At 49.7% G+C, this 50,909-nt stretch overlaps 2 protein-coding genes across 2 annotated transcripts; one reads left to right on the forward strand and one right to left on the reverse strand.

Annotated features, from left to right (window-relative positions):
- Nucleotides 1-431: 431 nt before the first annotated feature.
- On the forward strand, nt 432-6,904 carry PDRG1 (p53 and DNA damage regulated 1). The gene is made up of 5 exons (XM_043602620.1): nt 432-621; nt 2,241-2,316; nt 3,335-3,409; nt 5,304-5,384; nt 5,983-6,904. The coding sequence occupies exons 1-5, from the start codon at nt 535-537 to the stop codon at nt 6,063-6,065; spliced, it is 402 nt and encodes a 133-aa protein (XP_043458555.1). The 5' UTR covers nt 432-534; the 3' UTR covers nt 6,066-6,904.
- Nucleotides 6,905-8,632: 1,728 nt separating this feature from the next.
- Nucleotides 8,633-50,243, reverse strand: TTLL9 (tubulin tyrosine ligase like 9). Its single transcript, XM_043602619.1, is given in 17 exon segments — nt 8,633-9,005; nt 9,007-9,023; nt 13,131-13,255; nt 14,941-15,054; nt 16,764-16,960; nt 17,970-18,028; nt 23,619-23,706; nt 24,603-24,643; nt 25,565-25,655; nt 26,823-26,897; nt 27,495-27,563; nt 36,733-36,764; nt 36,767-36,917; nt 37,684-37,795; nt 39,888-39,980; nt 46,990-47,033; nt 50,162-50,243. Coding segments are annotated over 17 exon segments (1,383 nt in total). The 5' UTR covers nt 50,177-50,243; the 3' UTR covers nt 8,633-8,945.
- Nucleotides 50,244-50,909: the final 666 nt, after the last annotated feature.

Raw genomic sequence — 50,909 nt, forward strand, 5'->3', positions numbered from 1 at the left:
TTATAAATTGGAAACTGAAGGTGTCAGAGATTAAATATAAGCCACTCTGACACATGGAAATTCTTCCTTCTTAGTGTTCCTGAAACAGGGGAAGAATGATTTTATTACTCCCAAACACCATAGTATGTAATTATATGTTTTGTCATGAATTGTCGGTGTTTCCCACTAGGATGACGTTGCATGAGGACAGAGACTGTGTTTTGTTCACTGCTGCGCCCTCAGCACCTAAAACTGCCTGGCGCCTAGTAGGTGCTCAACAAATAGAGAAAGACAGGCAGGTGGGTTCAAAGGCAGCGCTGCCCGCTAGGCGCTCTGGGCCTGCAGGGGGCGTTCCAGTCCCGCCCCCAAAGCTAGGCCCGCCTCTCTCTCGAGTGTCCGAGCCTGCGCGACACAGTTCTTTTAATTGCGCATGCCCGCCGGAAGGCCTGCCCGGGCTGCGCTTGCGCGTGCGCATGCGCAGCCGAAGCGGAGCCCGAACGGAATTTGAGTTGTGTCTCAGCCGAGCCGAGTGGAGTGGAGTCGGAGGTGGTGGGCATGCTGTCACCCGAGGCGGAACGGGTGCTTCGGTACCTGGTGGAGGTGGAAGAGCTCGCGGAGGAGGTGCTGGCGGACAAGCGACAGGTAGGAGGCCGGTCCGAGGCGCTGGGGCTGGGGTTCGGCGTTTGGGGCCTGGCGGCGAGCGCCGTAAGGCCGCGCGCTGGGCGCGGAATCCGGCTCCAGCGGGGGCTTGCAGTGGGCTGACCTGGGCTGGTGGGCTCACGGCTGTGACTACAGACGTGGGGCGGCGGTAAGGTAAGGTGGACCAGACGCCTGTGACGGCGCCTCGCTTCACGCATTTATTAGCACGTGTTAACTGGGCGCCTGCTCTGTGCCAGAGATTCCCTGTGCCCATCCTTTCTCCGTCCCTCGCCGTGCCCTCGGGATCCCGAGCCGTTACCTCTTTCGTAGGTTTACCTGAACATCTTTTTCAAAGGGCAGTTCCTGCTGCCTCGCCCCACTGACTGTGGGTGCTCTGCCTTGGCCAAGGCTCTCAGGGGACAAGAGAAAGAGAAAAGAGTGGTCTTGTGATTGGGCAGGTGGGGACGCTGGAGAAGTGGGGCCTTGGTCGTGGAGGGCCTTGTAGACCTGACCTGGAAGTCTGGGTCTTGGGTCTTGTGCTAATTTAAGCGTTGAGGGTTTGAAGGGAGTTGATGGGGGGAGGGAGGATGATGTAATTGGATTTAGGCTTTAAAAGAGTTCCTCTGGCTGGTGTGTGGAGCACAAAATATAGGGGGGCATGGGGGTGGTCTGTGAGGAGCCACTGCCAAGGTTCAGGCAAGAGATGGGTTTGGCTCTAGCTGGTGGTGATGGAGACAAGCGAATGGGTCAGAGGTATATTTTGGGGCTTTAGTAGGCCTTGATGTGGTTACATATGGGGGTGAGGGAGTGGGAGGAGTGAAGAGTGATTCATGACTCGTCTCCAGTTAGAATAATTGGATGACTGGTCGGGTGTTTACTGAGAAGGGGAAGACTTGGATGAATAAGTGCCCATTAAATGAAACACTGCATCAGGGTGTGCTGGATGATAATAATAAAGAAGCGATTAAAATTTGCCGAGTACTTACTGTGTGTCAAGGACTATGCGAACTCATTTAGTTCCTGGCTCAATAACCTGTGAGCTAAGTGCTGCTCATATCTCCATTTCTCCGAAGGTGAAATTACACAGCTCGTGACGGGCAACAGGATTCAGACCTGGGTATCGTGGCTCCACAGCCAGCGCTCTCCAGAAGGATACCGTAGTGTCTCCTCACTTCCTTAGTAGCTTTTGTGTTGTTAGCACTGTTTCAGTGCCCCCACCCCTGCTATTGCAGTCCAGGATTGTTGGCTTTCTCCTGATACTAGGTCAGCATCAGCTGAAGGGACTTGTCCAGGGAGCGGTTTCTACTGCCATGGTGATTCTGAAATACTCTGCAGCTGGAGAACTAGCACTCCAGTGAATAATAAGTTATCCATTTAGTCAGCGAACTTTTCCCCAGCACCTTCTCTGTGGGGACAGCACCTGCACGGAGTATTGTCTTTAAGGACCTGGAAACTGAATAGGAGAAGTACATTTGCACATCAGTGTGTTTTGGGCATGACATTGGAAGAAACCCAGGGATAATGCCTTGTGTCTGTTGAGTTTTAAAAGCCTCTGGTCTGTTGGAAGGTAATGGTTTGGGGCAAGAGGGAGCTGAGTTCCCTCCTACCCCTGTGCTTTGCAGATTGTGGATCTGGACACCAAAAGGAATCAGAACCGGGAGGGCCTGCGGGCTCTGCAGAAGGATCTCAGCCTCTCCGGTAAGTCAGGGTTTCATCACTGTGGCTCTGGAGGCCTGTTCTATCTTCCTTCTAAGGCTTTCAACTTATCTGTAACAAAGACAAGTCAGGAAGCCCCACGTGTGTGACACAGCCTGTGGAGATGAGGGAGAAAGTGTTGCAGGTCTGACACGGACTGTGGCTCAGGGTTTCAGCGGCTCATCTCCACGATGGGGGTTAGTTGCTGGCTCACTGATGGCACTAGGAAGGTGCTGGGTGGGGGTTATGGACACAGTGCAGTTCCTGCCCTTGTGCTCTTACAGATAAAACAGCATAAATACATAATTGGAAGTTGTGAGAAAGCTGAGGAAGGAATTGGACATGAGGTGGGTGTTGGAGGAGGGGTTGAGGGCTTTTCAGATGAGGACAGGTGGGTAAGACAAAGTAAGCGGGAGTGGGGGGGGGGGTGGAGGGGGGCGGGGGGGCGTGTGATGTGGCTGGAAAGATGGGCAGAGGCCAGGCCCAGGGTTTAAAGTGCACCAGAAAGCCTAAAACCTGCTCATTGCTTCTCATCTCACCAGAGTAAAAGGCGGAGTCCTGTAAGACCGCCTGGAACTCTCCAACATCCTCTCCTCTCCTGTTCCCCCTCGCTCATCGACTCCATTCACCCTGGTCTTGCTGTTCCTGTTTCCTCTGCCTTGCTCACTCTTTCCCCAGATGTCTGCAGGGCTCACACCCACTTTCTTCAAGTCTCTGCCCAGATGTCACATGATCATTGAGGTCTTCTCGGACCACCTAATACCAATGACAAGTTCGTCCCCTACTCTGACATTCCCCATCGTCTTACCCTGCTTTATTTTTCTGTGGAGTACTTAGACTTATCAGGGTCTGACAGGTCCTATCTTTGCTGATTTGTTCTTTCTCCTCCACCGTAACATAAGCTCTGTGAGGGCAGAAACTTTGTCTCGTTCTACTGTGGTGTCAGCCTCTCAGACAATGCCTGTCAAGAGTGTAGGTGCTCCAAAATATTTGTTGAAAGAGTGACCATTTGCCCTTTCAGAAGATGTGATGGTTTGCTTCGGGAACATGTTCATCAGGATGCCTCACCCTCAGACGAAGGAGATGATTGAGAAAGGTAAGGCCTTCTGGGGATGAGTCAGGGACACATCTCCCCCACCAGCCCCAATCGTAACCCAGAACTGAGTGAGAGTCAGGCTTTGGGCCATTTGAGGAGAGGCAGCTGTGTTACAGGGTTCAGGTAGGTGTGGGTTTGAGTCCCTGCTCTGCCACTCTGAGCTACTTCTCATCTCTAAAGGGGAGGGACGCATCTCCGTAGCACACTTGTGAAGTTGGGATAAAACAGTATATGTACTTAGCCTAGTGCTTGTTTACCAGTGAGAAACAGTTTGTGCCACAAATACAGAAGACCCAACAAACCGAGGCTTCAGGAGACCTGGTTGTTTTTCTCCTCAGTAGTTGTCCAGAGGCAGGCAGTCCAGGACTGGCACCGCTGCTCACAGCAAGGTCACCCTCACGTGTTCTCGTGGTGGCGGTGTGGTCATTGCAGGCCTCGTGTCCTCATGCCAGGCTGTAGGAAAGGCAGAGGGCCTGCTCCGTGTATGGCCTTGCTTTCTGTTTCCTTAGAGACTTCGGACATCTCGTTGGCCAGAACTAAGTCATGTGGCCACCCGTAGCTTCAAGGGAGCCTGGCAGAGTGAGCTCTTTATTTTTCAGGTCCCCTGTAGTAGAGACTGCATTGAAAATGGAGGTTTGGGGAGAGTGAGCCTCCGGGCTCTGCTGCAGCCTGGGCACTCAGCATGTACTCAGATCTTCATAGCCACGACCCTCGAGGCTCTTTGTAGGAGCATAACGGCAAAAAGTCAAGCTGCAAATGGGTCCTTGCTTGGGAAAAGGAAAGGTTATGCGTAGTTTTTTCTCTCCCGACCCTTGGAAAATGTATAGACCAAGAGGACCGGCAAGGTCGCCCGTCCCTGAAGGCAGAGTCTCCCTGGCGCTGTTGAAATAAAATTTTAGCAAAGGAGACTAGAACAGCTTAAAGAAGTTTCTGACTGCGCTTTTGAAAAATGTACACTAATACTATGGTTATAAAATTAAGAGTCGTCATTGCACTTGGGTGGTGGCCACAGTTCACTCAGGCTAAGCTTTCAGAGGGGGTTGCTTGCCTGGGTTCAGGATCTGGTCCTCAGCTGTCTTGGTCCACAGATATGGTCTTGTCACCATACCTCGAGGGGTTCTGGGACATGATTGTCGCTGGTTGTCCGGGTCCTCCCAAGCCAACCAAGCCCCTGAGGGCCTAGCGTTGCTCGTTTACCAGGAGCACTAGAACCGCTGCCCAGGCCTTCTCCCCACTGGAAAGAATGAAAATCTGTGGGGAAGACAAACCAGCAGGTGGTCGTTTGGGTGACATTAGGCAGTGGTGTCACCAAACATTGTGGCGTCTACTTCTCATAATGCAGTGTGCCCTAAGGTATGAACAGTCTTGGCAAGATAACCTTTTCTGTTCACCAGGGTTAATTAGGTTAAGCCCGAGCATCGGGCTTGTCCATTGATCGTTTAGGTCACATGTTACCACAGTCCTGTTACCTAAAAACCCCTCGTATTGATGGAGTTAGGCTTGTAAAACTCCTTAGCCATGCTTTTCCTAACCATCTTCTTCACTCTGGTTTGATGTTTGAATTTTCTGTGATTTCATTGTGGGAGGGTGACCTAAAGTCCCATATTGCCTTCCCCACCCACTGAGCAGCCGAAGGTACTTTGCATATGAAAATAGGTCAGTGAACGGAGAGGCGAGTGCTCAGTCCTTTCCTGGGCTTACTCGACCATCTTGGGCAGATCGCATCCCTTCTCTAGGCTTCACTTCCTTCCTCAGTTGGTCTCTCAAGTCCCCTTCTTCCCAAATGCCAGGAGCCCTTGATCTCAAGGAGTGGGGGGAGAAGTGGATGGCTTCTCCCTTTGGGTGGGTCTGTCTGTGGTGTAACCTCATCCTCTGCCCACCTCGTTTTTTTCAGATCAGGACCATCTGGATAAAGAAATAGAGAAACTCCGCAAACAACTTAAAGTGAAGGTCAACCGCCTCTTTGAGGCCCAAGGTATTGGCCTGGCGGGAAATGGAAACTAGGAAGAGAGAGGACTGTCAGCATGGACTTTGCAGAGCAGGGTGGAAGCCTCTCCCAGGCGGGCAAAGGCCTGGGCAGCAAGCGAGCGGTGCTGAAGCTGTGGGCAGGGACAGTGGTTGTAGCTGCCCAGAGATGGAATGAACAAGGAAGGTCGTGGGGTCTTATTCCTGTCATGAGTCCTTTTCCAGGCACAAGGAACAGCCTGGGCTATCTCACAGGAAATCCTAGGCATGGTATAAGAAGCAGGATAGCTCTGACTCAGGGCACTCAGAGGGCCTCAGTCAGGTGGTTAAGGCCAGAGCTAAATGTCTGGGTAAACCTAACCCCTCCAGATTGGTCACGGGTCTAGCAGAAATCTGGAGGTTTCTGGGCAGCAGAGTCAGGTTCTTGGTGACTCCTGTGCCTTATCCAATGCATTGCAGAATTTTAGGCCCTTCCCTGTCAGACCTCAAGGCCAAGTGTTTGGCAACATGAATGCAGCATAAGCCCCTTTCCTGGGCCTGACTCCAGGGCCAGCAGGAGTTGGACAACAGGAGGCCCAACTAGCTGATGGATTGTTTTCTCCCTTTAGGCAAACCAGAGCTGAAGGGTTTTAACCTGAATCCCCTCAACCAGGATGAGCTTAAAGCTCTCAAGATCATTTTAAAAGGATGAAATTCAAGAATGAGATGGGGGACCTAGGACAGCATCCCCCCTGAGGTCATGGAGGACCCAGGACTCCAGCTTTGAAACCTGCAAGGACACGATCCACCCTGCTAGAAGATGGGCGTCTTTACACTTTAAGATGTAAAGAAGATCTGCCCCATGAAAAGCCTTTGTCTGGGGGGATTGGCTCTCCGTGATGGCAGGAGGGAGCCCTCAGCCTGCCAGTGTCTGCTGGGGCTGACTGCTGGGGCTGGATGGACACAAGGCCCATTGATAGGCCCTGGCAGCCACCAGTGCTGAGTGGGGGCAGCGCCTGTGGGGGTGTGAGAATGACCACAACAGGCACTTTTAACAAGGGCCCCTGTTCAGATGGGCCCCGGATGTCGGGGAGCATCATTCCTGCATTCCTCTCCAGAAGAGAGGCATTCTCAAGCAGCATGTAGTGGAATTGGAATAAAGCAGGAGGCTCACAGGTGGTTTCTGAATGAAAGGCCGAATCAGTGTTTCGTAGTTCACCACAGCCATCTGTGGGCCAGACGCACCACTCCCCCAGCACCGCCTCCACTTTGACCTTTTTTTCCTGCTTGCCCCCAGAATGGAGCCCAGAGTGGGTGCTGCTTATCAAACTCTTGCACCTGTCTTTTAGGAAGGCCTTGCAGAGTCCCACACCAGGGACGGGTGGGGGGGCTGCCTCTTCACGAGGCCCTCTGCCACCTCTGAAGGGGGGGCCTGGGTCAGCGCCACTCAGGGTTCCGGCCTGCCTTCGCTGGTCTCAGATCCTAATGTGCTGTGAGGCAGCACGCTGTCTTTCATGTCACTGAGAGCTTAATAAATGTTTCCTAAACGAATGAATAGTAGCTTCTGTTCTTTACCTCATTTGGTCCTTAATCGAGGCCACGCTGCCTTTAGGACGCCACCAGCCTTGAAATGCTAGCAGGACTAGACCGCCAGTACCAACACTGGTAACACGGAGCGGGCACGCCTCACCCGGTCCCCTCACTGCACTTGGCTCCAGCCGATGATCACGTGGGAACACAGGCTGGTATGTCCAGATGTTACTTTTTTTTCAAGAGGAGCTAGAAATCTGGATTTTTAAATTGAATCTCCTGCCTTTTAAACATCACTGATACAGAAGAGTTTTAAAGACTTAGGTTTTGGCCAACAAAATACCCTACATAAGCCAAATTTGGCCCCATACCTACAATTTTGCATCTTCCTGAGTTTTAAAAGTAGAATTACATTGTTTTCCCCATCATGGTCCTAAAGTGGGGAGGTAGAATTGGAAGCTAGACGTCCATCCATAGTAGACTAGTTAAAGGAGTCAACAGCTCCAGACGGGAATACTCTGCACCTACAGTCAGGGATAAGGAAGCTTGCTGTGCACTGATGGGGAGCCAGTTCCAGGGTAGAGTAAGTGAGAAGAGCAAGACGACAGAGCAGGGTCTCATAAGCCGATAATTTGTGTGCAAACACTGTATGGTTCCCTCCCCAAGACAGAAACTGCAGGGCTGGAGCACAAGGGTGAAAGAGAAGGACACCTCACCTTTGTAGTACATACTACACAAAAACATAAAAAAGGGACCGGAGCATTCGCCCCGGTAGCTGCCGTCTGATATGTGTGCCTGGTTGCGTGACTTCTGTCTGAACGTTGTCCCTGCCTGTGTGGCAGGGTGGATGCTTGGCCAAAGGAGCCGGTCAGGTTGGCTGTCCTGGAAATGAGGAACCTGTGTCCGGGGCTGTCTGGCCTTGCCTCAGTCACGTGGGTGGAGGGAGGTTCCCACGCTCTGAGGCAGGAGGCCCAGAGTGGCCTAGCTTCTGGCCTTCCCAAGGCCGGCTGGTTCACTTCTTGGGTCTGCCGGTATTTTTCCTTCCAAAAATCCCTTCCCCTTCCCCTTCTGCTATTTGCAGCCAAAAGAACTGTCCTGCAGTGGGGAGAGTTGCAGCGGGAGCTGCCTGGGCTCTCCTAGGCGGTCCCCCATGGAGCAATTTGCCCACAGCCCACTCTGCTGCAGTCTCTCTTAAAGCAACAGGAGGCTTAGGAATGGTGGAATGTGTAGAGAATGCAGAACTTTTATTTGCGCCCAACTCCCCAAGCCGTATCCCGTTGCTGGCCAGGCCAAGGCCTTCTGGCTTAAAAAGCTCAGCTCCCAACCTCGGGAAGGTGCGTAGAAGCCCCACATCACCTAGCTGCCTCCTAAGTGCACCTTTGCAGAGACCCTCGCTAAGCAGCTTGGCCTTCCCGATCCTTACCTTGTCCGCTTGAAAAACAAGGATGCTCTGGACTGTTGATGTTAAGATGGTCAGGGGAGCTCCATGAATTCCTGACACGCCAAGTCAGGGTGTTGCATGGAGGGAAAGGGGTATTTAGGGCTCAGCCTTTCCCCAGAGCCCCAGTAATCCAGTAAGTGCTTGCTTTGCAAGCACACCTTAAGACCAGTTCCCTAGCCCCTGACCCCTTGCTCCTGAAGGCTCGTTTTAAGCACTGACCTTCAAGACGTCAAAGGCTCAAAGCCAGGAGGGCCTGGCTCCGGTCAGCATCATGCCCTGAGCCAGGCCCAGTGCCCAGTGACTCCGAGTGAGGTCTGTTCTCATTTATTAGACAGGATCTCTCTGGGGTAGCAGAACTTGCTGCGGTTGTCCTCGTGAGGCCCGATGGCCAGGCCAATCCCTCAAGGTTAATACGCATCCAGTCCCAGGGATTGGCCGTCTCCTGGTGCAGAGGTGCCCAGGTGGGGGCATCCAGGGGACCTGGAACAAGCAGTGAGCAGCAACGCTGCTGCCAGGCCAGAGGGAGGGAGGTGAGTGCTTGGAGGCACCGCTGTGCTGGCAAGAGGGGGGAGAGGACTGTGCTGGCACCTCCCAGGGTCGCTTTCCTCCCCACCGCGGGGACTAACTGGAGGCTTTCTTCTGGCTTTGAAGGGAGCGGAACAGTTGCCTCAGCTGTTTTTTTCCGATCGTTGACACAGCCTGGAAGGGAGAGGGAGTGTTAGCTGGGATGGCCTGTCCTTGGTAGAGGAGACATGGGGGGCGTGGCGGGGCCTGTGCTCCCACTTCCTGGAAGAGGGAGGGCCCGCAGGAGCCGTGCAACCCCGGATGGCCTGTGTTTTTCCCTGTGTTTTTCGTCCCGACTCCACTCCTGAACTGCACACCCTCAAGCAGATCATTCTCCCCTGTTGAACATAGTTTTCTCATCGATCAACCAGGATACCTGCTTTGTGGACTGAATGTAAGGATCACCAGAAAAAGGTAACATTCAACCCCGGTGCTGAATGCGGATGAACTTGCTGAGCCTTCACAGGAATGACGTGTAGAAGAAAACTGAGTTTCAGACAGGGTAAGAAATTTGCTTCGAATCATACTGCAAGTAGCGGAACTGAGACCTGAACCCAGATCTAGCTCCAGAGGCCAAGCTCTTTTTTTTTTTTTTTTAATTTTGAGAGAGAGTGTGAGCAGGGGAGGGGCAGAGAGAGAGAGAGGCGGGGGGAGAGAGAGAGAGAGAGAGAGAGAGAGAGAGAGAGAGAGAGAATCCCAAGCAGGCCCTGCACTGTCAGCACAGACAGGCCACGCTCTTAACCACTACCCCACACTATCTTTCCTCTTGGCTTCGCTTGGTGAAAACATTGCAAGCTAGCATAGTGCCTGGTACCTAACAGGTTAAACGTTAGCTTCCTTCCCTTCCTTACCCAACCCCATATGGCAGGCCCAAGTGGTTAAGAGAGGAATTTTCCCCGCAAGTGGCCCCTACTCCTGGAAGGGTGTCCCAGGCAATCCATGCTGAGAGGCCGACAGGAGCTTCTGAGACACCTCCTCTCAGCACCTTCACGCCGTTACCCGCTTCTCGTTTGTTCTCACGGCTGGTCTGTGAGGCAGCACCATGGTCCTTTAGCTGTGCCAGGCACACTGATGGCACTCACAGATGCTGGCTGAATGACTGCATCGCTGTGGCCACGGGCCATCCACTGACCTGGAGGCATCTGCCCTCTCAGCACCCTAGAGCCTTCTGGGTACTCAACTTATCATCAAGGCTTCACTGAGCTGAGGCCCACTATGTGCGCCCCCTGGGTTTTCCAAAGTGAGTTCCATGGAACCACCTGGTTCCTTCATAACTCCCAAATCTTTGTGTCCAATGCAAGCCTCTTGTTGGAGTTCTAGACTCATCTCTGAGTTACCTGCTGATCTTTTCACCCGGAGACCCTTCAACCCTTCATTTCATCCAGGCTCTTCCCAACTCCACCAGCTTCTCTTGTGCTCGCACCCAGACGCTCGACTGGAGACTTGGGGATTATTCTAGAGACTTCTAAAGCAGGGGCTCTCAACTAGGCTGTGCTTTAGTCAGCTGGGACCTTTTAAAACTCCTAAGGGCCAGATCAACTGTATCTTTACCTTCAGCAGACATTAGTACTTTTGAAAGCTCCAGCATAATTCCTATAGCGGCCAAGATGGAGAGCCACTGTTCTGCATCTTTGCGACTCAGACAGGGTCCAGGGATAAGCAGCATTAATATCTGAGGCAGATGGTTGCCAAAGATGGCTGCAACAACTCCTTCCATTCCTATATGCACGCCTTCCTGCAAGGTGACTGCTGCTCCTTGACCCAGTGGAGGGCTCCATTTCCTTGCCCTGTGAATCTGGGCTACAGCAGCTTTGACTAATGGATTGTGATGGAATGACACTACACCGTGGGACTTCTGAGCCTAGGCCTCAGGGGGCTTTGCTAGGTCTCCCACCTTCTTGGAACGTGAGACTACCATGGGAAGAAGCCAGGGCTTGGCTGCTGGAGGATGAGTGGCCACCTGGAAAGAGAGGCCCCGCTGACAGCATCACAACCACCACCCGTGTGAATGAGGCTATTCTAGGCCTTGTGTCTCGGTGAATTGGCCAGGTGCCTGCAGCCTTATGAATGACCCCAGGCGAGACCTGAAGAATCAGCAAATGGGACAGAAGTTGTTTTAAGCCTCTAGGTTTGGGGAGAGTTTGTTTGTTACATAGCAACAGTCAACTAGGAGAGCATCACCTGGGAGCTTGTTAGAAAGGCAGAATGTTAGGCCTGTATCCCAGACCTACTGAATCGTAATCTGCATTTTAACAAGATTTCCAGATGATTATATATATACACATCAAAGCTTGAAAGCTCTGTAGAGTCATCTTGCAACAACACAAGGTGGCACTGCTGTAGAAAAGCCTTTCATAAATCCCCTCTCCTCTCCTTTCTCAAGCAAATTTATCGACACTCCAGGCTTCCTTGCAGCTGGGGTGGCCATGTGACCCAGTTCTTGCCAGTAAGATGTCAGCCCTGGGAGGGTTTCCCTTTTGGAATAAAGAGTCAAATCTTGAAGGAAAAGCCTTGGCCCTTGGGCCTTCCTGCTTCTTCCTGCCTGGGACAAGGACACAGTGTCTGGAGTAGGAGCAGCCATATTGCAACCATGAGGCAACAAGCATGAGCACCAAGGCAACCCACTAAGTGTAGCCAAATGGAAAGAAGAAAGCGCTGGGTCTCTTGGGGCATTTTGCATCCATTGTGTCAGCCCTGTCACCTACCCCAAGACATCCTGTGGCTCAAAACAGATCATTCCCTTTCTGTGTAACTATTATTTGGCTTTTCAGTTGCTTGCAGCCAAACTCAATCCTAAATCCTATCAAACCCTAAAAAAAGATTTAAAACTTCTTTTCATCAAAAAAAAAAAAAAAAAAAGAAAGCCACTTAAATGAAATTTAAAAAGCAAATAGCAAATTCAGGAAAATATTTATAAATACATTTGACAGAGGGGTAATGTCATCAATGTATTGATATCCAAGGCCTTTATAAATTTAGAGAACAAGCCACTGAAAACTGCATAAAGACTATGGACAGCTTAAAAAAGAAGAAATACGAATTGAAAAACTCTGCAACATAACCAGTAATCAACAGAATGCACATAAAAACAAATCTACTTTTTTACCTATCTAGTTGACAAAGGTTTTCTGTGGTGTTGTGTGTGTGTGTGCGTGTGTGTGTGCGTGTGCGTGTGTTTTATTCAGAGCAGGCAAATCTGTGTACTCTTTCTAAAAAGCAATTTGGCTGTAATAAGTCCATCCCTTTGACCCAGTACTTCTACTTCTAGGAATCTGTCCTAAAGAAATAGCCAGAATTTCAGCTGAGCTTGATGTGAGAAGATGTTCATCACAGCATGGCATTACTTATAAAAGAAAAAAATTGGAATCATACCAAATGTTCAATTATGAGAAATTGATTTAGTAAGGTTGACCTATATACAAGCTGGAATATTTTACAGCTGTAGAGTAATTTTGTTTTTAATTGTGCTAAGGGATAGAATTTTCTAGCACCCAAGCATTCAGGTTTTAGAGTAAGAGGGATTGGAGTTCAACTCCTCATCACTTATAACTGGGACCTTCAGCAAGTTGTGTAACACCTGGAGACCATTTCTCCATCTATAAAATGATACAAGCTTGGACCTGGCCAAAAAGTGTTTCCAAAAGAGAGACTCTTATTAGTATTGTTGAATGACATGGAATATACTATGTGGAAAAGTGGGACTCAAAACTCCAGCCCAATGCCAATGTTGTAAAGAAAAAAGTATAAATATAGGCATTTTTGAAAAACTGGAAGGAAATACAACAGATTGTTGAAGCTGGTTATGTCTGGATGGTTTTTTATTCCCTTGTAGTTTTCAAATACTCTACAATGAGTGAATAATTTTTATAATCAAGAAAATTTTTCACTTTTTAAAAACCAAGTTTAAGGTCAAGCCCTGAAGTCCTTAATTTCTTTTACCACATTGTACATTTTTGGAGTTCTTTTCCACCTAAGCCTTTTGCAATCCACCTCCTCATAGATGAATAATATCTCTTGCCATGTGCCAGGTGGCGTTCTAGGCATATGTTGAGATAAAAACTCCTTTGTCTCCATTTTACAGATGAGGAACAGAGAGGTTAAGTCCCTTGCCCAAGGTCACACAGCTGGTAAATTGTAGATCAAATTAAAACGGTCTAACCGCTATGCCAAGCTGCCTCCTAGACTACCTGGCTCCTCTCATGACACATCCCCCATGCCCACTCCCCACCTGGCCCCACTTACCAAGGTGTGTGTTGGTCACAAAATTCCCCATCCCTGACAGGTCAGGAGCCCCCTCTTCTCGGCTGACAGGGCCATCATTCCACATGAGGTCAAAGCCTCCCACTCGCTTCTCCCTTCCTGTGAGCCTAGACGGGCAGGAGATACAAGGGGCTAATGAAGGTGCACCTGATGAAGCCCTAAGACCCAGGCCAGGCTCCTGATCCCTCCCGGCACCCTGCACGTGCCCACGCTGTCAGCATTTCTTCTTTTGTTCACCCATTTCCCAGGTTTCAGAGGGGTCGTCTCCCATACTGTCCCCAGGCTCGCACCCTTGCCCTCGGTAACATGAACCTACTTATACTTAAAGTCTGCTGTCCCTCCCAGACTATAAACTCCAGGAAGGCAGGGACTAGGTCTGTTGTGTCCTTTACTGTGTCCCCGGTGTGGGGCACAGGTCTTGGCACATAGTAGGAGCTCAAATGTTTGTTGAATGAGTGAATGATGGTAGATACAGAGGACACTTGAGGTTCTACCTGCTCAGCACCCATTTCAGCTTCTTTCAGCCTCAGGGTACCTTGGGTTTTTTTGAGAACCACTCCTCCCTCTTTCACTCACATGGCTCAGCTCAGGGCTGATCCTCCTCCCCTGGGAGATGGGCACAACAGGTAGGCCCAGGCAATCAGAGTCACAATGATTGGTTCAGAGATAGGCATTGACATAATCCCCACGAATAAGAATGAGAGTTAGCCCTCAAACTTTTGCTGGAATAATTGGGAAAAAGCTAATACACAGGAAAGAGGTGGGTCACGGAGAAGGAGAAAGGGAAAGAAAGGGAATCAACCAATACTGACTGAGCATCTGGATTCAGCCATTCCTGAAGTCAGACCCTGGGTTTTCCCATCATATGCGCATCGTTATAACAGTAGATAGTCTCAGGGCGCCTGAGTGGCTCAGTCGGTTAAGCTTCTGACTTTGGCACAAGTCATGATCTCATGGTTTGTGGGTTCAAGCCCCGTGTCAGGCTCTGTGCTGACAGCTCAGAGCCTGGAGCCTGCTTTGGATTCTGTGTTACCCTCTCTCTCTGCCCCTCCCCCTGCTCATGCTCTGTCTCTCTCTGTCTCAAAAATAAATAAAAACATTAAAAAAAATAACAGTAGATAGTCTCTTATTGAGCACTTATTATGAGCAAGGCACTTTATAATAAATTATCTTAGGGGCGCCTGGGTGGCGCAGTCGGTTAAGTGTCCGACTTCAGCCAGGTCACGATCTCGCGGTCCGTGAGTTCGAGCCCCGCGTCGGGCTCTGGGCTGATGGCTCAGAGCCTGGAGCCTGCTTCCGATTCTGTGTCTCCCTCTCTCTCTCTGCCCCTCCCCCGTTCATGCTCTGTCTCTCTCTGTCCCAAAAAGAAATAAACGTTGAAAAAAAAAAAACTGAAAAATGAGTTTAAAAAAAAAATAATAATAAATAAATAAATAAATAAATTATCTTAGTAGATTAATTCAACAATCCTGGGGGTTAACATGAGGTTTCCCATTTTACAGACCAGAAAACAGGCTTAGACAGGTGAAGTCCAGGGTCTCATGGAAATCCTGCTGGACTGAATCTCAGAAGGCTATATAGTTGGCCCTGCTGTGCCTCAAAAGGGCTGAGTCCTTGGACCAGGATCCAACCCTGTGTGGACATCTCAGTTTGTCCATCTGTAAAATGGTGAGCAGGCCCGAACCATCTCTAAGGGCCACTCAAGTCCCAGGGTTCTGAGTTCTCTGTCTTCCTTGATGGGAGCCCCAACTGTCACATACAGGGGTGCCTGAGCGAGGCTGCCTTCCCTCACCTGGCCTCCATGTCCACGACATGCAGGGTATCTTCCAGAAGGCAGGTCTTGAGCTCATAGTCCTCCTGGCTGCTGGCTGTCAGCGATGGGGATGCGTTGACCTCCAGGAGCCACCTGGGGAAGGAGGGGAATGGAGAGCCTTAGGGTTGCCTGGTCCCTGGGGACCCTGGAATTTCATGGAGAGGCTAGATGGGGTGCCTGGGCCCAACCCTCAATTCAACCAAGGTTGCTGTCTCCATTTTTCCACTAGAAGAAAGGTTGCAGTGGCTAAAACTTTTTGAAAACAATTGTCACAAACTTGAAATCCCCACTGGGGCCAGGTGGTACCCAAACGAGGCAAGCTGGAGGGAGTGGAATGATCTTGGTGCCCTCGTATTGCTCTTCCTTCTCCCACTAGAGCTGTGAATACAAGACAAAGTCCCGTTTCCTAGTGAACTTTTGCATGTGTGGGCAATGGCCGCTGAGGGCGGCAGGAGCTGGGAGGGGTGGAGAGCGGTGAACCGGGAAGAACATTCCACTCTAAAGCGGTGGCCCCTCCAGGAGACTGTCACCCTGTGGGAGTGTGAGCCCAGGGTTCTGAGTTTTCCAGAAAAGGCGAACATCCAGACTGTTGTGTAAACATCTCCCAGTTTTTCGAGATGCTCAAATGAATTTACAAGGAACATAATTTGAACTCCAAGATTGAAGCGTCTGTGGCCAAAAGCAGCCCAAGGGCCTAGAGCTTGCAAACTCTTGTTTTGTGCAAATCCGGTCATTTACAGACAAGAACCTGGGGCACAGAGAGGGAAGGACCCATCCGGCAGGTGAGTGGCAGACTCGGGCCCCCCTCCCACCCCCAAGCTTGTTTCCCCATCAGGGTCCACTTTAATACCCGCAGCCACGTCTTGTAGCAGGGGGCAAAGGAGAGACCCGCTGGCACCCGGACCCTGTTTCCTTGAACCTGGGTCTGACATAGGTATCAGTCTAGGGCTCCAACTGCTGGCTCGGAAAGCCCTCAGCACCTATCCAGTGACCCTGGGGAAGGAGCTCGGGAGCCGCAGTGCAGGCAGGGAGCAGCTCAGCCCAGGAATTATGACCCTGGGCCTGGCTCTGCCTTTGACTTAATGTGTAACCCCAAACACCCAGAACAAACCCACTGGGCTTCTGTGTCCTGTTGTATCACACGATGGTCCCTGCCACCTCAGGCTTGTCTTCCTCATCAGCTCAACCTCCTCTGTGGGGACTGTGGGAGCACACCAAATTCCTTTTTTTTTTTTAATGTTTATTTATTTTTGAGAGACAGAGCGTGAGCAGGGAGGGGCAGAGAGAGAGAGGGAGACACAGAATCCAAAGCAGGCTCCAGGCTGTCAGCAAGAGCCCGACACGGGGCTGGAACTCACAAACCGTGAAATCATGACCTGAGCCAAAGTTGGACGCTCAACTGACTGAGCCACCCAGGCGCCCCATGAATGCACCACATTCTTAACAGGAAGTGACATGGTAACAATATTCCCTTACACGGCACTTTGCACCCTGAGAGCAGCAGGGTTTACAGAGAAGTTTCTTGCCTGGTACTCGGGAAGGATTGCTGACTCAGCAGATGTTCGGGAAAGGTCTTTTAGTGCCAGGCACGGGGTTCGGTGCTTTACAGACAATTCCTCATGTATCCCTCATAATAATTCTATAAGCACAATGTCCATTTTACAGATGGGCAAACTGAGTCACAAAACTAGGAAGTGCGTCCAACTAGGAAGCGGCAGAGACCACACCCGGGCCGTCTGGGTGCAGAGTGTGTGAAACGTACCCCCCGCCCCATGCCCCGGGCTGCCGACCCACCCACTTACGGTTTGAGGTCCTGGTCTATGAGGATGTCATAGCCGTACAGCTCAAAGCAGTGCTTGTCGCTGATGATCACCTTCTGCACGCTCTGCAGGCTCCTGATGAAGATGTTGTCCATGTCACTGAAGAGCGTCTCCACCGCCTCCGGCCCATGCTTGGACGCCAGGTACTGGCGGAAGCGCTGGATCATCCACTTGCAGCCCTGGGGCCCCAAGCACCCAAGGAGTGGGGGGAGAGGGAGCCTCCGTTAACTGGGACCTGGCCGGCCGGGACCCTTCAACAGTAACCATCAGCACGGGCCTTGGGTTTCGACAAGAGGCTCCCACCAGGGTCCTGTGATTAGGAGGACTCTGAGTTTGTCCCTCTTGCAGGGCAAAGCTACTGCATGCTCAGGGGAAGGGGTGGATGTGCCCTCCCAGAGCCTGTGCTTCTTTCTAGAGCACAGCCTGGGTCCCCAGGCTCCCGGAAGTCGCTGCCCCAACACCCTGCACAGGTTTCTTCCCTGGGCCTGCCTTCCTGGGGACAGACTGCACTGACCATGGGTGTACCCTGAGGCCCAAAGATGACCAACTGGTTACTGTTTTCGGGGGGCTAGGGGTACGTATATGCAGGAGGCCCCCACTGTGTAGGATGGAGCTGGGGGAGGGAAAAGACGGGAGCAGGTGTGAGCTGGGAGCCAGCTCTCCCTGTGCCCCTCTGTTCTGGCTCTTAACTCTGAGAAGTCTGAGAATTCTAAATGCGAACATGGCCTTGTAGGTTATTAGATAGATAAATGGATGGATGGATGATAGATAGATAGATAGATGAAAGAAAGAAAAAGAGAGAGAAAAAAGAAAGAGAAAGAAAGGAAAAGAAAGAAAGAAAGAAAAGAAAGGAAGGAAGGGAGGGAAAGAAAAAAGAAAGAAAGAAAGAAAGAAAGAAAGAAAGAGAAAGAAAGAAAATACTTTCAAGGTAGGAGGATAGAACACATTTTGTTACAGGGTGTGTGTCTTTGATTCGTAACTTTTAAATATTCAGACACACAATGTGTGGGCCTCCTTCTGTACTCTTGTCCTGGGTCCTGCAAGTGGGAAGGGTGGTCCTGACCTCACTGATGAACTGGAACTATGAGCCCAAGACTGGCCTGTCCTGGGCTCCGTGGCACACCATCTCCTCACCCCAACCCAGTCCCAAAAGGCTGGCTCTGGAGGCCAGAAGCACAGCTTCCTCACCTTCTTTGGATGGTAGTCAGGAGAGGTCTTTTGCACAGCGACATTGGTGAGGTGAACATCTGGGAGAGGTAGGTGGTCAAGGACAAGTGTGAACAAGAAGGGTGAGCCCTGTTCCATGGAACCCCCAGAGATCAGACTAAGACTTGTGCTTGGACATTGATGAGGAGGGCGCCACAACGGCCCAGACGTCGCATATGTGGGCCTTGAGTTCAGATGGGCCTGGGTTCAAATCCCACCTGCGCCTTTTACTGGCTGTGCGCCCCTGAGCAAGTCACTTAACCCCTGAGCTCTATTAAGTGGGGGGACTTAGGTGGGGGAAATGGGCAAAGAATAAGCAAACAATCAAAACCAATCTGGACAGAAGTGGGGTTGATTAGTTATGAAATCTTTCAGCGGGATTTTTTTTTAGCTTAAAAACGATAATAGAGGGGCGCCTGGGTGGCGCAGTCGGTTAAGCGTCCGACTTCAGCCAGGTCACGATCTCGCGGTCCGTGAGTTCGAGCCCCGCGTCAGGATCTGGGCTGATGGCTCGGAGCCTGGAGCCTCTTTCCGATTCTGTGTCTCCCTCTCTCTCCGCCCCTCCCCTGTTCATGCTCTGTCTCTCTCTGTCCCAAAAATAAATTTAAAAAGTTGAAAAAAAAATTAAAAAAAAATGATAATAGAAATCACAGAGGAAGTCAGTGGATGAACAGAGCCAACCATGTAAAAATAAAAATAAACAGATATCAGGGTAAGAATGAAAAGCAAGCATGACTAGATAAAAGATTTGTAGCAAATGTGACAGACTAATGTTTTTATCACATGAAAATCCCACATAAATTGTTAACAATAAAAATTTATGACCCTAATAGATACATAGATATAGGGGTATGAAAACATCAGGGAAAACATAACTGCTAAAAGACCATCTGGGAAAATGCCTGATGTTTCTAGTAATAGAAGATACATAATTTTAAAGAGATGTAAATGGAAGGGAAGGGTGGCGCCCGAGTGGCTCAGTTGGTTAAGCATCTGACTTCACGAGATCAGGTCATGATCTCGTGGTTTGTGAGTTCGAGCCCCGCATCAGGCTCTGTGCTGACAGCTTGGAGCCTGGAGCTGCTTCAGATTCTGTGTCTCCCTCTCTCTCTGCCCCTCCCCTGCTCACACTGTTTCTCTCTCAAAACTAAATAAACATTAAAAAACAATTAAAAAGCAATAAATAAAGGGATGTAAATGAGGAAGAAGTACAAATTGGAAGAAACGCAAATTCTAAGGCAAAACCCTGCTTCCCCATTAAGTCAGTTACATATTTTTTAACCTTTTTATTTGGAAAGACTCAAAACTCACAGAATCATTGCAAGTGTAATGAATGCCCATATAGGCTTCATCTACGGGTGCTAATTGTTTTAGAAATGTCTTTAAAAAAATTTTTTTTAATGTTCATTTACTTTTGAGAGAGACAGAGCACGAGTGGGGGAGGGGGAGAGAGAGAGGGAGACACAGAATCTGAAGCAGGCTCCAGGCTCCCAGCCATCAGCACAGAGCCCAATGTGGGGCTCGAACTCACGAACCGCGAGATCGTGACCTGAGCCGAAGTTGGATGCTCAACCGACTGAGCCACCCAGGCGCCCCAGAAAAGTCTTTTTTAAATGATTGTCTTCAGGGGCGCCTGGGTGGCTCAGTCGGCTGAGCATCCGACTTGATTTCAGCTCAGGTCATGATTTCACGGTTCGTGGGATCATGCCCAGTGTCGTGCTCTGCACGGACAGCTCGGAGCCTGCTTGGGTTTTTCTCTCTCCCTCTCTCTCTCTGCCCTTCCCCCGCTGATGCGCGCTCTAAATAAATAAACTTTTTTTTTTTAAGTTCCAAACTGTTTGAAAAAATAAAATCAAATGATTGTCTTCAGCAGGGAGAGCTGGGATAAAATGGACCCTGTCAATGGAAGAGTAATAAAAATACAAAAGAACCTTCTGTAAAACAATCTGGCCCATATACCCTTGACCCAGTATTTACACCTCTGCAATGTCGTCTGAAGGAAAAATTAAATATGGTAAAAGACTTATGAAAAATATGTTTCTTTCTAGCATTGTGTGTCATAATTGGAGGAAGCAGAATACTTTCTAAATGCCTGCAGGGTGGAAGATTAATAAACCAATAAGTCTACTCGGTGGGATACTTTATAACTAATAAAAAATGTCTACAAGGAAAATACTGATATGTGTAGGGAAAAAAAGTTATGTTTATACAGTTGAGATCACTCCTTTATAAAATGCAACAACAACAAACTGTACAAACGAACCTGGGAGAAAATACGTCAGGGTAAGTAATTGTCTCTAGAAAATAAGAACACAGAAGGTTTCTTTTCTTTTCTGTTTTTCCTTTTTGTACATTTTCTGAATTTTCTGATTTGCCTTTAAACGGCTTTACTACTTACATTGTGAAAGCTATACTCTTTAAGTGTTTTATTATTTTTATTATTAAAGTAATACATAATGGTTGTAAAAACAATTCATAATATAGGAAAACGTGTAAAGGTGAAAATAAACGTTCCTGGCCTGATTCTAATCCTCCTTGGTGTTCAGAGTTTATAAATTAGTGAACATCCTTTCTGACTTTCTTCTGAATAGAAACATATTTCCTTAAGAGCAAAACTAGGATTATAAACACACCAGGTCTATACCTGTATGTTGTTTTTCATTTTAATAGTCTGTCTTAGATACCTTTCCATGATATTTTATTTTATTTTATTATTTTTTTTTTATTTTTTTTTCAAGGTTTATTTATTTTGGGGACAGAGACAGAGCATGAACGGGGGAGGGGCAGAGAGAGAGGGAGACACAGAATCGGAAACAGGCTCCAGGCTCCGAGCCATCAGCCCAGAGCCCGATGCGGGGCTCGAACTCACGGACCGTGAGATCGTGACCTGGCTGAAGTCGGACGCTTAACCGACTGCGCCACCCAGGCGCCCCAACTTCCCATGATATTTTAATTGGCCTCATTATAACAGCTGTACAATAGCATGTAGATGTTTTATCGTTCATTTTGCCATCCTTCAAGGGTGTTTTAACTTGTTTCTATTTATTGTTACAGTGCTGAGGTCATTATTTTTATATTTTGTGTGTGCACATACATGCATATATATATGAATAACTGTATGTGAACTATATATAAAAATATAAATCTCTAACTCTTAAATATGGAGAACAGAGGGTTACTGGAGGGATGGTGGGACGGGGGTGGGCTAAATGGGTAAGGGGCATTAAGGAATCTACTCCTGAAATCATTGTTGCACCATATGCTAACTAACTTGGATGTAAATTAAAAAAATAAAAGGAAAAAAACATTTAAAAAATGTAAATCTGTATATTTAAGGTCAGGTTAAAATATGTCTTATTACTTTATGATCCAAAGTTGCTTTATTATTTTAAAAGTTGGTGTGTAATATACGAAACACATACAGCAAAATATTAATATCTGCTAAATCTGGGTGGTGGATGCCTGGATTTCTCTTATAGTCTTTTTTCTGCATTTTTGTATATATTTTAAATATTTCAACGTTTGAAAATTAAAAACAATTGAAAGAAGTTGTAGAACATCATGTGCATTGACTCACTGTGAAAACAGCAAAGGCTTGTTCACTAGAAACTAGTCCTGGGAAAGGCCGGGGTCTGTTTAACAAGGCGCCATGACCCGAGATATACAAGCACTTTTAAGTAGGGAACGGGGGACCACTAACGTGTGCTGAACGCTCACTTTGTGCCGGGCACTGTCCTAAGGGTTTTACGCGTGTCATTTAATTTTAACAAAACACATGGCGGCCAAAAAATAAAACTACAATGAATGATGACTTGCATATGTTAAATGCTTGCTAGAATCACATAAACAAACATACTAAAAATGCTAGAGTTGGGGCGCCTGGGTGGCTCGGTCGGTTAAGCGTCCAACTTCGGCTCAGGTCATGATCTCACGGTTCATGAGTTCGAGCCCCATGTCGGGCTCTGTGCTGACAGCTCCGAGCCTGGAGCCTGCTTCAGATTCTGCGTCTCCCCCTCTCTCTGCCCCTCCCCTGCTCATGCTCTGTCTCTCAATAGTAAATAAACGTTAAAAAAAAATTTCTTAATAAAAAATTTAAAAAATGCTGGACTTGGAAAAATAGGGGGGGAAATTGTTAGAAATACTCTGCAGGGCCAACTCCCATTCTAACACGCAGGCGATGCATGTGCATGAGCTCGGGACAGACACGTAATCGAGAGACCAAATTAAGGCAGGGGGTGGAACTGGCTGGAAGCATTAGCTATGTTGTCCAAGCAGCAGCAGCAGCAGCACCTTCCGTAGCCCTCTCCCCCACAGGCAGGTAATCCAGTCCTGCTGATTTATCATCTCTCCATTTCTGGATTGCCGGCCTCTTTGCTTCTGATGCTCATGTCTAAAAATCTTATGTTTATTTTTGAGAGACAGAGCATGAGTCGGGAGGGGCAGAGAGAGAGGAAGACACAGAATCCGAAGCAGGCTGCAGGCTCTGAGCTGTCAGCACAGAGCTCGAAGCGGGGCTCGAACCCATGAACTATGAGACCATAACCTGAGCCGAAGTTGGACGCTTAACCAACTGAATCACCCAGGCGCCCCACATCTAAAAATCTTAGAAACATTATTTTTGATGTCAGTATTCTAACCAGATAATACACTCACGTGGTTCAAAAGTCAAAAGGCATCAAAATGTGCCTGAGGAACTATCTCCTCCCCACCCCTGTCCCCACCCGCCCAGTTCTCATCCCAAAGGCAACTTCCGTTCCCAATTTCTTATACTTCCTTCTAGAGATGTCTGCACACGGATACAAACATATACAGAGATATAATTTGAAATGTTAATGGAAGCATACTTTTCAGAGTTCTATACTTTGTTCTTTTCCAATTAACAATACGTCACAGGGATTATTTCATATCTGTACATAAAGCACGGCCCCGTTCCTTTTTAACAGCTGCATAGTATTCCATCATGTAAATGAGCAGTTTGTTTTATTTCCTTTTTTTCTCTCTCTCTCTCACAAACAAGGCTGAGCAGTGCATTGCCTTTAAACCTCTCTTTTCCTATGTTGTGAGTGTACATGTCGGGTAAATTCTCAGAAGGCAATTTGCTGGGTCAGAGGGTATGTACTTTTGTCTTTTGATAGACATTTGCCAGATTGCCTCTGGAGTGGTTGTACCCACTTACACGCCACCAGCGACACACATATTCCCCCAGCCTCGCCAGCATAGTGTGTGATCATATTTTTGGTCTCTGCCAGTTTGATGGGTGAAGAGGGCATTGTGTTTGAGTGAATGTGTGAGCCAATGTCTAGGCACATGGAAGGATGCAAACATTCTCCAAAGGAGCTCGAGCCCTCCCATCCTGTGAATGTGAGTCAGTGTGGAGCGAGCAGAGAAGTTTGGGGTGAGCTGCTCTGAGCAGAGTGGGGCTGCTCCCCTGGGATCACCGGGGGTTCCCCCACCCCCACAAGACTGCCAGCTCCCGGAGGGAGGGACCAGGCCCGTCTTGTCCACTGCTGTATCTCCTGTGCCGAGACCGCGGCTCGGCACTCGGTGGAATGAAGAAGCTCTCTCTGACCAGCTGGGGGGATGGGGAGGGGCAGGGCGCAAGGGGGCTGGGCAGACGGGATCCGAGGATACACTGGTCATCGATGCTGCTCAGTGTGAAGCGGGTGTTGGAGAATCGGGCGAAGCCGTCCCGGTACAGCCAGGCCCGCAGCGGGATGTACTGTGTCGAGGAGGGAAAGGAGGGAGGGGAAGGGGAGGGGGGTGAATACGAGCAATCTGCCCCTCCTAGCTTTTGCACCCGCTGTTTCTTCCACCTGGAGTGCCCTCCCTTCCTTCCTTCTCACATCACCCCTCAAGAATCCGTCCAAACAGCCTCCTCTGATTCCACCCCCTCCCTCCCTGGTGTCAGGGGCGGGGAGAAGACGCAGAAGGGAACCGAATGAACGAGACTCTTCTCTGCTCCGCTACCACGCGCGACACCCTTCCGGGTGTGTCCACGTTCCCCACCAGACGCTCAGCTCCAGGAGCCCAGGGGCTGAGCCCGCCTCCCACGTCCCTATGTCCTCATGCCCCACATTGAGGAGCACCTCACGAAGGTTTGAACGGTTGCTGAACGAATGGGTGGGGAGAGGCGGTATGGCAGCTCCTTGTCTGAGAGTAGACTCTGGCACTAGGCTGCCTGGATTGGGAGCCCAGGTCTGTCCGTCACCTGTGCGTGACCTCGGGTAAGCCACTCAACCCCCTCTGATTCTGTTTCCTCATCTGTAACATGAGGATAATAATAGAACCCGCCTCCCCGGTCATTAGGAGGACCAAACGTAGTAAAACCTGCTGAATACCGGGGTTTGGTACTTAGGAGGTGCTCGGTAAAGGTCAACTGCGGTTACCACGAATGGCTGAGTGAATAAAGGACAGGCGGACGGCAAATCCAGACTCGGGTCTCTGAGATGGCAGAAATGGGATCTGTTTACGGGCCCCCGCCTTACCCTCAGACGCCCCCTGGGCTCTCCCAGGCAGGCTCACACAGGCACCCCCCAGAATGGCTTCTGCCCCCTGTCTCCTGGCCCAGCTCTTCCTTACCTGCTGCTGGAGGAGGGCCCCATCTTAGCTACTCACCGACATCACCAGCACGTAGACGCGCAGGTCAAACTTGCGGCCTGTCAGGCAAGGAAAGAATTCATGCAACAAATACTGACCGTGTGCCAGGCAGCATGGTAGGTTTGGGGGTTAGAGCAGTGGACGGGCAGAGGTGAATGCCAATAAAAAGCACAAGAGGTACAAGGAGAAGGTAACGAGGAGGGGACGTGGTTAATGTGGGGGAAAGGCTGGAGACAGGGGATCAAGGAAGGCTTCGTGGAGAAGCGGTGGCCTAGAGGAAGAGAGGTGCCCCCCCAGCCTGGAGGGGGCGGGCCTTGGGGCAGGAGGGACTGCCTGAGCAAAGGGCTCGGTCCAAGGGCAGAGTGGAAGGAGACGAGGTCAGTGAGGTCAGCAGGGGCCAGCTCACGTGCAATATTTGGATTCTGTTTTAGCAACCATGGGAAGCCACTGAGGGGATCTTGTCCCCCTGGGTACTGTGCTGGAGCGGAGCATAAGGGACCAGAGTAGCAGTGGGCATCAGTGAGGATGGGAGGGGACAGTGGCCAGAACCAGGATGGAGGGGGTCAGATGGATTCAAGAGCTGCGTGGGAGCTTGATGGAGGTCAGACATGGGAGGGGAAGAGAGAAACACACCCACAACGGTCTCCGGCCTCTGGCTTAGCAACCAGGGGCTGGAGGGGCTGTATCCCGACGGGGAGGCTGGGGAATGAGCCATATGGCAGCGGGAGGGCGAGGGTTGGATCTTAGGCATGTTGGGTGTGAGCTGCCGGGAGGTGCCCAAGGGTCGGTGGGACATCAGGATCCGGGCTACCGGGGTGAGGTCCCGGCTGGAGACAGAAAGCTGGGAGGTCACTGGCATCTGGGGGTGCTGAAAGCTACGAGAGAGGATGGGGTCACTGGGGGAGGGGAGGGAGGATGTTGCCCGAAGCGGTGAGAGGAGCCAAGTGGCCCTCTGTTCTGGGCAGAGACCGCCATCTCACCTCCTATCAGGTAGGGGTTTTCGATATAGCGCTGAGCTACGTAGTTCTCCACGGGGATTTCATCCTTCTGGTCTTCAGAACTTCTTGCGTCCTGGTTGTAACAATAACTATTATTAACATCTACGGAGCATTTCCTGTGCAGGAGGCATCGTGCTAGACACTCTCCTCGTTTGGTCTTTAAATCAACCCTATCAGGGAAGGGCGAACGTTATCCCCCATTTTACAGATGAGCAAACTGAAGCACAGGGAGGGGAAGCGACTTGCCCAAGGTCACACAGCTGCTCCGTGGCACAGCTGGGACGTGGACCCACACGCAGGCTGGGCCCAGAGCTTCCGCGTTTAACCTCTAGACCTGTGCTGTCTATTTACATTTAAACTGCTTAAAAATAAGTGAATTTAAATGCTGTCATGTGGATGAACCTTGAAGCCATTACGCTAAGTGAAATAAGCCAGATACAAAAGGACAAACACTGTAGGAGTCCATTTAGACGAGGTCCCTGGAGGAGTCAGATCCACGGACACAGAAAGTAGAAGAGTGGCTGCCAGGGGCTGGGTTGGGGGGGCTGCTGGGAAACGGAGTTAGTGTTTCCTGGGGACAGAGTTCTGGAAGCGGACGAGAGTTCTGGAGGTGGATGGTGGTGGTGGTTGCACAATGATGTGAATACACTTAATGCCCCTAAATTATACGCTTAAAGTCGTTAAGATGGTAAATGTCATGTAGATAAAAGAACGAAAAGAAATTTAAAATCCAGTCCTTGAGGGACACCAGCTTCATTTCAGCTGCTCAGTGTCAGCACGTAGCTAGTGGTCACGGTACTGGAGAGCACGGGCATACACCGTTCCGCCTCTGTAGAAAATTCCATTGGTCCGTGCTGCCTGGAGGGCCACGCAGGTGCCCGGGGACTTTCCTCTCCCGTCTCTGCCTGCGAATCCTTTCCTGGCCAGCCCAGCAAGGCTCTCTCTCACACCTGCACAGCACCCCATGGTCTGCAAAGCCCCTTCTCAGCCGCTGTCCCCTTCACGGTAACCATGTGACAAAACTGAGGCCCAAAGGCGAATGGCGCATACTTGGTGAGGTCACACAAGGGCCTGGTGGCAGGGAGCCACTGGAACTCAGGGCCTCTGGCCCCCAGGGCAGAATTTTCTATACCTGCTATCATCCCCCGGCCCCCTCCCCCTCCACCGCCAAGCTGCTTCAAGACAGAGGCAACCAGGCCTTCCCTTCCTGGGCCCCGGGCCACCTGGCACCTGTACTCACATGGCCTCCGGGTGGATTGACAGTGCTCCGGGCTGGCTGGGCCTCTGAGCTGGTGAGCTTCTTCCCAGCGGTGCCCTGATGGGAAGGAATCAGACACACAGAGGAGGGAGGCAATTCACTTACTGAGCACCTGCTCATGCAGCAGGTGCTGGTTGTGTAGCAGCATTATCATCTCTAAAGTTCAGAGGGGGTTAGCAATTTTCCCAAGATCACACAGCTGCTGAGTGGCAGGGGCAGGATTGGAAGCGGGATTTCTACTACGCCGCATCCTGGGATAAGGATGGGTCATGGGGAGGGAGGGAGCTACCTCAGGCTCGGCCTGGGACTTGGAGGAAGAGTCAGCCAAGCTCTCCCCAATCAGGTGAGCAGGAGGCCCAGGTACAGAGGCCGCGTTCTCAGGTTTTAGGCATAGTAACTCGTCCTCAGCAGGCACTGTTACTACTCTCCCCCATTTACTTGGGCACAGAGAGGAGAAGCATCTTGCCCAGGGTCACACAGCTTTGAAAGGGCAAAATCAAGATTTGAGCCCAGGCAATCTGGCTTCAGAGACTCCGTGCCCAGGGGCAGAGCTTCGCTGCCAGCCCTTCAAGCTTTGGAGGAGGGAAGGAGGGGCCCCTCATGGCAGCAAGGGCAGAGGGAGATTTCCGGAGCAAGGGGGAGGGGTAAGCTTACCTTCCTCCAGTCCATGATGTCCTTCAGCCTCCGGAAGAGGAAAATGCCTTTACCCTGCGACCGGGCTACCTGGGATGGGGGTGAGTGCAGAAAGGTCTGCTCTCAGCTCTATGTGGTTCCTTGTTGGCCCCTGTGCCTGGGGCACCTCCCCACCATTTCTCTGTCTCTATCTCTCCCATGGGCTTCCAGCTCTCCCCAGAGGAATGGCCCAGCCCAGCCCCATGGGGCCAGCCACTGAGAAGGCACTAAGCCTGGCTGGCGGGTGGGAGGGAGGCAAGGGGGGGAGGAAAGAGAGAAGCCGACTTCGCTCACAGAGGCATACAATGGCATGAATAATACAAAACAACAGACAATTAAAAAACCGTTTCTAACAGTCTTGGGAACACATCATCCAATTCTTTTTTTGGAAATCAATTTGCCTCCCTAATTAGGTTTTGCTTCAGCTAATACTGATCAGTCTGCCTTTACTGAATCCCAGCATGGATAATTCATGGCTTCACAGAGTCTAGGGGCTGGAAAGATCTTTAATATCATGCAGAGCAGTCAGCACCAAAGGCATTACTCCCCCCTGAGAAATCCCTCTGTGATGGTCACCTGCCAGGGAGCTCGCCACCCTCCCCCTACCTCCGGATGCAGCTCATTTGTTGCAGGATCGCTCTATGAAGCAGTCATCCCAAAGATATCCATTAGGTGACTACTGTGTGCTGGGCATTATGCTATAGCCGTGACCCAGACCTCATGGAGCTTTCACAGCCTAACCTGTGTCGAGCTAAAAATTTGCCAGCCTGGCTCTGGCCTGTAGGGCTTCCTAAAACAAATCTGATCCCTGGGCCCCAGAGCAGCCCTTTGGGTAATCTGCAGCCACTGAGCAGATCCCCTCGAGGCGTCTTTTCTCTGGCATTAAGGCACCCAGGTAATGCAAACTCTCATTTCCCTCTGTTCTTCTCGGAGCAGGGCCAAGTTGGTTAATGTGATGTTCTCTGTACAATGCAGGGGCAGGCAGGGCTGTCGGGCATGGATGGGCAGGCTGTCCACTGCACAAGGGCTCCCCGTCATGGGGCCAGTGGGAGCTGAAACTCAGCCCCCGCTCTGCCTGCTGTGCTGTGTGCCTGTTTCGGGGTTGTGTATGCCCAGAAGATGGGGTGCCCGCAAGACCTGGGAGTACTGGTAGCGTTTCAGGGGAAGCCACATGCGCACAGCTATTTGGGAGAGCAATAGTGTGCATAAAGGGCTTCCCACAGTTCCCAGCTACCCACAAGACTTACATTCACCTCACAAAAGATGACCCAATGTAAACAGTGAAAAAGTCACTCAACTTCATTAGCCTCAAGGAAATGCAAATGAACACCCCAAGAGGATGCCACCCTATACTCCCTGAGAGTGGGTAAAACTAAAGACCGACAATGGCAAGTGTTGGCGAGGCTGTGGAGAAACCGGAACTCACAACTGCTGGTGGGCGTGCACCAAAGCTGGACATAGGCGTCTGCTCTGACCCAGAAACTCCTCTCCGGGGCACCTGCTCGGCAGAAACCCGGGCACCCGTGGACATGTACAGGACGTGTAGCACACGATTCACAATAGCTCCAACCTTGAAACTCCCAAATGGACAAGTACGCACTCAACGGAATCGTGTCGACAATGATGATGAACAATGCACCGACCCGCGTCAGTGTGGATGAGTCGCCTGAACACGATGTTGAGGGAGAGAAAGCGGACGCAGTGGAGCCATACTACGTGATTCCAATTACACAAAGTACGAAAGCAGACAAATGATGAATCCATGCTGTTAGGGACCCGAGGGGTAGTGAGTGTAGTGAGTGGGAGAGGGTCGGAGGGGAGCTGCTGAGGGGCTGGCAATGCCCTGATTGCAGTCTGGGTGCTCGTTACTCAAGTGTGCTCGCCTCGTGAAATTGACCAAGCTGTGCCTCTGTGACTGGGGCATATTCTCTTTACCAAACTTCAATTAAGAAGTTTTTTTTAAAGACTCCTGCCTTTGGGTCTAGGACCCCCCACCCCCACCTTTCCTGTAGCCATTCCCCTTCCTTCTTTCCAGCCGGCAGAGCCCAGCTCTCACACGGAGGCTGGAAAGACCAGATACTTGTGTGGTCAGCCTCCCATGCAGCTCACGGGAACCATGCAACTAGTTTTGGTCAATGAGGCCCAAAGAGACATCGGCCTGGGGCCTTGGGGCTTCTGAGAACGATTTTTTTTTCCTTGTTAACAATATTGGGGTGGGCGCCTGGGTGGCTCAGTTGGCTAAGTGTCTGACTCTTGATTTCAGCTCAGGTCATGATCTCATGGTTCGCGAGACCGAGCCCTGCATCAGGCTCTGCTGATAGAGCGGAGCCTGCTTGGGATTCTCTCTCTCCCTCTCTGCCCCTCCTTCCCTCTCGAAGTAAATAAACAAGCATTTAAAAAAATACATTGGGGTTGAGGAAGAGGAGAAAGAGAGGGAGGGAGCAAGAGAGGAAGGGAGGGAGAGAGAGAGAGAAAGAGATGTTTGCCTCCTTTCCTTTCTTTGAATGCTACACTCTGGGGAGGTGAGGACTATAACCGTCACCAATGAGGTGACGAGTCTGTTGGAGGAAAGCCAATACATGCAGAGTGATGACAGAGAAGAAAGATAAGGAATGTGGTCTTTTCACAGCACCACTGAGCACATCCCCCAAACCTGGAACTTCCTACCTCTGGCTTTCTTGTTATATGAGGTGATAAAATGCCTTTATTGTTTGAAGCATTGCTAGTATGTTGGCAAACACGCCTGTTCCGGGAGATGCCCTCCTAAGGGAATAATCCTCAGGGTGAAAAGTAAACTTCCTGCTTGGTGATCTATCAGGGTTGTTGAGGCTGGAAACCACCACCTGCTCCCTAGCTCCAGCAGACTGTAGTTTCCAAAAACAATCACAAAAATATTTCCACTCCCATATGTTTTCCCAGAACCTTGCTACCTCCACCCTCCATCAAGAGGTAAATTCAATGTCCCGCCCCGAATCTGGGCCAGCATTTGGGACTGTCTCTACTAATTGCATATGGCAGAAGTGACATTGTGTGGATTCCAGTGCTGGGTCCTCCAAGGCAACACAGCTTCCACACAGCTTTCTCTTTGGGGATGGTTGCCCTTGGAACCTAGCCACCATGCCGTGAGGAAGCTCAGGTCACATGGAGAGGTCCATACGGAGGGCAACTGAGTCTTCCAGCCCTCCACCCTGGCTGAGCTCCCGGCCAACAGCCAGCACTGACTTGCCAGCCCAGTGAGGGAGCCAGCTCGGAAGAGAATCCTGCAGCCCTCACGGGAGCTGTCCCAGTAGATGCTCAAACAGCAACGAGCCTTCCCTGTCAAATGCTGCCCAAACTAGCATGAGCTAATAAATAAGACAGGATTTTCGTTTCAAGCCACTGAGTTTTGGGGTGCGGGAATAGGACCAGCACACTGACTTTAGGGGAATGGTTTCTAACAGTGGTAGCCAATACTTCTCAGATGTTTTCTGGGTGCCAGGCACAAAGACTTATGCCCATGAGCTCCTTAAAGCTTTACAAAGAATCTTCTATGTAGGCATTAACATTATCCCCCTTTTGCAGCCAAGGAAACCAAGGAACAAGGCCAAGCACTCTGTTCAAGTTTACCCAGCCTGTAGGTGACAAACCCAGGTAGTTATTTTATTTTATTTTTTTACATTTATTTATTTTTGAGAGACAGGGAGAGACGGAGTACAAGTAGGGGAGGGGCAGAGAGGAAAGGAGACACAGAATCCGAAGCAGGATCCAGACTCTGAGCTGTCAGCACAGAGCCCGACGCAGGGCTCGAACTCACAAGCCGTGAGATCATGACCTGAGCCAAAGTCAGACGCTTAACTGACTGAGCCACCCAGGCGCCCCCCAACCCCCACGGTCAACATGGTCCTACTGTTGGGACTATCAATCTTACTTGATAATCTGGGAGTAAAATATTATTTTTATAAAAAGATATGTTTTCAATTGGAAAATAATATGAATGGATTGTTGGGGCGCCTGGGTGGCTCAGTCGGTTAAGCCTCCAACTTCAGCTCAGGTCATGATCTCACGGTTTGTGAGTCTGAGCCCTCCGTCGGGCTCTGTGCTGACCGCTTGCTCAGAGCCTGCAGCCTGCTTCGGATTCTGTGTCTCTTTCTCTCTCTGCCCCTCCCCCACTTGTGCTCTGTCTCTCAAAAATAAATAAATGTAAAAAAACATATATATGTGAACGGATTGTTAGAATGAACCATATTTAGATTTAGATTTAGATATTTAGATTTAGAACCTGTGGCCACTCATGGCCCTCGATGCCCTGCCCCTGGGGATCATTTCTCATGAGGCATTCGTTGTGTGGCATTCATTGGGTGTTACAGATGTAGTTGGTGGTCCACTCAGCAACGCCAAGTATGGAAAAAAATTCCCTTTTTTCTCTGCCAACAGAACCCCATTTGGGTATTTGTTTTTTAATGTAAGCTCTACACCCATCGTGGGCATTGTATTCACGACCCTGAGATCAAGAATTACCTGTTCCACCAACTGAGCCAGCCAGGCGCTCCCAACAGAACCTCATTTGGATCACCTCTTCCTGGTGGCCCTGCCCTCTGCGGGGTCTGATGCCCACGGTGGTCCCATGCCCCCACCATGTGACCGGTTCAAGCAGGGCCAGCAGGATGCCAGGGGAAGTCTACTGCAGTGACCTCTGGGGAGTTTGTGTCTTCTTCAAAAGGGACACACAAGACCAGGGTGTTCCTTCAATCCTGTGGCAACAGTGGAGGCGTGAGGAGGTGAAGCTAGAGCTTGGCAGCTACATTGTGACCAAGAGTAGCGGCCAGCCCACTGGGGTGGGAACCGATGATGATGTCGAGCTGCCCTATGATGTTGAATCATCCCTGGAAGCGACCTCTCGTCATTAAAGGAAATGTCCTGGGGTCTGTAAACTTGAATGAGAAGAAAGTTTTTCATCCTAACCAGATTTTCCCACTGCTTCCCATTATGAATGCAGACAACAAATCCTAGTTGTACTAGCCAAGCCTGTGACTTTACTCTCAGAGGAAATCTCGGTTATTTTTAGATCACATTAGAGTCGCTGCAGGTGTCTCAAAATATTGTTTTTGCTTGTGATGATTTTGAAAGTATGGTAACAATGGGGCCTGCTGTTAGACTCTTTCACTGTTAATGAAAAGCACATATATTGTTACTGTTACTGCATACAGATCATTTAATAGTTTGTGTGGCCGTTGTGAGAACATGCTAGCCCATCTCCAACTGCGGAAGGTGCTGGACTGACCGCCGGCTTCTACTACCGCAATCCACGCTGCACTTGTGGGGCTCCGCCTGCAGGGGACGCTCCTGCCACGGACGGAGGACAGAGGGGGCCTTGAAGGCTGGCCCACTCCCTGGAGAGTGGGGCCTCCTCTGGCATGAGGCCTCCCCCAGGCCTTGCTGCCCGGCCTCTAGGGGCTTCTCTTCCTTCCCTCTCTCCCTCGCTGGGGTCTGACTGCCGTCCAGGCTCCCCCCACTCCCTCCCCCAATTCCTCACGGGCAAAACTCCTGGCATGTTCGTTTGTTTCTCAGAGGACCCAGACTAACCGGTTGATAACTGTTTTTCAGTAGAGTTGCTTCTTTTTATAACCAAATTATTTTATCCTTTTAAAAACACTATTTTGTGACCGTGTGAAACACTATTTTTACCAGCCCTCTCGTTTGGGCTCCCTGTAGTCGTGATTTCTGTTATTTGCTGCCCAAGGCATCCTGCCGACCTCCTGCCCACCCAGAGGGCCTGAGCTGGTAGGAAGGGAGAATGTTTCGATGGCAAAGAAGTTGGGATCGATGCAATTCTTACATCAGTTGGACTTTTAAATGGCAGAGTCAAGGGCTTGTTCTTATACTCTGAGATGGGCTGGGGCTCAGGCTCGGTGGGAAGAGGGGTTCCTGAGGATGGCAGTGGGGGGATGATGCTGCTTACTCCCTTCTGAGTCCAACTCGCCCCGCCCACCCCACCCCGCATCGCCCCTGCTCTGCTGCCAGGAGTGGAGGAGGAAGCTGAAGAGTCAGCAGGCCCTAGGGCACCGTGCAGAGGAGATGCCAGAGGGAAAAGGCAGGCCAGTGGCTACCCTGACCCGCCGGCCATGGCAGCTATGTGAAAACTCTTGTGTGTGGGTGCACGAGGACAAGCTGGCTCACAGAGACAGGCCTTGTGGGAGGAGTGGAGGGATTCGGGATTTTTTCTATTTTCTGAATTTGGAGTAATGTCCTTTTTTTTTTTTTTAACATTCTCCCCACCCCAAAGGATCCAAACAACAGGATCCCAGAACTAATACTCCGTCCCAGCGGTTCATGGTTCTGTGGCTCCAGAGAACCCTGGTTGCTCTACCTGGGAAATTGTTAGAAATGCAAATTCTTTGGCCCCACATCAGGCCTCCTGAATCAGACCCTGGGGGATGGGAGGGGGGCTTTAATAAGCTCTCCAGAAAATTCTGATGCACTCTCAGTTTTGAAAATGATTCCGCTAGGGTCTCACTCCTCAAAGTGTGGTCCGTGGACCAGCAGCAAGGGCCTGACCTGGGAGCTGGTTAGCAAGGCAGACTCTCAGACCGACCCAGACCTGCCGAATCAGTCTCTGCCTTTAACCAGGTTGCCTGATGATTGTGGGCACATTTGGGTTTGGGAAGCACGACCTCGTGCTTTCCAGGTGTCGCCCGGAGTCTTGGAAATAACCGTAAAAGCGGTCAATGACTGGACACCTAAGTGCCAAACCCTTTATATAATGTGTATAACCGCATTGGATTCTCTCGCAAGCCCGGCAGGGACGCAGACTTAGAGGGGTTGAGGAACCTGCCCAGGGCTTATGCGTGGCGGGTACAGAGTTAGAGCTCAGAGCACCCACTCCCGGCTCCCCACACCCCAGACAGGGCGCCACAGCTATTCAGGAGCAAGGACACACGCACACAGCCAAGATGCCTCCTCTTAATTACAGCTGTCTTGTGTCTGCCTCTAACAAAGGCCGTGGGCTGGGAAAGGAATCAACTTAATATGCAATTGCTCATCCCAATTAGCACAAATTACCATTTGTCTGAGAGGCTAATGCTGGGAGCTGGGACCGCCCTGTGGCTTGTTGTCTTCCTGTGCCTAACGAACCCCTTCTTGTCCGGCTGCAGAGGAGGGGACAGGTGCAGGAGGTCCCGGGGTCAACGCTGGCTGGGACCCAGTCGGGAGGATCCGTCGTTTCTGTCTGGCACATCGATTCCCCCTCCAAGCAGCTGTGCTCTTGGTTGAATGTGCATATCAGCCAACACCAGGTCTAGTCCCCAGCTGCACGAGGAAGGGCTGCCCCCCACGCCCTCCCCCAGCTCCCTTCCTGGGGCCTGGCACGGTCCCAAGCCCAGAAAATATTAGGGGGCTTTGATGATACCATTCAAGGCTATGGTGGCTTTGTGGTGAGAAACCAGCCCTGGCACGAGGAACAATCGAGGGGCTCATAGGTGCTCTGCCGCGCCTGCCCTCCACTCAGTTTCTTGATCCCCGAAGGGCTGGCTACCTCCGGATGCAAGGCTTTCATGCATGCAGTCCCTCTTCCCAGAATGCTCTTCCCTACCTCTGCCCTTCGCCAGGCTGACTCCTCGGCATCCTTCAGGCCACAGTCAATATTTCTTGACTTTCAGTCAAAGTCAACAATTCTTTTAATAACACTAATAACAACGGCAGCTATCATTTATGGAGTGCTTAATGTATGCTCTACCTGTGTTAATCACATCACAACATTATGTGACAGGTAACACAGTCTCACTTTGCAGATGGGAAAACTGGGGCACAGACAAGTTAAGTAACCTGTCTGAGCTCACACAGCAAGTAAGTGGTACAGGCAGTATTTAAACTAAGGGATTTGACCTTGGAGCCCAATCTCCCTTCAGAAAAGCCCGCTGGGCAGCAGGGAACCTCCTACTGTTTCCTCTCTAGTGTCACTTAGAACAACCGTACTCACACAGGTATCTTCTGTATCGTCTGCACTCAAGGAAGGTAGAGACCCACTTCCAATTTGCTGAGGGCTGTGTCCCTAGCACCTACTTCTATGCCTGGCATGTAGCCAGCGCTCGGTAAACATTGTGGAATGCTTGAATAAATGGGTCGCAGTCTCCTCATCTTTTTTTTTTTTTAATTTTTTTTCCAACGTTTATTTATTTTTGGGACAGAGAGAGACAGAGCACGAACAGGGGAGGGGCAGAGAGAGAGGGAGACACGGAATCGGAAACAGGCTCCAGGCTCTGAGCCATCAGCCCAGAGCCTGACGCAGGGCTCGAACTCACGGACCGCGAGATCGTGACCTGGCTGAAGTCGGACGCTTAACCGACTGCGCCACCCAGGCGCCCCTCCTCATCTTTAAACCAAGGTAATATTGGGGCGCCTGGGTGGCTCAGTCGGGTTAAGCGTCTGACTCTTGACTTCAGCTCAGGTCATGATCTCATGGTTTGTGAGATCAAGCCCCACGACAATCCTGCTTGGGAGTCTCTCCCTCTCTCTCTCTCTACCTCTCCCTCCACCCCCTGCTCTCACGCAAGCGCACACACACTCTCTCTCTCAAAATAAATAAATACATATTTAAAAATGAAGTGAAATAAAATAAAATAAGGTAATATCTCATTCCAAAGACCATCTGGAGAATCAGGTAATGCAGGCAAAGCGCTTGGCATGGCCTGACTGCCACCATTTTCTCTCAGGTCAGGAAGAGAGGTGGGGACCTGAGCTTCAGCAAGGCTCTGGATTCACTGCCCTGGTGTCCTGAGGATACTTTTCCATCTAGTAAACATGTATTGAGCACCTACTGTGTACTAGCAGTCATAGCTGCTGCGTTCAAACACTGCAAAGAGGAGACAAAGCTCTTCGGCGGAGGGGCACCTGGGTGGCTCAGTCGGTTAAACGTCTGACTTCGGCTCAGATCATGATCTCGCAGTTTGTGAGTTCGAGCCCCGCATTGGGCTCTGTGCTGACAGCTCAGAGCCTGGAGCCTGCTTCGGATTCTGTGTCTCCCTCTCTCTGCCCCTCCCCCACTCACGCTCTCTCTGTCAAAAATAAATAAACTTAAAAAAAAAAAAAAGCTCTTCTGCGGAGGCAGATGGTGCATCTAAGGCTGAAATCCCAGGCAGGGGTTCTGTCTTGGGATGCGCCATGAAGGATCCCTGCTGGTGCCTGGGCAGCCCTCCCTCCCCCTGCCCCTTCCCCCTGGTCCCCGGACTGGGCACCGGGCACTCACAGGCTTCATGATCCAGGTGATCCCCGGGTTTTGCGGAACTCTTCCACGAACAGGTGGTACTCGCATGGCATCTCAAAGGTTTTGGGGAAGAAGTCGCACTTGGCTGCCTCCAGCTTCCCTGCCTCGCGCTCCAGCTGCTTCCGGAACCGCTTCAGGTTCTTCACCATGTAGTTCTTGCGCGTCAGCTGGGCAGCGGGATGGGTGGACAGGCTGTTAGTGCTCGTGACCCCTGCCCTGCTCCACCTCCCAGCCCCAGCCATCGCCACTGCCTCCCACAGCCTCCATTCTCGGCCCACGAAGTAGCAATAACAGTAAGAGTAACTTTGAGAGCCTGCTATTCTATAACCATTCCCACTTTACAGGCAAGAAAACTGAGGCTCAGAAAGGCTAAGTCAATTGCCCAGAGCTACCCAGCTAACGGAAGGCACAGCCAGGACTTGACCCAGGCCTGTCTCACTCCGAAGTTCATGTTGCTAACTTCTAAGCTGCATTAACCTTTTCAAATCTCAGCACCTCTGGCTCCTCCAGTGTGATTTGTGATCTGATTCCTCCCGGACCTCCCTCCCAGCTCTAGACTCCCAACTGCTCAATCTGTCTCTTCCCTGAAATCACCATATGGCTCAAGCATCCTGCTCCTGCGGCCCTCGCCCCCCAAGCCAGGCTGCCCCTCACATCTGTAGTGTTGACATGCCCACCAGCCTGTGACCTGAGTCCCCACCCCAAGATAGCCTGCTGCTCGGGTATTAGATCCTTACCCTCTCACATCCTTTAGCCCATCGTGTATCTTGTGCACATGTTCCCCACCTGGCATGTACCCCAAACTCCCTTACGCTTTTCCATTCTGCTCTTTGCACTCCCATGCCAGCCCCTGCTTGTTGCGACATCCAGTGACATGAAGTGGCCGACTCAGTGCCCCCCCTTCCCCTGCCACCACCAGCCCACCCAGCTCACCTCGTAGTGGTTTCGGAAGTGACTGATCCGCACATGTTCGTCCATGTAGGTGTGGTCAAAGTTCTCCCGGAGCCAGCTGACGTCACACCAGTAGAAATCCCAGTCCCCTTCACTGGGGGTGGGTGGGACAAAGGTCATGAGGTAAGGACCTCAGCACTGCTGAGGGCCTGGGGCCCACGGAAGTGCAGCTGAGGGACAAGCAAGGTTCATAAGGAGCCTCAAGGGGGTGCCGTGGGCCAGCCCTGCCCACAGTGTGCTTCGCTAGGCCAGAGTGAGAACGGGAGAAATATTCCTACACAAATCCAGGCTGCCGGCTTCCTTTGGGTTCCCTTTGAACAACCGGGGTATCGGCCACATGGGGTCCTGATGCCTCCTGGCACCTGTCGGCGGGAGTGAGGAACAGCCACCAAGTTGGGACGTACGCTCTCCAGATCACACCCCCTACCTACCACTGCCTATGGCCCATGGCAACCAGCCAGCCTCACCTGATCAGGTTACCTGCCTGGGCTCTAGAAGCATCTGGGTTGCCACCCCCGGCCCACATCACCAAGCAGTGCCTCCCAATAACATCTGTAAGCCCTTCCCTGGCCACAAAGCCCTCCCCTCACTGAGTCCTCAGAACAGCCTCAAGAGGTGACTACAATCATCCCTGGAGCCCTCAGTCGAGGAGAACCTCGCTCGCCCAGGGCACAGCAGCATCGGCATTCTTACCCAGGCTAATCTACCGAATCCGACGCCAGAGCTGGGGTGCAGAGAGGAGGTGCTTGAAAAGGATGTGACAGGAAAGAAAATAATGCCACCACCGTTGCTTCCAACGTTGTTTTTTTGTTTGTTTTTTTAAGTCACAAAATTACAACAATAACTGAAGACTAGACTCCAGTAGCGGGCAGTGGGAATCATGTATTCATCCATTGGCTCATTTGTTTCCTCATTCACCGAGAGGGTAGAGATGCACCTGGGACTCTGCACACAGACCGACTAGGTGCAGTCCAAGCCCTGACAAGCCAAGTGACCTCCAACATGGCACTCTTTACTCTTCCATGCCCAGGTGTCCCGTTTTCCAGCGGATGGGTATGACAATAGCACCTCCCAGAAGAAGGTTTGCTGGACGATTCAGAGGTCAGGCGTGTAAACTGCTATAGTAAAGAGTGTCTAACGGGCTCAGCTATTGTTATGCAACAACATTGGTTGAGCACCAGGTCAGGGCAGCTGGTGGCCCTCCCCCCTCCTATCCATTCTCCCCCTTTTGTCTACAGTAATAGAATTCCCAACATTTACCTGGGGAAATGTAATCCACATTTTCCAAAATAAAAGCTACATTTTCCAGATTCTCTTGCAGCTAGGCTAAGTCTGGCCAACGTGAGGGACTTCTGGGCCGTGTCCTTCAAGGGCAGGGCGTGTACTTTCTTGTCTCCTTCCTACCTACTGCTGCTCGCCCTGTGGATGCAAGACTGGAGCTTCACCTTAGACCGTGAGAAGGGCTTCACTCAAGGGATGGCAGGATGGAAAGACGGAAACAGGTGGCTCCAAATTTCTATGCGATCTCTGAAATTCCTACACCTGGACTTTGGTGGGAGAGATAAATAAACTTCTGGTCCGTCAGAGCCTCTTTTGCTTTGGGTCTGTGTTATATGCAGCCCAACCTTAGCCCTCACTAACATTAGCACCTGCTATGTGCCAGACATTGTTCATCTCAGCATCCCCAGGGCCCGCCATAGAAGAGATGTAGGCTTAGGGGCCAAGTAACTCGTTCAAAGTCACAGGACTAGTAAGTGGCCAGGGACGAGCAGCCCTTGACCTCGACCTGCCATCCCTAGAGGATTCAAGCCAGCTAGTCTGTGACGGCTGCACTCCTTGATTCTCCAGAGAGCTCTAGGACCCTGGCTACGGAAGAGTCCAACTGAACTGGGAGCAACTCCCACTCTGACACACATGTGCTGTGTGACCTTCAACAATTGGCTTGATCCCTCTGAACATAATCATATCTTGCTGGATGGTTCTAAGACTTAGACAAGGCAGAGACGGCGTCTGTAATGTGCCTGATACACTCGGAGTGCTAAATAAATTTTGGTCCCTGTCACAGCCAAATTGGGACAAGTCCCAGTAGCCACCCACAGGAACTGGGAGAAAACAGAGGGAGACAAGGCCTGGTGAGTCAAAGGGAAAGAGGGCCGAGATTGGCAGGGGGTGGGGATGCGTCTTACTCCTTTACTTCTACCCAGCCCGGCCTGTGGCGAAGGACATCCATGAGAGTATTCACGAGAGTGGTCTTGAATCGGATTGAAGCTCTCTGCTCTCTGCAAGACAGGGTGACAGATCGCTCGCTCAGGGTCACGCAGAAACCTGTGCGTGGATGTTCACAGCAGCTTTATCCAGAATAGCCCGAAGCTGGCAACAACCCAGATGTCCTTCAATGGGTGAATGGTTAAATAGCGGTCCATCCATACCATGGAATACTGACTTAGCAATAAAAAGGAGTGAAATATGTGTACATTCAACCTGCATGCATCTCTGGGGAATTATGCCGAGTGAAAAAGGCCGATCCTAAAACGTTCTTATATACTGTACAATTCCATTTATATAGCTTTTCTTTTGAGACAAAGAGCATGCACGCAAATGCAAGTGGGGGAGGGGGGTGGCAGAGAGAGAGAGGGGGAGAGAGGGAGAGAGAGAATCCCAAGGAGGCTCCTCATTGTCAGCGCAGAGCCTGACACCAGGCTCCAGCCCACAAACTGTGAGATCATGACCTGAGCCAAAATCAAGAGTTCTCCGCTTAACTGACTGAGCCACCCAGGTGTCCCTATATAACTTTTTGAAATGACAAAGTTATTAACATGAAGAACAGATTAGCAGTTGTTTGGGGTTAAGGACGGGGGGAGGTAGGATTGTGGAAGAAGGCAGAGGGAGAAGGAGGAAGTGGATGTGGTCATAAAATGGTCATATTAGGGATCGGTGGTGATGGGAACTTTCCTTATCTTGACTGTATGGACGTCAGTATCCTGGTTGTGATACCACATTATAGTTGTATTCTCTGTTACCATTGGAGAAAACCAAATACAGGGCACATGGTAACTCACTATATTATTTCTTATACTTTCTTATACTCCTCACCCAACATGAGGCTTGAACTCACAACCCTGAGATCAAGAGTCACATGCTTACCAACTGAGCCAGCCAGGCGCCCCTCACTACATTATTTCTTATAACTGCATATAAATCTACAATTATCTCAAAGTAACTATTTAATTAAAAAAATTAACACATCATTAGAAGTCTGGATAATGGCTACCTTTGTGGGGGAATGACAGAAAGAGAGCATGAGTGGGGTTTCTGGAGTGTTGGTGATGTTCTGATTCCTGATATGTGGGTGTATTAAGTTGACGAAAATTCACTGAGCTATAAACTTACGACACATGCACCTTTCTGTATATACAACAGAACTCTGTAACAAAATACACCACGACTAAAGCTTAAAGGACTGGTTACAGATTAAGACAAAATATTTGTAATGTTTACAATCTGTAAGACATTTGGACCAAGTACATAATGAGCTTCGACAACTCATTTTTAAAAAGACAAAAATGCCTAAAGGATTGAACAGGCAATTCATAGCAGGGGAAACGTACCAGTAAGCACGAGAAAAGATTCTCAACCTTCTCAACAATCAAGTAAACGCAAATTAAAACATCCCAGGTTATAGTGGAAGAGGATGCGAAAGACTCTCAGTCCTATTGAAGCAGGGAGGGGAAAAAATGTGCAAACTAAACAGCACACTTGACTATGGGGCTAGTGGGGAGCAACGGACAAAAGAAAACCTGAACTGATTCCAGAGAGAAAAAAGCCCTTAGCGGGGAGCAGAGAGCTATAGCAGGTGTCCAGGTCTGGTGGGGGTGGGGGTGCGTCTGAGTTCGGGCAAGGGGAGGAATGAGCCAGCCACGGAGAAGCAGTCACCAGGAGAAAGCAGCTGTGCTTGGACAAGAGGGAGGGTGGCCAAACAAATCAAAATCTGGAAGAGTCCCATTCTGAAACCAAAGCAGACTGAACCGAACCAAAACAACCTTGCGGCAAATTTGCTTAAGAAAGAAGCAGTAGAGAACGTAGTAAAGCAGAGAGAAAACCCATGTTCCTGCACAATGATGTGGTGTGGGCATTCTGGCAGCCCTGCCAGATCGAATCCAAAAATGAAGCAAAAAACAACCCACAAACAAACAAACACACAAACACGGAACTGTATTCAACCCCCTTCCGGGGCAAAGGCTCAAAACGGCAGTACAGGAGGTTGGCCTTGGAGCCAACTCACTGTAAAGCTTTGGCCCAACCCATGTTCCACTCAGCTTTAGGAGGAATCAAATGATCAGCCCCTAACCCTAAGTAGTGGTCAGAAGAAAGGGCTTACGGTCTCTGTGGAGTGGAGAACAAAGGCAAAAGAAAAAAAAAAGTTAAATTTCTTTACAACTTATAGCACATTGACAAGTCCTTGAGACAGAGTGACCTTCCTCCAGAAACTCGACTGCCTCCATGTTAATACTTTGCTAGAGATAAAAGGCAACCTTAGCTTGACATTAGCCTGACCTCTAGGATCCTGTAAAGAAAATCCCTTATCTCTACCTCTCCCCCTGCCCCCCGTAACCAAGATATATGTTAGCAATCGTCCTCCAAACACATGGCCCACTGACATCCATCTGAAGGGTCTCATGACTAAGGTTTTACTAGACCGTTGTAAATGACTGTATCCTAACAACAGCTAGCCCCTCGAGGTCCTGGAAACCTTGCTTCCAAATTCCTTAGAGACTTACGTTATCCCAAACCCAATGTAATCAGCCACTCCTCACAACCCCAGTGTATCTGTTGTTGTTGTTGTTTTTAATTTTTAATGTTTATTTATATTTGAGAGAGAGAGAAAGAGAGAGGGAGAGAGTATAAGTGGGGGAGGGGCAGAAAGAAAGGGAGATACAGACTCCAAAGCAAGCTCCAGGCTCTGAGCTGTCAGCATAGAGCCTGATGTGGGGCTCGAACCTACAAACCCTGAGATCATGGCCTGAGCCAAAGTCAGATGCTTAATTGACTGAGCCACCCCAGGCGCTCCCTGTGCAGCTCTTCCTGCCCATAGATCCTGTCTGCATGCCTTAATAAACCACCTTTTTGCACCAAAGATGTCTCAAGAATTCCTTCTTGACTGTTACCTCCTAAACCCTAACATTTTCACATCATCTGGAAAATCAATCAATTGATCTCTCTTTCTACTCACATATCCATTTTGGTACATCTGAATCTCCATCAGGGATAATTTTCCTTGACCCTGAAGCACTTTCTTTAGTGTTTAAATACATGGCAAAGAGTCAGAGCACCTGGGTGGCCAGTCGGTTGAGCATCTGACTTCGGCTCAGGTCATGATCTCATGGTTCGTGGGTTTGAGCCCTGCATCAAGCTCTGTGCTGACAGCTCAGAGTCTGGAACCTGCTTCGGATTCTGTGCTTCTCTCTCTCTCTGCCCCTCCCCCACTCGTGCTCTGTGTGTGTCTCTCTCTCAAAAATAAAGATTAACAATTTTTTTTAAATACATGACAAAAATAATAGCACAAAGGACCAGAGGGGAGTAAACAGAGCAAGCTGTTCTAAGGTTCTTCCACTGCGCACGAAGTGGTATAATACTGATTCACAGTACTGTGAATACTGATTCACAGTAGACAGTGATGAGTTAAGGATGCATATTGTAATTCCCTAAAACAGCAGTTCTTGGTGGGTGGTCCAAGTAGTCCTCAGGGTGTCCGAGTCTCTTCCAGAGGTACACAAAGTCCTCCCTTTTCCAACTACATACATTTGTGAGGCTGGATTTCCTTCCTCTTCTTCAACCAAAACAACAAATCACAACAGATTGAATCCAGAAGGTTCAGGAAGCCAAATGTTGTCTATTAAGCCAGACATTTAAGAAATACACAAAGATGTGCAAACATTTACTACTCATCATAATAAATTTGGAGGAGGGAGAATACAGTTATAGTTCATAAAAATGCATCATTTACGGGGCGCCTGGGTGGCGCAGTCGGTTAAGCGTCCGACTTCAGCCAGGTCACGATCTTGCGGTCCGTGAGTTCGAGCCCCGCGTCGGGCTCTGGGCTGATGGCTCAGAGCCTGGAGCCTGCTTCCGATTCTGTGTCTCCCTCTCTCTCTGCCCCTCCCCCGTTCATGCTCTGTCTCTCTCTGTCCCAAAAATAAATAAACGTTGAAAAAAAAAATTTTTTTTTAATGCATCATTTACACTACCAGGTAATGAGTCCATTATTGCTTTCTAAATGAATTGATAAAATTTTTTAAATGTATCATTTGAAATTTCTAATTTTTGAAGTGTTTATGATAAAAGTTGACAAGAGTCCATAATAATTTTGAAGTAGAAAACTTGAGCTCAAATTTTAAGAACCCCTGCTATAAAGTAGTAAAGTAAGGAGTATTTAAACATTAATCCAAAACAATGAAGAGACCCAATTTCAATACCCATCAGATCGGGGGAAATGTTTAAAATCAGACAAATACCAAGTGTTCACAAGAATGTAGAGAAATGACAATTATCCTGTAATGCTGATGGAACTGTAAATCGGATAAATCTTTAGAGAGCAGGGGGGCCTGGGTGGCTCGGTCGGTTAAGCGTCCGACTTCGGCTCAGGTCATGATCTCGCGGTCCGTGAGTTCGAGCCCCGCGTCGGGCTCTGTGCTGACAGCTCAGAGCCTAGAGCCTGTTTCAGATTCTGTGTCTCCCTCTCTCTGACCCTCCCCCGTTCAGGCTCTGTCTCTCTCTGTCTCAAAAATAAACGTTAAAAAAAAATTTTTAAAAATAGAGAGCAATCTGGCAGATTAAAACTGTCAGTTACTATTCAGGCACATTAGACTGGCAAAAACCTAGACGTCCAAGTTCGGCAACAATGTGCTAAAACGGAAACTCTTCCTGTACTGGTAGAAGGAACGCTGGAGAACCACATGGCAGTATTTAGTGAAACTGAACTTGCACGTACTCTATGGCCAGCAATTCCATCCTAGCTCTGTACCCTAGATAGATACCCTAGGCATTATATGTACACGGATGTTCGTTTGTAATTATTACTGTTTTTTACGGAAATAACCTGCAGCACACGGTTGGTGGCCCACCCTTGTCCCTTGGACATTCTCCATTCCTGTGCACGGCAGTCAGCTCAACTAGTGCTTAAAGCAGGTCCGAAGTGCCCTTCCCACACCGGCATACAACTAATGATGACTGGAGTTGATGGGTAAGTCCTCCAGTTCCTCAACACTCAGTGGGGACGAGTCTGCAGTGTTCTGTACTATCTCCTAGGAATCCCCAGTGGGACTGAGCCCCACCGGCCCACCACAATAACCTGTCTGTAATGCCCCGTTTATTGGTTTCCCGTGGATGCCTCGCATCCCCCCTGCCCTGCCAATGCTTACTGAAATCACCTTCCAACCTTCCAAATAAACTACTTGCTCACACACCCTTGTCTCAGGGTGTGCTTTCTAATTCTAATTCAATTCTAAGGCCCAGCCAGAAGGCCTCTCAACAGGAAGCAGATAAATAACTCGTGGCTTACAATGGAACACAGATAGTAGTCAAAATGCATCCAGAGCTACGTGCACCAACGTGGATAAATACTGAAAATAGAATTTTCTGTGACAAAAGCAGGGTGCAGAATAATAACACGATAACGTCACTTATGTAACTTATATTCCTAACCATTCATGCAGCTAGGGGTGTCCAGGCGACACGATTCTGGTAAGATAAAAACATAAGATGGCTAAAGAGGGTGGGTTCCTGGAAAGCACTGGTTCTTTTGATGAAAATAAAGAAAGATGGGGTGCCTAGGTGGCTCAGTCGGTTAAGCAACCAAACCTTGGTTTTAGCTCAGGTCATGATCTCAGTTTCATGAGTCCAAGCCCCACATCGGGCTCTGTGCTGGTAGCACAGAGCCTGCTTTGGATTCTCTCTCTCTCTCTCTCTCTCTCTCTGCCCCTCCCCTGCTCACGCTGTTTCGGTCTCTCTCAAAAACAAATAAACCTTAAAAATAAAAGAAAGAAAGGGGCGCCTGGGTGGCGCAGTCGGTTAAGCGTCCGACATCAGCCAGGTCACGATCTCGCGGTCCGCGAGTTCGAGCCCCGCGTCACGCTCTGGGCTGATGGCTCGGAGCCTGGAGCCTGTTTCCGATTCTGTGTGTCCCTCTCTCTCTGCCCCTCCCCCGTTCATGCTCTGTCTCTCTCTGTCCCAAAAATAAATAAAAAATAAAAAATAAAAAAATAAAATAAAATAAAAGAAAGAAAGAAAGAAAGAGAGAGATGTGGCTTGAGACTTCCCTCACCACTCCTTCCCACCTTGATTGTGACATGAAGGCTGGAGCTGTAGCAGCCACTTAGTGTCCAGAGGGAAAAGGTCAAGGCAATCACAGAGATGCTAGCTCTGAGAGCGTTGAACCACTCTGCACCCGCCCTCTTGACTCTTCGTTATATGAGGAAAGCAAATATAATTGTTTAAAGCTACTATTAATTGGGTTTCCTGTTACTTGTAGCTAAACACATTTCTAATTGGTGTCTGACGCAATAAAATAGACCCTGTTAACTGAGGTGCCCTTTTTTGGCTGGGGTGGGAGTGGGTGTGTAAGTTTAGGGTCAGGACCCAGACTAGAGCTGAGCTGCTCTGTGGAAGAGAGTAAGAGATTTGAAATTGGTGGCAAAGTTCTCTCAGTACGTAGAGAAAGAAGGCAAAGTCGATGGGCGCTGCACGAGAGGTGGGGTCAGAGACCACACACACCCTCCTCAGTGGTGACATGGCCAGATGTGACTTTAGAAAGAATAGAAATACCTAATGAAACAGAAGTATCGAAAATATGCGCCACGGCGTGTGTGGTGTAACTTCTAACTTCTCACAAAAAACCTCCAGCGAAGTCCACACCGCTCCCTCCTGCTTTGGGCATCGTGGGCCCTGGAGCCCAACAAGCTCTGCCACTAACTGATCCTACAGGCTTCAGCAAGTTACCTACTTAGCCTCTCTGGCTTCAGTTTCCCCATCTATAAAACGGACACAATAGCAGTATCTACTTCAAAGGACTGTGGTAAAGATTCAAAGAGATACTACAGGTAAAACAACTAGCCTGGCACATGGTAAGTGCTCAGTGATAGTTATTATCATTGTCATTACTGAAGCAAAGAAGCGGGGCTGGAGAGATGGGAAAAGGGAAGGAAGGAAGGAAAGAAGGGAGGGAGGGAGGTGGGAGGGAGGAGAGAGGAGGAATTTAGTTCTGTGTTTATTAGATTGCGTGGGACCACTCACCGCTCTTTTCCCTTTGACAATCCATGGCCCTTGTAATTTTGATTCTGCAATGAGAAAAGGAAAGTGATGTAACTGGTCCTGCATATCCACTCTGCCTTCCCAGCTCAACTGACCGCAGATCTTAAAATGCTGAAACCATCAGATGTAATATCGCCCGATGCTGAGACAAGAAGGACCAGCCTGGCCAAGTTCACATTGGTCAATATGTGCCCAGCAGCTTGGTCCTTGGGATAAATCCTCAGGTATTCAAGGGCCCACCTCATAGGATTGTTCCGCAAGCATGACCAGTAGAGTGAACACCTAGTTTTCAGCGCTCCAAAGGTCCAACCCCAGTTTTGAGGGCTGAGTTTTAAGGGCTGAGCTCAGCAGGCTCTGTGAGAAGGAGCTGAAACATGTTTGATTAGATCCATGATCCAGGAGTGGACTGAGTCAAAGGCTCGGAGCAAAGTTAATCTCTTGCATCCAAAATGGGCCTTTCAAATCCTCAAAGCAGAGTGAGTATTATTTTGCTTCTACCACGTCTAAAACAGTTTGGCCTTCAGTCCTGGCAAGACTGATCCCTAACGGCAGGTATGAGAAAGAAATCAAAATTGGTCTTGTGCAGGATGACTTCTGTAGCTTAGACAGCCTTGTCATCTGCATTTGTTTTCTATTACTGTATAACAAATTACCACAAACCTAGTGGCTTAAAACAGCATAAATTTATGCCTTGCAGTTTTCACTGGCCAGGAGTAGCTTAGCTGGATCCTCTGCCCAGGTCTCACAGGGCTACAGCCAAGGTGATGGCCTGCGTTATGTTTCTCATCCAGGGCTCGGGGTCCTTTTCCAAGATCATCCAGATTGTTGTCAGAATTCAGTTGCCTGGGGCTGCAGGACTGAGGTCTCTGTTTACTTGCTAGCTGTCGACTGGCGTCTGCTCTCAGCAACTAGAGGCCACGCAGTTCCTTTCAACGTAACCCCCTAGGCAGTTCGCAACATGGATGTTTGCTTTCTTCCAGGCCAGCAGGAGCTCAGCTCTCTGACTTCCAACCCTTTCCTCTCCAAGTCAGCCACGATAGAGTCCCATGCCATGCACAGTATACAATCACAGTCGTAACTATCCCATCAAATTCATAGACTCCACCCACACTCAAGGGGAGGGAATTACACAAGGTGTGTCCATAAGGGGTGGGAATCTTGGGGGCCATCTAGAATTCTGCCTACCACACCATCCTATCCCTCAGAGGGATAGGGACAGTGGAAAGGGATAGAGAGTACTGCTTTATGAAACAGACAGAAACTAGCCCCCCACAAAAGCAAGTGAACTCACAAGCCCCTCCAAGTACCCCAGGACTAGTCAGGTGTCCCACTCTTTTCTTAATTATTGTATCTTTTATACTCTTTCATGTTTTCAGTTCCATTTTCCATCAGTTTATCCAGTTGCTCAGAGTATTTGGTTGAAAAACTTTTCCTTTCCTCACTGAATTACATTGACTCTTCTGTCAAAATTCAGTTGACTGTGTATATGTGGGTCTGTCTCTAGACTACATCTTATTTGCTTATTTATCTACCCTTATGTCACCACCACACTGTCTTAATTACCATAGCTTTCTAGTAAATCTTGAAATCAAGTAGCATAGGTCCTCTAACTTTGCCTTTTTTCAAGATTGTCTTTGCAATTTGGGGTCATTTGCACTTCAATATAAATTTTAGAACCAGCTAATTTCTACAAAAAAAAAAAGCATGTTGGGATTTTACTGGGATTGTATTGAATCTATAGATCATATTGAGAAGTGACATCATTATGTATTGAGTCTCCCAATCCCTGAATATGATCTATCTCTCCATTCATTTAGCTCTTCTTTAATTTCTGTCCACAATATTTTCTAGTTTTCAGTACAGAAGTCTTGGACTTTTTTTAATGTTTATTTATTTTGGGAGAGAGAGAAAGCACAAGCGAGGGAGGGCCAGAGAGAGAGAGGGAAAGGGAGAATCCTAAGCAGGCTCTGAGCTGTCAGTGCAGAGCCTGACTCAGGGCTCACAAACTGTGAAATCATGACCAGAGCTGAAACCAAGAGTTAGACACTTAACAATTGAGCCACCTAGGCACCTCCATTGGACATTTTAAATTAAATTATTTCATAGGTCTTTGATTTTGTGATGCTATTTTAATTTTAATTTTAATTTTAATTTAATTTTTTTTTTTTTTAAGTAGGCTTCACACACAGCATGGAGCCCAGCTGCGGGCTTGAACTCATGACCCTGAGATCAAGACCTGAGTTGAAATCAAGAGTAGAATGCTTAACTGTCTGAGCCACCCAGGTGCCCATGTGATGCTTTTTTAAATAGTACTTTTTACAATTTCATTTTCCAGTTATTTGATGATAGAATATTGTGGTAGGCAGAATAATGATCCCCCAAAAGATGCCTATGTCCTAATATCCCAGAACCTGTAAATATGTTGCATTGCAAAGGAAAACTAAAGTTGCAGACATAATCAACTGACTTTAAAATAGATTATCCTGGATTACCTGAGTGAGCCCAATGTAATCACTTGTTTTTTGTTGTGAGATGGAATTAAAAGAACTGGGGTGCCGTGCATGAGAGAACACGGGATAAGAAGCAGGCTGGTGGGGAGGAGGGTGGATTCTAGAGTAATTCATTTCCCTTCTTTGAGCCGCATTTCCCCCCATTTTAAAGTGGGGGGGGGGGGCGCGCTGGCCTGTGCACTCCTAGAGGACAGGGACTTATGTGATTCACCTCTGTGTCCTCCTCACTGGTCAGCAGTGGGCGCGGTTTAGAGAAGCCATTGATTAGCGTTTGGGGATGAATGCATTACGAATGGATGGATAGGTAGGCAAACAGGAGGCGGGATGAATAGATCTCTAAGAGCTTTTCTAGGTTCTGAGGTTGCCCCCAGGGTCCCCGAAATCGCTGAGTACAGTTTAGAATCCCAGATTTTCGTAGCTTTCCCGCCAGCAAGCCCCGGCTGCGGACTCGCGCAGCATCTCCGGCGGCGGCGCGAGGCCAGCCAGGGCTTGAAGTCTTTTCTCTGAATTCATTTTCCTCCCCCTTGTCCGGAATCACTCCGCGGGGACCCACCGCCCCCCCACCCCCGAGTCTGAATCCCTCCGCGGCCTCCCTCCCTCTCTCTCGGGACGTTGAAAACATCTGGACCCCGTGACACTCCTACCTTCGGGCGCGACATAATACGATTCCACAGGACCAGACCCAAACTGCCACCTCGCCGCGCGCGAGCCCCTGCGTCCCGTTGCCAAGGCGACAGAGGGTGCCCGGATCCGCCGTGCTGATTGGATGAGCCGAGGCGCCTCCTCTCCGCGCGATTGGTGCGCCTGACCCGGGGCGCGGGAAGCTCGCGCGACCCAGAGGCCCAGATCCCCCTATTCCCCAGACCTTTCTCTCCCAGCCCGTAGCCTCCGCGACCCGGGGGCGCACCCGGCCGGAGACTGGCTGCCTTTCGCAGGCACTTACTGCGCCTCCTCCAGCTACGTTTCGCTTGACCTAAGAGCAGCTAGCCTGAAAAGTGGCCAGTCTTTGGTAAATGCAACGGCACTGTTTCTTTACTCGGTGCCTCACGAAGTCAGTCACCTTGTCAGTTGGTCAGTTGGCAACGTGGCCAGACACTCCTGCTTTTGCTCAGCCACTCTCTCTAATTCTTAGGCACCAACTCGATGCCAGGAGTCACCTCAACGCCTGCTGACCAGTCTGCTAGTGCCTATCCGTAACAATTCATTCTTGGCACTGCAGCTAAAGAGCATTAAAAGAAATTTTGTTTTTAATGTTTATTTTTGAGACTGAACCAGAGACAGAGTGCACGTCGGGGAGGGGCAGGCAGAGGGTGACACAGAATCTGAAGCGGGCTCCAGGCTCTGAGCCATCAGCACAGAGCCCAACAGGGGGCCCGAACTCAGGAACTGTGA

This window comes from Prionailurus bengalensis, chromosome A3 (assembly GCF_016509475.1).
Source record: "Prionailurus bengalensis isolate Pbe53 chromosome A3, Fcat_Pben_1.1_paternal_pri, whole genome shotgun sequence".
Classification (NCBI taxonomy): Eukaryota; Metazoa; Chordata; class Mammalia; order Carnivora; family Felidae; genus Prionailurus; species Prionailurus bengalensis.

Excerpts from the sequence above, each read along its gene's own strand:
- PDRG1 (XM_043602620.1), top strand. The coding sequence starts at position 535 with ATGCTGTCACCCGAGGCGGAACGGGTGCTTCGGTACCTGGTGGAGGTG. Across the intron at positions 622-2,240 it reads TGCTGGCGGACAAGCGACAG|ATTGTGGATCTGGACACCAA; the intron begins GTAGGAGGCCGG and ends TGTGCTTTGCAG. Across the intron at positions 5,385-5,982 it reads CCGCCTCTTTGAGGCCCAAG|GCAAACCAGAGCTGAAGGGT; the intron begins GTATTGGCCTGG and ends TTCTCCCTTTAG.